Genomic DNA, 72,089 nt, shown 5'->3' with positions numbered 1-72,089 from the left:
TAACAACAAAGCGTAAACATCCATTAATATACGCATGAAGGAATACATATCATTAAAACATATTTGTTTTTGACATTTTAAAACATGCTGTGAGGTTTAGATTTTGTGCCTTCATATGATTTCATTATGTATTTAATCTACTTTCTCCGAGATTTTTCTATACGTGTTGAAGGACTCATCCAAATATGAAGTAACAACAATGATGTACCGATATAATAAATTCTACGGTAACTATCCCTTTAAAAATAGTATCTAATTTGTCAAATAAGCATAGATGTAGGTGTTATACCGTCATATTATTCTTTCTATGTATCCCTGAAGATGGAATACATTCAAGCCCGTAGCGTTGGCTAAGAATGATTCTTTTATCACACAAGCTGACGACTTACACTAGATATTTTTAATGGACCAATGAACCAAGAAGTCGACAAGGAAAATACCGTAATCTATGTATGGTTCTGACTTTAAGGGATCGTGTAGTACCTGTGCACGAAAATGTATGAACATGCTCACAGGCGGATATAGGGGTGGCACCCCTCCAGGCGCTTAAAAAATAGACAATATTTTTAATACTGTTATCATTTCGTTCGTTAGTTTTGTGTATTAAGGAGCCTCAATCATTTAATTTCATATTAATAATTATCATATTAAAATAAGGAGAAAATTTCGTATAGTAATTGCTGCGTGTTGTTTTAAATCTCAAAATTGTGGAGATCTGTCATACCTTTGGGCCTCCCTCATACCAAAAAATAATCCTGGATCCGCCCTAGAACATACTTTCGAAGATAATCAGGGATACCCGAAGACATTTGAGTATATGGCAAGGGCGTACTCAGGATCATAACTGGGGGGGGGGGCAAGCTGTGGTCTAGGGGGGTGGGCAAGCCAAGTTGTGACATTAGTTTATGAGATTATTTCCCTATGAAATAGTTTTATTTTAGTTACATATCTTGTACTAATACATATCATTTTTCGTGGGTTTAAAGGAAATTGGTTTAATGCTTTCGTTTCAATTCAGTTCTGATTTTGCTCGCCACCTTCGCGAACGCTGAGAATATCTCGAGTGTCCCTTACAGCAAGGGTCTTTGACCCTCGGCCTTCGGGTCCCATGGGGACCGGGAGATAATTTCTTGTGGCCCCTAGAGGCTAAAGAAAATTTTGTATCGCGAACCAAATATCGACACACTAGTCAAAAATAAATGTTAAAAATCGCATTCATTGATTGAACTTTTTAACCAATAGAGGTTAAAAATTATATATAATTTTTAAATTTTATTGATGTGGTGTGGTAAAGCTACGTGGAGCATTGTGGCCCTCCGCACGATGTGAAATCGACTTTTGGCCCTTGCATTTAAAAAGGTTGAAGACCCCTGCCTTACAGGGTAACCTTAGGGTTGAACATCGGGGAAAACTAGTTATCTTGACCCATCTAAGTGAACCAGAATATACACTGTTATGAATATATGATGGTTTAAAGTAGGATATGATATAATAGATAAGGAAGTTATATGATACTTTAAAGTCAATTACGAAATCTGGATAAACTCGAAGCTGCAGAAATGACGTTTTGGAGGATTACAAGAAATAGCTGAACCTCCAGAGAAAACGAGAAAGTATTCAATCAAATTAATGCATAAATAAAACTATTAGAAAAAATCAATGAAAGGTGCAAAGCTCAGCGAACATATACTAAGCAAGTCAACATCTTACAGAATATTTTAGAAGGAAAACTACTTGGTAAACTTGAAACTTAAAAACATTGGCGATGGATATGGGAAGCTACTCTTGTTAGGATATCCGTATTGGATTACAGTGAGCTGAGAGGACGGCTGACCCCAAATAATTTTCTAAATGTTTAAAGCCATAGAAATTATTGAGAAGCATTTCCAATGAAAACTTATTTAACATAAGAAAGAATAACAATTTTCAATAATAATTGATGAATATTTTGAATCCTATTATCCACAAAAATTAGACCTCAGACTCTTAATGCCTTAGGGGTATTATATTACACCGAAGCGCAGCGGAAAGTAATAAGCCATCACACAGCTATGACACTAAGTCATAGCTTAATATAGAGAGCCAAAGTAAAGACCGTTTTTTTATAAAAATTAGCGATATATATAAATTCGAGTTGACGAAAAAAATTGCTTCATAGTTTCGGAGCGTTCATAAATAACAATTAGTTTGGACTGGATGACATCTATCGTTCTTCTAATGAACTATAAAAGTTCAATGTCGCACGTAAGGTATTGATTGAGATTGAGATGCGCTGCCTCATTCACATTACGATTGTTCCAGCGATTGTCGGAACTATCGTGCATTCACACGACAATGGTTAAAACCTGTGCTGCCCACTAGTGATGGCATCTAAAACGAACGGGAAATTGTTGGTTAGCAAAGCTATTGAGGTATGCAGGGACAAGATATTACTGCGTTCAACGTGTAGGTATTTACCGAATAATATTTCTTCCGCCCATATTCTTCCTTGCTTGGACAAATCCATGAAAAAAATAGAGCGAAGAGAGCTTCACGAGCTTTTCGTCTTTCTCTTGTGGCTTCCTTTTCCGGTCTCCCAGCGCCTAAACGCCTAAAGCTAGGTTTACACCTGCGAGAAAAGTTGCGACATAAGTTGCGCGAGTGGTGTCGCATAGTGTAAACTCACAGATGCAATTTTTCCCGGAGTTGGACGCGAGTTATTTTGCGAGCTCTCGCGCGAGCCAGTGTCACTGTTGGTTGCGACAGTTGGTATGAAATCCGTTTACATGTGACAGCATTCGGTGCAATTTCAACTCGCGGAAGTGGTCCCTCCCGTACCGTGGTCAGTAGCTTTTTACAATGTCACGAAGTAGACGTGCACAAACTTCCGCTACAATAGTGTTACTTGACTATTGGCATAGAGTAAGTAAACAGAAAAAAAGGAAGAGGAGTATCTGGGTTAAGGAATGGATTGATAGAAGGCAACATTTGAGAGCTTTCACGACTTTAAGTAAATGAGTTACAAATAGAGGACTCTCAACAGTTTAGGAATTTCATCAGGATGTCTGCTACAGAGCTGGAGAATCTGCTCTACTTTGTTGGGCCATAAGTCCAAAAACAGGACATAGTTTTGAGGGAATCGATGTCAGCGGCTGGTAGTTATAACCCCACGTTTTCTTGCCTCTGATAAGTATAATCGTTTTTATTCGTCATATTGGCCTGTTAACGTATGTGTAAATATCCACAGTAACCAAACGGATGGCACAGTGGTACAAATTGTGAATATAGCCGGAAAAAATTATTTTTCTCAAAAAACATAGATCTTTTGTCGTGAAAACATTCAGAAATGCCAAATTATAGACAAAAACACAAAATAACACTAGCACAGGTCTTTTCAAGGTGGTTTTTATGAAAAAATTAATTTAATTTGCAAAATAATTTCATGTTACTTAACACTTACAGAAATATCAAGAAAATCATTTAAAAATTGTATAGTTATGCGATTTTCTTAATTTAATGAACTAATTACCTTAAAAATATGCTCTTAAACACAGGATTTAAACGTAAAATCGTTTTTCACAGAAAGTGATTAGTCACCTTCATCATTATTACTCTCCCAACTCTCTTCATTTCCGACATTTACCGACTCCACGTCCTCCATCTCTTTAACATTACTCATTTCATTAGGCGCAGGTAATATTGGTTCCCTGAGAAGCTGCCTGGCATCCATCGAGAGGGAATAACAATGCCCTATGTGCAACGAACTAATACTGGAAACATAAGGATCAGATGTGACTAATAGTAGGTTAAAAACATCTCTCATTGTGTCCTTTCTTGAGTATTTTAGCGCGTGATTTTCATTGAATTTCCGAATATGCTTATTCCTTGCTTCTTGGGCCTCTTCGGAAAACAATGCAATGGGGGTAATCAATCACTTTTGTCCCATGAATTATATTTTAAGTACCGTGAAAGGCATGTAATACCATGAGTATGATGCATGTATATTTCTTCTGTTTTTTCAGCATACTTCTCAAATTCACTTGTACTTATGGAAAACCCACAGGAAAGTGCGCTAAGAATTGTTCCAAACCAATGAAATAATTCCACCTCTATTCAACTAATGCCTGATGAAATGTCAGGATTCTTTTAACGTCAAAATTCTAATACTTTGTACAATTTCTTCCCGTTTATTTCGATGACCAAGGGCATCAGTGGAGAGATCTGTGCCTTTATCTTTTGCACTTCTTTCCCAGTTACCTCATAACTTTCATCTTCCAGAAATAATTTAATGGGTCTACAATACCTGATCGAAGACGGCCTGTTATGCTGCCATAAGATGTTGTTTTTATCATTTGATTTTAGCGGAAGAGGCAACATAGAAATGGAAAACATATAGGTATCATCCACTGAACCTGATTCCTTCCGAAATACAAATCTCAGCTTATATTGCTTGTGGCCACTACTTCCATGTTAACTCCACTTAAATATCATCGTATATTTGAATTCATTACCAGACCGAGGGAAGTTATGAAAGTTCAATTATAATTTTCTTCAAATTTTATAAGAATAGCTAACACTAGTAAAGTAGTAAAATTGTGCATCCCAATCTAATTGAGAGAAAATTTGTGCCACTCAAGTGGTACCATGCATAGCTATATGTTTGGCGCTGTACTATCTATGCACTATCTTCGTCATACAATCTCTATTTTTTAGGTGACTCTTATCATTCTCTGATGCATTTATTCTTCTTGCTAATGTCACGCAAATATTCCTGATTTTTCACTCTGTTTCTGTAATCTTTCAGGGTCACATTCCACAATATTTCGCTTTCTTCATATAACGTAATATGTTTTTTTTGTCCGACCATTTGTAACTGCTTTGCTCAAGGGGATTTTCCATCCTTTTCCCTTCATCCATCTACAAAACAATATGACACAAAAAAAAACAAAAAACAACAAATTACAGGAGACTCGAGAGACAACACAACTACCCTTCAGCCCAACTTCCGCAAAAGTGTCGGGAAATATCTCCCGCGGTTTGATCAGGCGACAGTGCGAGCGCGAGAAATTGCTAGAGCTAAGTTTCATGTTTAGACCTGCGAGTCGAAGTGTCAGACACTCCGCCGCCCAGCTCGCGACACTGCTCGCGACAACTGTCGCGACACTGCTCGCCGACCCGTTTACACTTGCAATTTTGACTGTCAGACAGTAAACTCGCGCAATTTCTCGCAGGTGTAAACCTAGCTTTACTATTGTAAAGTAGCAACGTTCGGAACTACGTGAATTACTGTCAGGACATGCATTCACACGGCTAGTTCGGCCAACTATCGTTAGGACGATCGCCCGGACAATCGTAATGTGAACGAGGCATTACTTATGCTTATCGATTTCTTTTCCGGAATTTAACTTCTCGATTCCATATTATGACCACGTTATTTTTCATTCCGAGGTGTCTTCTTCCACGATTCACGGTGAGAACTAACAAAACACGGTTGAAAAGCGCATGAAAATAATTTTATACGACCCTGCGAGTTCGTTAGTTTTAATTTGTGTAAAATTTACTAATTCCACGTTAATGTTTCAGCTAATTTCATTAGGTTCTGCCCTAATTTGTTTCCTATGAACGCCGTCTTTGGCGTATGGATACTGGAATCTCACGCTGTTCCGTACGGGTAATTTTTGACAATTTTTTCTCATAATTTGCATCTACGGAGAATTAGTTACTATATCTTTCTAATAACTGGTATTTACGGATAAACTATTGCTATTTTTCCTATAACTTGTACTTACGGATACTTTATTACTCATCATCATCATTAGTCAACAATCCTCAGATTGGTTCGACGCAACTCTCCATTCCTCTCTCCTATCCGCTAGCCTTTTCATAGCTGCAACTTCCTTTATAACCTGTCCTATTTAGCTTATTCGGGGCCGACCATTGCTCTCTTTCACCTCTTCAAGCTTATGCCTCTCTAGCTTAATATATGTCTTAGCCTCCTCTCTTTTGCTGTGTTATTCTAATACCTTAGTCCTCTTTTTGTTGATTTTCATCTGATATCTGGCCGTTGTCCTCTCCATATTTGTCAAAGTCTTCTCCAAATACTTCTGTGTCTCTGCTATGAGTGCCATGTCGTCAGCAAATCGCATCATTCTAATTTTTTCTTCCATTTACACCCAAAGCCTTCTCCTTGATTTTGTTGATGACTTTTTCGATGTAAGCATTAAAAATTATGGAGGAAAGTTCACACATTTGTCCCACCCCTTTTCCTATTCTTACTTCTGCACAGTTACGTCCACATTTGATCACAGCTAATTATTTGGTTTTTATACAAACTATGAACAACTTTACGATCGTTTTAGAGCACTCAGATTTCTTTCAGAATTCTAAGTATTGAATTACATTACAATATTATTTTTTTCTAATAACCGGAACTTATTGATAATTTATCGCTATTTTTTAATGGCCGGCATTAACAGATGATGAATTGCAATTTTTCTGATGTATCCAGCATTCAGTAAAATTCAAGCTGTCCCGTTGTGCCCCCAAAACAACTACATTAATCCGCAAATGATGACATGAAGATAAAAGGCCGAAATTAAAGTCAGCTGATACTCATGACTGAAGCAGCCAGGGCAAACTTTGGAAGGAGACGGGTGTTAATCCGGGACCGAAAATAAAAAAATTAATCTATTTCATTAAAAATCTATCAATTTTAGTCTTATTTTCCGTGATGCATAATTTTCGCAATCCCTTAGATGTTTACCGCTACAAAATGATTTTCTTGAACGCTGCAATCCTAACTCGCTCCATTGGAAACAATTTTGTGGATGGGTAATTTATTTTACTGGCACCAATGCTGAGACAGGGCGCCATGGTTAGAGAAGTTCTTTTGCCACACGAAGTAATCAAAGTTAGCTGCCTCTGAGAGGCTTTTTCTACGCTATTGACGCGCCTGTCTTGATGGCGACAGGTCCCTAATAGGATATCATTCACTTGCGCAAGTGTACGTGCATAGCTGCCATTCCGTGCCTAGAAGCCCAAGTCCGTTGATGTTCTCAGAGAGTCGCTTTTAAATGATGCTTCAGTGAGTGCAAAAAGCCCCAGCCATTCCGTAGCAGCTGGTACCTGCCAAGAAAAAATGAAAACATTCATTGATGTAAAGTGCAAATATTCCAATGAGGAAAACTAATTTGCCTCGACCAGGACAAAACACCTAAGGATGAAAGCAAGATAAAAAGCTGGGAGTATCAGAGGCTTTCGGAAGTAGCTGCGTATATCGCTATGTCGTGCGAACTTTCGCGGCCGTTGCATGGCGCATCACCACGCGATGATAAAGCCTCCGGTACACATGAATCTCGATGTGAAGGCCTACTACTTTTCAATAAATGTAAAAAATACGAGTCTAAGCTAGCAGTAACTCACATAAAGCACTGCATCTAACAAGTGTATTTGTACCAGTCACTTGAACGGGTGAAAGTCCCTTACATATTTTACATATATTCATAAATGTTTACCTTATTACTGCAACATATTCCTCCACGAGTACGGGTGCAAATCGCTCACATAGTATGCATATATCCATAAAATTTTGCCTATTTACTGCGACGTAGATTCCCCCAGAGGAATATTCGCACCTAAGGTACATTTGTGGCTGGGTACCTTCGAAAAGGGACGCCGCTGGCTATGCCCCGTTGTTTCCTAGAATGATCCTCTTCACGAGGTGTGTGAGAAAAGTAATGAGACTGGCAATACTGCGGTCGAACTGTCAACGTTGTGTCTACCGGCCGGTGATATACCGATTTGTTCATCTTTTCCACTTCCTCAGTGCGAGTTTCATCTCCATACAGCCAACACATCATTTTTGACAGCGCCATCAGTGAAGTTGTGTTTTTGTTGTGCGTTACAAAAATGGAGCATCGTAATTTAGAGCAAAGTTTTGCGATAAAGTATTGTGTTAAACTTGGTGAATCCGCGAGCGTGACTTTTGAAAAGTTGAAACTGGCCTACGGGGAACATATCTTATCAAGAGCACAAATGCTACGCTGGCCGGTATACATATAGCTGCCTATGGGAACTAGTTTGAAGGGGATAACATTAATTTTTGAAACGAATAAAAACTATAGTTAGTACAAAATCAGTCTCGTTACTTTTCTAACACATCTCGAATATAGTATTCATTGTATACTCTGAAATAAGATACCAATTGTTAAGATCTAAAAAAATCATATCATAGAGTAAGCATAAGTAGAGGGCGGGTGACGTCACTCCTTTGCCTCCAACATACCTCGTGCGTCTTCAGAAAAACGTGGTATTGCGTCACGTAACTTGCGTAGGAATAGCGAATGGTATTATAATCTATTCCTGTGCATTAGGGTACCAAGAAAAATCATTCAGTGGAAGCTCAGTGACCTTTCGTAGGCGAGTATAGCCAAAAATATTTCAATATATTTTATTTCATTTTGATACATGCCAAAGTTTTTCACCCGGCCACATTGTTGTTTAATTTTCCCACTTCACGTGATGCATATGATGGGTACACGTGTTTACCGGAAGGAATGCTGGCTTCTCGTCCTCTGCTTATTTCTCGCTCTTATATTCATGCAACGAAAATACTCTTTTCTAGCTATACATGCATTTTCGTTCAGCCTTTGCAAGTTAACAGCTTAGTTTATCTTTAAACTGCCATATTTAACCCTTCACTGCATTTTTATCACATGTGATACACTACACTCAATGCCGGTCATATCTGAAGCGTGATTTCCTATTTTTTTTAAATTGCCTAAATCGAAAATTATTACTCCTAGAGTACGTATTTCACGCTTTTAGATTTTTTAATGACGAAATCTATTTTTCGCCATGAAATGAAAAGTGAAAATTTTCAAGCGCGCGAAAACGCGACGGCTTAGTATGAACGCTGGGAAAAACCCGTGTGACGTCATTCTTGTTCAGGCTGCCACCGTGTGAGGCAACCTTGGTGCGAGGTGATGAGCGCAGACACGATTAATTGGCGCCTAGTCAAATAATAAAATAAAAGGTGACAATGCTCTATTATTTGGAGAGGTAAGGAAATGGAGAGAAAATTAACACCATTATGTTGCAAATGATTATAGTGTAGCATAATGTATATCCACCTATATGTCGTTGCTTATCCATGGAACTTTGTAGCAAAGGTCTTTTTGTAACTGCTGGGACCGGGACTGAGGTTTTGTGAATGAATGAGGTATGAACAGATAATATAATATTATATTAATGCTTCATGAAGTTATAACTGTAATTAATCCTAGTGGGCGTAACTTGGTGGAAATCCATAATCGCAGGAATAGAAGGATCAACAACTTTGCTGTTTCCAAATAGTAATTTACTGACACCGACCATGGTTTCGTTACAGAGTAACATTATCAAGGTGAAAATTCAGGTAAATTGACTGTATATAGCAGAAGGTTGGGTAGGTAGCACCTTGATAATGTTACTCTGTAACGAAACCATGGTCGGTGTCAATAAATTACTATGTGGAAACAGCGAAGTTGTTGATCCTTCTATTCCTGCGAAGTTATAACTGAATATTTGATTAAAAGTTACTGAGGAAGGCGAGGTGTAGTGGAAGAGGGATGGAAATTTTCCACAAATTTATTGCACAAGCACGTCGTGTTTCGACCGTGAAGTCATTTTCAAGTACAATAAGAAGTTTTTAACACCAGGAGCTGTATTTATATAGTTCGTATGAGTGGGTGGGGAAGGTTGAGGAAGGGCGAGGGGAAATGCGTCAGTTAGCAGTGTACTTGGGGAATGGGATGGCAAGGAGCGGGGAGCAGCCCATGAATGGTTTTTCATTCATTAAAGAAATGCCCCCTTCTTGCACAATTTCCATTTTTTCCAGCGTGCCCACCCTCAACTCTCCACGTGGACGATCTCCAGGTCAAAATCACAGCAATGTTTCCCTTCCAGGAGATGCTTCGCCACGAGAGAGGTGGTATCTCATTTTCCCCAGCATTTCCCGTGTTCCTTCATCCGAATGGTAAAGTTCCGGCCTGTCTGACTGATGTATACTTTTTCACTCTACTTTTTTATATTTGATGCTGATTACCTTCCTCGAGAAATGTTCAATTTTTTCTAATGCATGTCCCCAAACGCATGTTTTTTTTATTAAAATAAAAATGCGAACACATCCAACTCAACAAATTAAGGTCATCGCATCATGGTCGATGCATAAACTTTGGATGTTTCCAGGTACCATCCGGTAGTAATCCGAGTCTCGTGCAGCTGTCGAAACTTAAGAATTCTGACGATTAGTATATTTCTCATGATAGGTATTACTCGTCATCACTGGTGAAGCAAAATTCACATAGTATGCTGATTCACTGAAGTTTACTAGATTTTCATACGTCATCTGTGTAACTACTGTTTCATGCAAACTTCATTGCCTCCTCGAAACACGATTTCTGTTTTATCTAATACCTTTCGTTTTTTATGTCACATAAGTCGCACGATACTACAAATTTGGTATTAGCGTTCATTTCAACATTGCGTTATATCTGCAAGAACCATAAGATTAGTTACAATAGTTGTATTGTTATATGACAGTTAATCAAGAGTATTCACGATGATATTTATTATATCGGAATGTATACCCCCGAAGGTAAATTCAGCGTGAAGAAAATTGACGCAATTTCTTGGAATATAATTATTAATCAAAAAAACAGTAGTGTTAGTGAAAAACTGCTCGAATTGGGTGTGTGGCAGTTAATGGATGAAATTTTCATATTTTGTTTTTTTGTACAGTCTGTTCTCTTGCTTTCATGGAAAACAAGTCACCTGTCGATAATGACGATGAAATATTTACCTGTTAGTTTGAAAATCCCTTGGAAAATTTATACCCAACATATATCATTTTCCTACATAAAATCACAGTCACTTTAACTGCAGGGAAGTTATAATAATATACTTTCAACTGTGCATCACAATTTGTTATCTTATACCCGGGCATAGAAATGAGAAGAGAGGGTTAATTTGTCGGGGAAGTATTTTTAAATTCTTGCGTAGGAGAGTTTATTGTTGACTTCGAAAGGAAACTTATGCTATTCCTCCATATGCTCCATAAATGCTATTTTCCCTTCAAATATCAAAGCCACAGCATTTATAATAGCTCCCTGTTGAGAAACAGCGATGGACCTCAGGTGAAAATAATTTTCAATTTTACTTTGAAGGGTAGTTTCGAGTAAATGTAAAAGGAGTCATGTAAAATATCACGTAAATTTTTTACCACAGGAAACAGTGTAAATTGCGATCCTTGTGATCTTAAATACTAGTCTTAAATAATTTTAGAGAATCAATTCAGAAGCATAATATTTTCCAGCAACATTTTATGCTTCTATTTAAAATCTAATGAAATGATAATTAAAAAATATTACAGCTGAGAGTTATTTGAATGCAGGAAAGGATGATACTTGAAAACTAATTTTTATATCGTGCAATTTTAGAAACATTATAAGCAGAGAAAAATTATGTATCGCTGCAAAAAATCACTCTAAACCTGGTTTTAACTTATTCCGTGCGTGCATAGAGTAAAATATGACCACCTTATTTAGTTAAGCAAAGCCCATTGCACAAAAAGTTTTTGGAGATTTTCCATTTGCTCCCATGACTTGGCAATTGATTTGTATATTTATGGAGTAAACATGATTTTATAGTGTAGCGTTGGACGAAATTCATGGCGCTCCAGTATTCGTGATTGTATTAATAACATGTATCTCCCTGTCTACAAGCCATGATACTATAGGTTAGCGGTAGATTTTTTTACATAACTTGGCATTAGATTAGTGCAATATAAATAGAAATCTTGACCCATTTCATCTCAATATCCATTTATTAGCATTTATTCTATTGGATTTACTTGGATTTCTTTTATTGGATCAAACTTTAAGTGCATGAATTACATCACACATACATGCGAATTTTAAACGTTTCCCAAAAATTTAAATAGTACTGTTTCGTCGGTAAAAATGGTGTTTGAAGCCTTTAATTTAACAGAATACGTCATCATGATGCCTACTAATAAAATTTTATGTGCAATTATAATGTAAACTATTTTTATATCAATCCTACTCTATTTAGTTGTCATATTAACACATTGTCAGTAAATTACTATTTGGAAACAGCAAAGTTGTTGATCCTTCTATTCCTGCGATTATGGATTTCCACCAAGTTACGCCCACTACGATTAATTACAGTTATAACTTCAGGAAGCATTAATATAATATTATACTATCTGTTCATACTTCCTTATTCATGGCCCTAATTTTCTCTCCATTTCCTTACCCCTCCAAATAATAGAGCATTGTCACCTTTTATTTTATTATTTGACTAGGCGCCAATTAATCGTGTCTGCGCTCATAGTCGCGATTTCGCGCTCTTGAAAATTTTCACTTTTCATTTCATGGCGAAAAATAGATATCGTAATTAAAAAAATCTAAAGCGTGAAATACGTACTTTAGGAGTAACAATTTTCGATTTAGGCAATTAAACAAAATAGGAAACCATGCTTCAGAAATAACCGGCATTGAGTGTAATGTATCACATGTGATAAAAATGCAGTGAAGGGTTAAATATGGCAGTTTAAAGATAAACTAAGCTGTTAACTTGCAAAGGCTGAACGAAAATGCAGATATAACTAGAAAAGAGTATTTTCGTTGCATGAATATAAGAGCAAGAAATAAGCAGAGGACGAGCAGCCAGCATTCCTTCCGGTAAACACGTGTACCCATCATATGCATCACGTGAAGTGGGAAAATTAAACAACAATGTGGCCGGGTGAAAAACTTTGGCATGTATCAAAATGAAATAAAATATATTGAAATATTTTTGGCTATACTCGCCTACGAAAGGTCACTGAGCTTCCACTGAATGATTTTTCTTGGTACCCTAATGCACAGGAATAGATTATAATACCATTCGCTATTCCTACGCAAGTTACGTGACGCAATACCACGTTTTTCTAAAGACGCTCGAGGTATGTTGGAGGCAAAGGAGTGACGTCACCCGCCCTCTCCTTATGCCTACTCTATGATATGATTTTTTTAGATCTTAACAATTGGTATCTTATTTCAGAGTATACAATGAATACTATATTCGAGATGTGTTAGAAAAGTAACGAGACTGATTTTGTACTAACTATAGTTTTTATTCGTTTCAAAAATTAATGTTATCCCCTTCAAACTAGTTCCCATAGGCAGCTATATACCGGCCAGCGTAGCATTTGTGCTCTTGATAAGATGTGTTCCCCATAGGCCAGTTTCAACTTTTCAAAAGTCACGCTCGCGGATTCACCAAGTTTAACACAATACTTTATCGCAAAACTTTGCTCTAAATTACGATGCTCCATTTTTGTAACGCACAACAAAAACACAACTTCACTGATGGCGCTGTCAAAAATAATGTGTTGGCTGTATGGAGATGAAACTCGCACTGAGGAAGTGGAAAAGATGAAAAAATCGGTATATAAGCAGCCGGTAGACACAACGTTGACAGTTCGCCCGTAGTATTGCCAGTCTCATTACTTTTCTCACACACCTCGTATATAGCATCATTCTAGGAAATAACGGGGTATAGCCAGCGGCGTCTCTTTTGGAAGGTGCCCAGCCACAAATGTACCTTAGGTGCTAATATTCCATTCATGCTAATTAATTTGCATTTATACATGAACCAAATGGATGAAATAGCTTGGGACAGGAGACATAGAGGTCGGCAGTAAACCAACTTTGTATTGCAATGTTATGAATGAGTCTTAAACCATCGAAATGCTGTAGTCACTACTTTCAAGGTCCGGAGTCTGAAGCCTCCCTGATCGCACTCGACCATTTGATTTTTGCACTCAACTATGCAACTTCCAAAACAGCTGATTCGGGCTGGGCGACAGTAGGTGATCCTTTAGGCGCTAATTATTCATCGCACGGAGGAAGTCCCTTTCACAGTCGAGAGTTTAGGCGCGCCGTAACAGGAAAACCGAGGTTGTCGTCCTTATCGATGAGACTCTAATCAAAGTGCCGTAATGATTTGCTCATTCTCTTGCAGAGGTGTCATTACTGTGTTTCGATTTCATTTGCACTCTTGCATCTCCGAGGCATAGTATTAAAGAAATGAGCCGCCGTAAACCAGCAAGCGTGTAAAGACTGAAAGACGAGAGTCGGCACGCAGAAAAATTATGCACTCGATTTTAATATGACGATAGCTTTTCCAACAGGCAAAAGGACAGGGCAAAAACTTGTTGATACAAGTAACTGCCCTTTTTATCGATAATTAGGCCTTATATACTTGATTCAAGGCCAATTTAAGTGTTTCTTTGTTGCAAATATCTGCTTAAACGGTCTGTTTATTTATTATTCACATGTGATTGCAAGGTAGAGAGCATAAAACTCAAGAGTTCTTTATGGTTTCACATTTTCAAATGAGGATCTCTCAACTTATTCTCAAATTTAATCCCTCTGCTCGCTGTCTTATATCATTTTCTGTGGACTGACAAAGGAAAGCTTGATTTTAAAATAAAAGGCATGAATGTAAAGACTGAAGGTAAATGGTACTTCACTACTACAAAAAACGAGTTGTGTCTACCTGTCCATGTGAATTTAAATTCGTACGAGAAAAATTATTTAAGTTGATTTAATTTTTAGTCTAGCTTTTGCTAAAAGTTTTACCTCTGAAGGCAATATTTTAAGTTTTTTCATTCAGAGTCAAGATAAAAAGAGTACAGATATTATTCTTGAATATCTATTTTAATAATTGACTTAAAATAGAGGATTAGTCTCTTCATATTTTTTTATTTTCGTATTTGCGACTCATCATCATCATCACTGGTCAAAAATCGTATAAGGTTGGTCTAACGCAGCTCTTCCCATTGCCATTCTCCTGTCAGCTAATCTTTTCACACCTACGTATTTCTTCTCCTTCACATCCTTCTTTACCTGTTCCTTAAATTTCATTCGAGGTCTTCTTTTTCCGTTCTTGCGATCTTCTTATCAAATTACGATTATCTTAATTTTAATTATAACCGACGATTATATTCATCTTCGTTTTAATTTTCTTTTTCTCAAGATATGGCCGATAGGGTTGCTCCGTTTTCTAATCGTTTTCATGAGGCTTCTCTTTTCTCCGACTCTTCTTAGGACCTCCTAGTCTCCTTACGACTATTAGTTTACTCATGGTTTTCAAGAGTCTAGATAAAAAGAGGACAGGAGTGGATCCAGGATTTCTTTCTCGGGGAGGCACAAGCAAGGCCGTATCCTGGATTTTGTTCTGGGAGGGGAGAGGACAAGGATTCCTCGTGATTACAAAAAAATTACAATGATAATGGGACCGTATTAAGAATCTTGCATACTTTCTAAGGGTCTAGGGGGGGGGGCACGCGCCTCCGTGCCCACCCCCTAGATCCGCCAATTAAAGAGGACAAATATTATTCTTGAATATCTATTGTAATAGTTGATTTAAAATAGTAAATTGCTCTACACAATTTGATTTATTTTTCGTGTCTGCGACTCATTATCACGGGTGGATCTTAGATGTAGAAATCGAGAGAATCCTTCGTGAATTGAAAGCTATTACATGTGAGAATAAGTTAATAGATCCTCATTTGATAATTCGAAACAAAAAAATCCATGTGAGCATTTGAAGAGTCTAGGGAGGAACAGCAAGAGGTTTTTCGAACTAGTTTGTAGGATCTGTGAGGAGGGATGTTAGCCTGAGGGTTTCGTGAAAATGGTTCTAGAAATTCCGCCACAAAATACGAAGAAAGCTATAGTATGCGTAGCTTATAGGACTATTAGCCGGATATGGCACTCGGCGAAAGTGGCTCTGGGGATCTTTAACAGACGAATGGAGGAGAGGGCAAACGAGTATTTGGGCGAATATCCGTTGAGTTTCATAAAAAGGAAAGTCAACTCGAGATACAATGAGGTCCCTCGTGGAGAAGAACTGAGAATATATCCAGGATGTGTATGCTCGCATCGTAGATTTTGAAAAAGCATTTGATAGAGTGAACTAGGTAAAGTTAATGGGCATTCTTAAGAAAATAATCGTCGATTGGAGGAATAGGCGACTCATTCGTAATAAGTGAATGGCCCAGGCTGCGCAAGTGAGGGAGGCGGACGAAGACTCTGAGTGGGCAAGCATTGACCGAGGAGTGAGGCAAGGCTTCCCACTATCGCCATCACTTTCAACGTACGACAAGGAGATGGTGAGGCAGGTGTGGGATGAGTTGGAACAAGGAGTTAAGGTGGGGGGAATATTGCTGAAATCGTTGAGGTTCCCTGATGATCAGGCGTTAAATCGCCAGTCAGCGAGAGAGTTATCGGCTCTATTGGATGCATTAGACAAGGCTACGAGGAATATGGCATAAGAATGAATCACAGAAGTCAAAATTAATGCGGATTTGTATAGAATTGCGAGGCATTTGAGGATCAAGGTAAAAGTAGGTAGGGAAAAGCTTGAGCAGGTAGTGCAATTCAACTATTTGGACAGCACATTAGAAGAAAACGGATACAGCACGAAGAACATAACGATAAGAAGGATAGGAAGGACATAAGGCAGAGAATTTTGTTAGTGAGGGAGGCGATGAATAGGTAGGAGTTCTGGAAGAAAGACTTTTGGGTGAACGAGGGAGAGGAAGGAAGAGAACAGTACATATGTTTAGATAGGATGAAAGGGAGTGGGCTTCTTGGTGAATCGAGGAAGGAAGTCTACGGTGGGAGGGGAGACAGCCGTAATACTTCGTAAACACTCAGTGGACACCTACCTTAAACGATAGAATACTTAAATAATTAATCTGAGCTGACGCGTTGAAGAAATGCAGAGGATTCGTTGGCGTGGCGATAAAACTATAAATCTTTCAAATAGGCAATTGTTCACTTTTCAACAGTAAACATACCGAAATTTTTTAAATAAAATTTTGCAAGACATCAACTGTCACGTTAACTCAACTCAAATCTTTTAGAATTCATATTACAATCTTTTCCTATCTCCTCTGTAGTTAATAAATTTGAATTTACCGCGCTGTGATAACAAGTGGAGGCCTGAAAGCGTCAAGACAGCCAAGATAGCAGGCAGTGTTCCATATTCATCATTCGTGGAAATGATATGCACGGAAAATTTTGGCAGACTAAAATGTCATGTATTATTACTCGTTTAGAATATTTTCAGCTCTCATTGGCATACCACATCATCAGTATTTTTCTTTCAGTAAAGCGACATTGTTATCATATGTGGACGCTTTGCTGCGGACAACGACTTAAAAGAAAGGCATATTTCCAGAAGATAAGATTTGGCTGTGCGTCTATCCTTGAAATAGCTAAAGTACACTGGATTTTAATCTGACAGTAAAGAAACACGCGTTTTCCCTGATTGCGGACGAGTTTTTCTGAGCGTTCGTCGTACCACGCTTTTCGATCGTCTTCCGTTTCTGTCTGCTAAACATGGCTGAAAACAATAACAGAATTAGTTGTAAACACACACTCGTGTGGTAATATATTAGTGTGATTTATTATACGTTCTGTATGCAATGAAATATCGTTAGTTTAGGTTATAGCGAATTTTTCAAAATGAATGACTCGTATGCCGAGAGCTGTGGAAGGATGGACGAATATGTGGACAATTTCAAAGCGGAGGTACTTGAATAAATTTGATATTTCCATATGGATTTCCTAAATGAGGTATTTGGTCTATTTTATCTTCATGTTTAGACTTTCAAGAGTTATTTCGTTATTTTTTGATTAACAGAATGCTGCATTGCGAAGGAAACTGCAAAGTAAGGCTGAGGCGTTACTAATTCTAAGCAAAGAACTCGACCAATGTAGAACGCAAAGGGATCAGTTCAAATTAATGGCTGAACAACTGCAAGATCGTTGCTCTTCGTTAAAAAAGAGGTTTCATAATAAGGTAAATGAGTTTAATCATGCTCTTGTGTACTTTCTCTGATCTTTGATAAATTCGTTGACCAATACTTGCGATTTGTTATTTTTCAGAGCTCGAGTAGCCTTTCTTTGTATTCTGGTGGAGTAGAAAGTGAACATAGTGGTTATAGTGTAGCGCAAATACTTGGGGAAACAACTGAGAAAAACAAAGCCCTGCGTATTGAATTAGAAGACGTACGCCAAAGGCTACGTGATGCTCAGGGTGATGTCAAGGTAAGTTATATTAGATACGTTTATATTAGATAAATATTAGATAAATTTTTCCCTGAATCGTTTCCTCCGAAGGTTTAAAACTCTTCCATGTTTTTGCAAAGTATAAGCTCAAATTAGTTCCAGGACTAAGTTTGTACTTTGATCGTGTGAACGTGTTCTTACCATGAAAGAAGGACGTCCTCCTTCCACGTTGTGGAAATTGGCCCACCATTTTTAAGATAGGATCATAGGATTTGAATTCAGATCCTAATACTCTTATGGCGGGCAATGCTTTTATGTATTTTCAGGTACTCAGAATGCAATTAGCTCATCAAAAGTCAGCATCGGTGGTTGAAAGTGATCCATTTCCATCACATCAGAGGGAAGAGCTTGTCAAACAGCTGGAGACATTGAATTCTAAGGTACCTCGGTTCTTTCGTCTGTTTGTGCTAGTATATTTGTAAATATGCTTGCTCCTATCTTAATCATTTACTTTTTTCCAATACTTGCAGCAAGAATTTAGTAAGACCTTTAGTCCCTTTTCAGACTCAGTGGAAGTAAGATGTGGACCTCCTCATTTGTTTTATTCTTTCCGCACTGACTTCTAGCTTTTTTCTTCATTCAGAGGTATATATATTTCATCCAATTAGTTGAGTTATGTGTAAATTACTTTCATGGTTAATACTCTTTACTTTTAAATTACTTTCATACTTAATATCTTCCAGTTGAATTCGCTTCTAATTTCTCAAAGACATAGTCTTTGTATTTTCAAAGAAAGAAGAAGGCAGGGTTGTAACTTTGCTTTAATTTTGATCTTATATTTTGGGAGTATGATAGCCCATAGGGGTATAGTGTCAGGCTTCTCATTTGAGGCTCACTGGTTCATATCTTGGTCAAATCCAATGGACACACAAACAGAATACCTCATATTACACAGTGGCCTGGAAAAATCAACTGCCCTGAATGAGTGGTATCACGTGTCTGTGTTGGGCTTAAGTGGGTTCCACCCACAACCATCCGCATCTCAGTTTTGAATCTCTGAGTGAGTTAGTATTTGTATATCCTTACAGTGAATGAATAACTATGTTTTGAACTCGAGCATGTCTGTCCTCCCAGGACCGAACTCCATAATATCTGTACATGCTTGTGACCAGAGTACCTGCTTTCTGTGCTGAGTTCTTGGGTTTTAGATTTATAATCATAAGTTTGTGATGGTCATGTTTTCCTTAACATAGCAAATTTGTCTTTCTACATTCACCCCGATTTTTTTTGTTTTGAGAATTCAGTGGACTATTTTGCTGTTAGTTATGGATGCGAATGTTTTTCTCCAGTGTGTGGATGATTCACATTTATCTTAAGCATACACATATTTCTAGTTGACTGTGTTAAAGTATTCTGTCATTCGAATTTTGGCCATTATTTTGTGGCCCTCTTGGTTTTTTCAATTAGATTACAAGTTATCTTCATAGTTTACCCAGTCATTTTTTCTTCTTTAACCCATCCACTTACGGAAAACGGTTGCTATCTCAATGAAGTATTTACGGAGTTTATTTATTAGGTCCATAGATCTACAATATGTAATTCGATTAGTAGTCACAATTTCATATCATTAACTTTTACTGGGAAATCCATTTTTCTAAAAATGTACTCTAATTTGGGCAAATGTGCTTCTTACATATCTTTTTGTACTTAAATTTCAATTGAAATTTTATACTAAAAGAATATTAGGATGATAAAATATCTTGTAATGTTGCAATCAACTCATTTTTTCATGGCAAAATAACTTGTCACATTATACCTACATAGTGTCTTATTTTTCACCTTATTATTTGACTGTCGGATTTAATTACAAGTCCCTCAATTACTGACCTTAGCCAACTTTGTGCATAAGATGGAAGAAGAAATAATCATATTTATGAAGTTTTCTCAGACTTTTGACCAGGTCAATGGGTTTATTATTGCTAATGTTTCAGTGAATAATTCTGCCACCACCTCCAGAGTTCTAAACAACATTTATGAAAAATAATTTTTTTAGTCCGTGAAAGTAAGGTTTATTAACAGAGGGGAAACTGGCCATACTATAGAGAAGAGACTGGAAGAACATCAGATCTGCATGAGGCTTTTCCATCGAGGTAAATCGGTAGCAGTGGCAGGCACGTAGCCGGAAATTTGTTTGAGGGAGGTCTGTGGTTTGTGTGTACTAATATTTTGTTTGCATAATGCTAGGAGTTAAATTCATCATTCGTTACTGGAAGAAATTATGAAATGTAACTTTATTTAAAATGGCAGCACCAAAGGATAGATGCCCCTGGGTTAGTGGTCTTCGCAGCAGATCTTTTGCTGCGTGAGGAAATATTTTGGGGGGGTTGAAGCCCCCAAAGTCCCCCCCATTTGAATGCATGAATAGCTGAGCCTCACAAATGACCATCTTTTTCACTCCGAAAAGACCCAATACCTCCATAAGACATCAAGGTTATGGAGCTCGCAAAAGATCTTTTCGCTGCGCAGTGGGCAATTCGAGGACATGGGCAGGGGAACTCTCAGGCCGTTTTCCAATTTGCAATTATTCACCCTTCGTGCACTTTTTGATCGTCAACTTACGGATGTGACGACAGCAAGGGTGGATCTAATCAGCGAGGGCGCAAGGGAACGAAGGGTAAGTGAACAAGGGAACGTGGATGCTCCCTCGTTTACGTGCCCTCGGAGGAAGTGGACGTGAAAATGGCGGCAATGGAAAATTCAGAAATCTTGAACTGGAGTTTTAAGTAATTTTGTGTTTATTATATGAGCTCTTTTACGTACCATCATATCGGCATTGTGAATTCTTGCTCTTCACATGCAAAAATATAAGTGTTAAGGTGAAATTAATTCTCAAATCAACCACTAAATGTCCTAACATTACCCTGTGCGTCACATTTCGTTGCTGTCAATAGTTCCCATTATTTCCGTTCACACTTTATGGCGCCAGTAGAGCATTAGTAAGGGAGCAGGGTGCAAGGGAGAAAGGGAACGAGGGAATGAGTGCATTCTACGTGGATTGGAAAACGGCCTCAAAAGGCTTGTGAATGGGAGAGGAAGGTTGTTTTGTGTGGAGCATCAGCAGCAATCCCTTCATTATTGTACCAACTCTCCCACTACAAGTAAGGGGTGACTCACCACTCCCTGTCCTCTAGCTCTGTCTCATTGCATGGCAAAGGCACACGGCCTGAAATTCTTCCATAATTTCAAGGGTAGGTCATGAAAAGAAGTCATAAAAATTATCAAGGGGACAAAATTTGTTCGGCTCATATTTAAATCTATAATTCTCGCTTTAGAATATTAGATTCGAATAAAGTTTAGGACTGAAGGTATAGCTCTCTCACAAAAGATCGTGTCGCTGTGCAGTGAGACAATCCTTGGGCTTGGGCCATGGATCTATCTAAATACTTGTGAATGGAAGAGGAAGGAGGAAGGCTGTGTGTGGAGTGTCGACGGCAAACCCTTTGTTATTGCTACTAACATTCCCGCTACGAATAAGGGTTTACTCACCACTACCTGCCCTATCTTATCTCATAAAAATGGTACACGGCCTGAAATTCTTCCCGAATTTTAAGGGCAAGTCTTGGCAATGGATGATTTCCTCACTTGCCTGTCAGCCTTGCCTGTGTGTGCTTCATACCTCTGTCCCATACAGCACAAACGGTCGCAAACTGGCATATAGTCCGTCTATTACACGTGTTTTATCTCGTGAAAAATCAGTCATTAGCCGAGTAAAAACGGAATGAATCTGGTGTATAAATGGTCTTATGTCCGCTAAAAAAACCGGATAATACACATGTATGCACAAGGAACCCAATAACGGGACCATTGTAGTTATTGCTTTCTCCACCAGGGTTAGGGCTTCTCGAAATAGTAGAGTTGATGACCGGAAAATGGCAGTGACCTCGCAAACGGTGGCACTTCACTTATACTAAACAGGTAATAAGACATAGGAAACATACTCGTTCAAAAAATTTCATTTATTGTCTCAGGAAAAGGTTCCTCAGTATAAAATAACAAGACATGTCTTGGTGTGTCCCTGGGTCCATTTGTATTTTGCTCACAACTAATTACAGAATTTCAACTTTTTCCTCAAGTAGTTAGGTTCCCCTACCATTCCTACTCTCTGTCTCGCTTTCTTCCCCTCTGTCCTTTCCATTCACCCCATCCCACTGCTATCTACCCTCTCTCTCAAACAGGACTTTGCCAGGTTCTTTTGCAAGAGCTTTACGGGATAGACTCTCCAAAGAGGCTGTGGATATTGAATTGGTGAGCAATTGCTCCTGTCATGATGCTGGTTTAGCCATCAATCCCCCCTGGAGGATTATCTTCCATGTAATTAAGAAAAAGAGGTGCCTAGTAACAGTCGGTGTAGTCAACATCAACTAACTTAGGGATTTAAAAATCTTGTTTTGTGTCCTGAAGATTGTGGCCATGGAAATGTTGGCTCTATAAACCCTTTGAGCTGGTTTGAATCCCATGGGAACATCACAAATACGATACACAAGGAAAGTACATATATAGTCATACATCAGAAATAATTCTTTCTCTCTTCTTCCTTCCCTTAGTATTCGCAACTCAGGCAGGACCTCCAGGTTGTATTGGATGAGAAGGAAGAATTGGTGACAGAGAGGGATGCATACAAGTGCAAGGTTCATCGGTTGAATTTTGAGCTAAACACTTTGCTGAAAGGAGACAAGAAAAATGTCATGGACATTGATTCATTAGTGATGGAAAACAGGTTGGTTTATTTTTTAAGTCAATTCAGTGTGATTTGGATTTGACTTTGTTTAATTTTCAATTTTTGTTTTGGGTAGCTTTTTGGCCTTATATCTCAACCCGTTTTCTCCCACGGAAATCGCCATGTTCACTTCCAAAAAGTTCATTCTCAATTTTTTAAATTTTCTGTTTTTTTTTTAAATATTTTTTGCACGTGTATTAATGACATAGGATGCTGAAATTTTACTTGACCTTCAGAATGTATTACTGTTTATTGTGTATAATGTAATTGTATCTTTCATTAAGACGCAACAAATGAGGTATAGGCCCATGAACCATTGTCCCATGTTCTTGTAATTAATAAACTAAAGCTTCATCATTCAATGCATTGGAGAACTCCTTTGATTGCGAAAATAATTAACTTGATATGAAAGGTTTTGAGTTTTTGTAGGTGGAAGAAATATGAAAAAGCTGAATAAGTGGAGTATGGTTGATAGTTTACTAGTTCCTTGTGAAAATTACGATCTTCCCAATGGCAAAATACAAATTTTATGCGAGCAGTTGTTATTTTTTTGATAAGTGGTGATTTTTTTCATTATTCATGTTGGGTCTGCTAGAATGTATTCCCCATCAGAAGGTTTTAGTTATATTCGCTGTACATAGTGTTAGTACCTCATTGGAGAAATTTTTTAGCACTTCTTATTCCAAACACTGACATTATCACGTCTCCTACCTATACCACCAACTTTTGCCTTCTTTGAAGCTGTCGTGAAATTTTTTATCCTCTCAATGAATTTATTATTCCTCTTTGTTGAAATTTTTTGTCACAAAGTACTGCCAGAAAGTGTTGTCTTCCAGAAATGTCTGTTCTCTCTAATATTTTTGTGGAATCTCCTTTCATGATCATCATTCACAGCAGAAGGTCGACCGCTCTGAGCCTTATTGTGGATACTTGTTCATCTATGATGAAACTTCTTATTCACTTTCTCTGCATTCCATCCTTAGTAGCATTTTCACTGTAAAACTCTTGAGTGTGACAATGGATTTTGGCTTGGTATATGTTCCATGCGTTCAAAAACTGAGTCACGTAAGGAATCCAAAAGTAGATAAAGTGTGGCAGGTGTACTAATAGCTTTAAACATTTTAATTCCATGCTCACAAAAGCATGAATTAAAGCAATCAAAATGGTACAAATTGTAGCCCATAAATCAAGGAGACTAATTTATGTAGATGAAGCGACAGCAGCAGCATTGCAGTGACACTAGAACAATACAGTACAATACCTCCACTGCACAAACACCCACCAAATAAAATCCGCTCATCTAGTACAAATGGGGCTACAAGATAGTGGATTTGATTCGGTGGGCGATTGTTGAGAATTTAAGCAGTGGAGGTATCACGTACATACTTTCTTTCTAGATACAATTCGGTTGTAAAGGAAACAATATACCGTACATGTGTGAATATAGTCCCCCTTTTTTTTCCAAAAATGCCTATGGTAAAAATAAAGGGGGGGACTATTCAAACGCATTTTTTTTAACTTTTCCTAAGACTGAACCCTCAAAATTAGGGGGGTGACTATATTTGGAGAAATACGGTACATATTGACTGTCTAGAATATTGAAATCCAATCATAATTAATCAATCATTTCAAATTACCTTTTATTCTGATCTCTTAAAATATTTTCATTTTCTAACCTCACAGTAGCGATGTAAAAGACTGGCATAAGTGGTGATTCCAGTGTTCTGAACCAATATAGAGTATGCATTATATTAACCTGCAAAAAGCAGTCCATAATTGGTCTAAAATACAATGTTGTCATATAGTATTCCTTTTAGGCTTGAAAAATATATGCAGCTCATTTTCATGAAAATTTTTTGAATGGAAATAAGCAGCACATCTGCCATAGCAAATGGTGTGTGGTCGGCCTTGTATTTTATTGTGGAATGATTTGTAAAAAATTAACTGTTTATTAAATTCTTCCTTTCAGGTATCTCCAAGATCGTTTGCAACAAGCAGAGGATGATATGAAGCTCACTAGTCAGGCTTTGGCAAAGTACAAGGTTAGAAAGTGATTTTGATATGAGTAAAAATAGTTTTTACCCTTTCTTTTATGAAATATTTTTGGTGACAGATGAATAAACTTTAACCATAATTTTTGTTGTAGGTTGCTTTTTTATTGGACTTTATTGAGCTAGTTTATTTCATATTCTCATTAATGGAATTTGTTTTCCATTTTTAATCTGTATGTTGCCATTTATTTCAATTATGAAATTTTAACAGGGCTGCCTTAAAGAAAACATTTGCTAAGTTATCAAATTTCCTTGAATATTTTACATCATCATCTATGATACATACTTAATTCTCATGATTGTATGTAATATCATAAACAGCTGTATCTTACCTAACTTTTACTTTAGTGATAGCCCTAATTAGCCCAATTAAGTAACCACCTCACTAATCATATCTCAAATGTAATGTCCGCTAATATTATAAACTGATCTTAATGACCTTTTCCTCTTTCAATTACACTAACAAATAAGTTTATTTGTGGGCAATTTTCCATGTTTCTGCAGCACAAGTGTATAAAAGACATTGAGCATTTCTTTTGTGATAATGAGCATGCCTAAATATTCTATCCAAGTTCTTTGGGTTCTTGTGTATCGTCTGCTCTAAATCATGGTTCATTTGAGGGGTGTTGTATTTTTTCTGCCGATATAATTATATGCATGCCATCCAAAAATCTTCTATAGCTACTATCATTGCATAATATTATTCAAACTAATTAATGCTCATCTAGCCTATTTGCATTATCTTTTGGTGAAAATATGGAAATGTCATTACTAACAGGGAATGCTGGAAAAGAAGAGAAATAAGGGTACTGTTAAACTTGGAACTAACAATAGCTCAGGAATGCTAATGACCCATAGACAAGGTATGTAATGTAAATATTAAATTAACATCTTTACCATTTGTAAAATAATCAATGTGATGTTATTGTAAGCACGTTCTGTCCATTCCAAAATCCTTCTATATTTCTCCTCTCAAATCATTGGAATCATTGTCAGAGTGTGAGTGTCACACTATGTGCATATTTTGAGAAGCGGTTTTTCATTTTGATTAACAGCACACCATCATGTTGGATGAAATCCATGGGTATAATATTGAATATAGCCTTGTAGCTGCTAATGGGATCCTACTTGTAGCTTGTATTTGACAATAATGAGGCAATATTGGGAAAAAAACATTGAAATTACAGTAAAGCCTCTTTACATCGTAATGGAGGGGGCCAAAACTTGAGCAATAGGGTGGTTTCCTATTATTTTTTTATTGCCTAAATCGAAAGATTATTACTCCTGGAGTACGTATTTCGCGCTTTTAGATTTTTAAATGACGATATCTATTTTTCACGATTAAATGAAAAGTGAAAAATTTCAAGCGCGCAAAAACGCGACGCGTAAGTAGGAAAGTCCGTGCGCCGCATTTCTGGTTCCCCCTCTCTCCTTGTGAAGTGACCTTGATCGAGGCTCTGAGCGCTGATAGGACGCAGGATGCTAGCGGATAGCCGAGTACCTTCCTGTCTGGTAGCGCAAGGCTTAAAAAAGGTTTATTAATACCTTATCAAGCGAAGAAAACTTTCCGACCTTAGCCAGTTTTAATAGGTGATATTAAAACATGTTTCCCTGAGCTCTGTGCCTCATGCATGCATTGGTAACCTCAGACGATGCGTAACTCCTATCCTCTCGTGTAGAAACTAGGTCCCTGTGACGTCACGCGGAGCGGAATCGCATGGGCGCCAATCTGGCCTTTTTCAAATGAGGATAAAATTTGACCCTTGTCATTCGTCTAAACCGGTATTTCAAAAACCAAATAATTTGTGTATTATGAATACACTAATGGTGGGCAACGAATCGCAATCAATGCCTATCGTTTTCTTTGATGAAGGAAACTACCCTATTTGATGTATGGAGGTTCACTGTAGAGAGGTTTCAGTGATAGGCACCATTTTTTCATATCCTCCAGAAATGAAGGCAGTAATGTCTTTTAAACCAGAATATTTATGTGTTTAAGCAAACATTCATGCATTCGTGAACATGTATTTATTATTTAATAATTACAGAAAGCGAGTGCTATGGCATGATTTTTGCCATGATTCGAGATAAAACGATGTGATCTCTCTTAATTCAACAGTCACTAAAAATGATTAGGATTGTTGGATACATTTTTTCTTATTTACATTTTGGTATGCTCCCATATTATCAAAATGCCCGCAACTAATGATTAACCTTAAAATTACAACAAAGTAAAGGTGTATAATAATAAAAAATATGGGTGAAACATGGGTCATTCCATGTATGTAATCGCTGCTGCGTTAATGGTCTCTAGTTGTCTCGGTACGATTTGCAGAAGTAGTTTGGCTGTCTTTATATCATATCATTGTGGTATATCATTGGTATGATTAGTGGAGGTTTTACGAGATAAAGAGGTTCACTACAAAGAGGTTTGCCTATAAATTTACATGTAAATCTAATGGGACCGTAGGGGTGGTATGATGTATGGAGGTTTATGATGTAAAGAGGTTCACTATACAGAGGTTTTACCGTAATTTGTGTATTCTTCGGGCAAATAAAATGAACCACCTTCGTGCGGAGTAAGGCCGACTTTATCCCAAAAAGCTGCGTCTGAGGATGTGAAAACTTTGCACCCACTCCACTTGTGGTGCATTATGCTGGGTCGGTGGCGTAGCCAGGAATATTGCTCAGGGGGGGTCCAAAACCTAGGGGGAAAATGTTTGAAAAACAGGTTACTCATTAGAGGGTTGTAAACTAATTTTACACTTTTAATTATCGAAAAAACTTCATTTTTCAAAATGTTTTGTAAATTCATGATTTATCAATATTTGGGGTTCTTTTTAGTTTCAAAGTAAGTGAGCTTTTATATTTAGGGGGGTCCGGACCCCCCGGAATGTCCCCCTTGCTACGCCAATGCTGGGGCAATAAACAACCCTTCTTCAGGACAGTTAGTGGTTGAGGATGAACTAGCTCCAAGCAAAAGGGAAAAATATGTCTTCCTTTTGTTTTTCAGTGGCTGTGGTTTCGTAGAGCTCTCAAAATGCATGATATCATTAAAATTTATCATAAAATGTTGATAAAAAAAACCAGATTAATTCCCATTCCATGAGGATATCAATAAAAGCTATGAATAAGAGCTACGTTGCTCACTACAAAGACTAGAAATCATAGTGGAATCAGTCAGATTTCTATTCTTCCACCCCTGCCTTGATGCCTATTGTAATGGATTGTTCAAGAGAAGAGGTTATTAGGGTTATTTGTTGTTACCTGCTAACCACAGGTTAGCCCCAGTAACCAAGCATTTACCATGTTTTTGTGTAGCTCTCAAAGTGCGTGAAATCACTAAAATGAATCATAGAACGTCATTGAAAATCCAGATTAATCACCTTTTGATGAGCATAACGATCTATGATCAGAGAGTAAATTGCTTGTTTAAAAGTAGAAATTATAGTGCTCACTCCCAGGGGTGGTCTGGCCATGTCGGCCGGTCTGCGATCGTCAAGGGCCCCAAGCAAATTTTAATTATATCATGCATTTTGAGAGCTCTACAAAGCCACAACCACTGAAAAATAAAAGGAAAACATATTTTTCCCTTTAGTTTGGAGCTAGTCCACTCTCAACCACTCACTGTCCTGAAGAAGGGTGGTTTATTGCCCCGGAACAGTGCCAAGGGGGGGGGGGGGATTATAGTGGGTCGGGGCCCCCCCCTAAAGATAAGAGTACACTTACTTTGCAACACAAAAGAAACCCCAAATATTGAAAAATCATGAATTTACAAAACATTTCTTTTAAATGCTCGCAACTATCATGAATCGTATATGAAAGGTGTATTAAAGTGACTCATTACTTGTGCCAAATTGTTTTTTGCCATTATTTATTTCTGCATTTTTATTAGTTGGGTTATTGGCAACATACTACTCACTGTAACAAGTTTGTATAAAAATAGATACAATTAAGATGTCAAAGGATTTAAGAGAACCTTATGCTTTTTTGCCAGGGTTTTCGAAAAGGTTATTTTAGAGGTTTTTTTTTAGATTTCAGTGCAGTTTCAAGGAACGAATTCTCCAAATAGATAATTTAACCTTAATGCATTGTTAATTTTTTAATTAGCTTTGAAATTCTCTCTTCATAATATTTTTTCTTTAAAAATTTCGACTTTGCGAATTAACTTTTATCTGTTTTTTAAGAGTAGTAATACATACATAATTAAAAATCCATTTCTGGGCATCAAATTTCCTAAAATTTTCCCCTGCTTCCCCGCGCATCCCCCGGATAGTAGGCCCCCATCATGAGCCCCAGCTGAGGGCCCCCAATCACCCTATACCGCCCCTGCTCTCACCTTTGCCTCGGACCCTCTTGTCATTGAAGGTTTGAGTGAAGTCATAGTAAGGGTTGGATGAGTGGACCAAAATCTGGCCCCCTCAACCATCTCCAACCAGTAAAAGTTATCTGAGGAATTGAAAGGCTGTAAATCATTCCTACCATAAAGTAAACAATCTTTTCTGGTCACAGCACAAATTGGGAATTTCTGAAAAATTGATCTTGTGATTTTTTGACCTAGTTAAGTTTCATTTTTTTACTCTACACATGCAATAAAATCTGGATTTCATAGTATTCGTAGATTTTCTTATTAGAAGGGTTGTTTACATTTATAAAATTCTCACTTAATTAGCATCAGAAATGTGTCACAATTATGGCAGTTATTTAATGAATTTTGGTCTAATATTCCTCAGTGTAATGGAGTAATTTACTCCAAGCCACTATTCAACAGAACACATGTATACATCCTTTGTAGATTATAAAATACTAGCATGTGTTATATGAACTTAGTTTAGGGTCATTTGAGATTATTTCTGAATAAATGAATACTTGCGTTGTTGCCAAAATGTTGACCAAACCTTCTTTACCAAGCACTTTTCATTACAAAACGTTTCGAGCATTCCACCTCAAAATGGGTGATTATCTGACCCTCTTGGAAGCCATTTCCTTGCAAATACATTGTTTGGGGTGAGGCCTGTATGAATGTAAACTATTTGTAAGAAGCAGAGTGGGGGTGGGTCTTTGTAATATCAAGTCCTCTATCAGCTCTTTTGAGAATGCTGCCCTGGGTCCAGACCTCACTTCTTTTTTCCTCAAGCTTCATCTAATGTGGGTAACTTGCATGTGTAGAATCTGCATGGATAATTTTCTATAATCTCGAAATGTTACAACAGTATGACAACAACCATTTCTGTAGTCAGTTATTTCTACTCTGTGTGGAATATTAGGCCAAAATAGCTCGTCTTTAAGACTAGATAGCACCCTGGAAAACAAACCAATCACCTTGGAAAATCTGGAAGTATCTGGGAATTTTTCAATTAATATTTAAAGAACACCCTGGAGGTATCATGGGTTTGTGAAATATCAATATTTAAAGAACACCCAGGAGGTATCATGGGTTTGTGAAATATCCTTATGTACATAGTTATTTTAATTGTTTTTACATAGTGAAATAGGGCTGTGAAAATTTTTTTATGTATTCTTCTATGCGGGTCTGTGAGCGTAATGTATCTCTTCTCTGGAGACTTTAAGTTTTATTGTGCCAAGACATGCCGATATGCTTCAAATACCGATTTACAGGTTAACACATTCAGTGCAGAGCACGTCAACTGACCAGGTAGGGCCAGGAGCCCATTCTCCACCTCTTATTGTCTTTATTAGTTTTATTTGTCTGTGAGCATGTTTGTTTTTGTTTTGATTTCTTTTTGCTGATTTGATGCTATGGTGATGAGAGATAAACGAAGATTGTTAGGCAGAGAGCCATCTTGAAGTGAATGTACATAAGATTGAGTTTAAAATACAGTGTGTCAGGAGATTTTCCTTGGTTTTAATCGCTGTGATACGTTAGTACATGACTAATATCCACTTCCAAGTCTTCCGATCATGTGTATGGCCTTCAGCAAGCTTCCAACTTTAGAACCGTGTGTGCCGTTTGTAAAAAGCAGTATTTGAACGGAAGTTATGGCGCAGAAACCTCCCTCTATTTTTCTTACTTACAATTGTTAGTTTAACAGCCAATTTTGATGACTTTAATGAAAATCAGGCCTGCATTGAATGTGTTAAAAATTGGCATTCATATGCTTGTGAACATTAATTGCATGTTCATCTCAAATGATGGAATTGTGTAGTATATAGGTTGTAGTATATGATGGAACTGTGTAATATTAGTGATTTTAATTTATTTTTATTATGTCCGTGGTATTGTTATACTTGCAAATACTCACAGAATGCAGATTCGAAGGCAATCAAAATTATTCATCATTAAAAGTCAAACAGCTGTAGTAAATGCTAACTCTATGCTGAGAAGCTCTTAAGTGTATATCTACTGATAGTTCTGTCTCTACCCTAAACTAGTTCAACAACTTGTGGAGAAGGGGACAGCTGCTCAACTTCCTAACACAGCAGCAACTTTGTCTGACATGAAAAGTCTCTGTTCTGCCCTCCTGGAGGCTCTTAATGATAAAACACTGGCTCTATCCCATCAGAAGAAGGCTAATAGGTAATTTACTCATTCTGTTTATTCTTTTTTATTTTTTAATGGAGCTGACCCTTTTGTCACGATAAATATCTATTCCAGGGGATTGACCATTAAGTGTATTCCATCAAGGATAAATGTTGAACCTGCATCATTTCCAGAAAATGAATTAGTTTATAGGGCATAAGTACATGTAAATTTTGCTATTCTGTAAATGCTTTTCATTTACAAATAAGGCATAGGTATGTTTAATAAGGTACAATAGACCCCCTTCCGATGTATTTGACTTATAAAAAATAGGTTCAGCATTAAATTGGAGCTGATTTTGCACTGTCTTTTGAAAATCTTCGAATTTTTTTCCACTCACACATCGTCATTTATGTGCATCAATGTATTATTAGTTGTAGAACTCTGGTGAGGAATTTTTCAAAAATACAGTTTAAAAATATTTTTCTATTCACACTCATCCCCATCGGTTTTCCTTGCATATGTATTCCATTCCTTGTATTAGGGTCATTTACATTGATATGTCAGTGAGGTGAAATGCGTGATAAGAGTAAAAATAAAATTTCTGTGGGAGATAAATACTTTGTTCTTTCAGCATAAATGCTGTACATGCATTCTCATGTACCTCCCACCATTGTGTACGATCCACACCTTGTTTTTTGGGCAGTGAATATAGGAAAATAATAGTTTTCAAAAAATTAGCTCTAGACTGTGTGTATGTATCACTAAAACAACAGCATATACATTATTGTGATGGAACTTTATTCCACTGTACGCTGAGGAACAATTTAAGTACTAGCTTTTGCAATTAATATCCACCAACCTCAGCAACTACGTACGCAAGGTGATTGTTACACTACAGTAACTGTGGGAGGTGGCATCATCAGAACACATCAACCAGCAGGGAATGATTAAAGAAATGGAGTGATAATCAGCCAGAGCTTGTTAAATGCATGTCATTCCTTTGGATACTATGTATTGAATATGGAAATACCTATGTATGCAGTGACGTACATATCTTTGTGTAAAGCACGCACCCTACTTTTGAAAAAGTAAAGCATGCTCTGTATTACCCTCAATTTCTGAGATATTTTGGAAATGTTCACTTTTCCCAAAAACCAAAAAGATTTCAAAGAACAATCGATGAATATCACTACTATTTAGAATCCCTTATGGAATTATTGGAGTCCTGAGGAATCCTCAGGAATAGCCAAGAGTCGTATACCTATTCACAGGGATTCGCATGAAATCACCGAGTGTCTTTAGGACTCATAAGGATTTGCAGAGATTCTTATAGGATTAGTAATACCCTCTATATAGAGATACTGTAAACTCCAGCTTTACATGATGTTCCACATACAATGCACTCTGCAAGTGATCAAAGTTAATTTTTCGCATGCTTTTCAAAATTAATAATGTCTCTGATTTTTTTTCCACTGGCAATAATATGACATTATTTCCGGATGCCCAGTGGCATAGCCAGGAGGGGTATCCAGGGGTTCCGGACCCCCTCCAAAATATAAGTACACAATTATTTTCCTTCGTAAAAGAAACCAAAATGTGTATTGAAAAATCATGAATTTACAAAATATTTCTTTAACAAATGAAGTTTTTTCAATTATGAAAAGTGCCAAAATTTGTTTAAAACCCATTACTTAGTACTCTGTTTTTCAAAAATTTTCCCCCTTTGTTTTGGAGCAACAAAATTCCTGGCTATGGCACTATAGATGTCCATGGTACATGAGAAAATACACTACTTGAATTTTCACTAATTGAATAACTACCTATATGTATGTGAACTGCATTTACCTTATGATCTGGAATTAGGTATTGGTAAATTTTCAATAACATTAGGAGGATGTACAAAATTCTTGACCCACTTTTTCTGAAAGTACATATTTTACGCAACTCGCATTAATAAACTTAGTAATATCAGCAGCTGTTTACCGAAATGATTGAAAATATTCTGCTGGAAAGTTTCATAAAATCATTCAATAGGTTTAAAACAATGATATGTATTTACACCAATGGAAAGCTTCATTCAAGAACATTATTTACTCAGGAGTGGTTAAAAGATAAGGAATACTTCCTTGGGTTTTTTTTTTCGTGTTATAATACTTTAATGATCACCTACACATCTTACGGATGCCAAAATTATACAGTCTAGTTTATAAATTGAGTATTATTCTGATCATGCTAAAAATGAAATACCTTTTACATGTTAACACATGTAGGACTAAATGTCAAAATTTCTAAGTCATCAATTTGACTTGTATGATTTGTTCTGCAGGATATTGGCTAGTCGCATATCAGAGTTGGAATCTCGCTTGGCCTCTCTCCAAGGGGGCAGTGTTGTGGCGTTTCCCTCTCGCCACTTGCTGGAGGGGTATGCAGGATCTGATGTGGACCGAGAAGTGGGGCAGTTGCTCGCTGGAGTGGTCTTGAATGCAGACGGCTCCGATGAGAGGGAATGGAAGTCCACCGGCCTCTGCAATGGAGTGTCCGAGCATGGAGACGAAGGGAAAGTTTCGAGGATGAATGGAGATCCGAATGATGATTCTCGGGAGAGTTCCTTGCCAACGAGTCCTGGAAGTTCAATCGGAGCTGCTGAAATGGTGAATGGCAGTGACATTCAGAGTCCTAGGCGTGAGTATTTTGCCCCTCAAAATTTTTCAACAACTGGGTTCCCAGGGATGGATTTTGATTTCTATCGATGCCACTTAACTCATGATGATATCCAAAAAATGGAATATGTGTTGGATATATTCTGCGGTACTAGCAATTGGATATTAATGTAAATATTTAATGAACGAACTACTGAAGTGATTGAGGAGGAAAATATCCCCGAGGATCTGAGCTATGATTTTCCCTCCTCAGTCTAACATTTGCGATTACAGACATATTTTTTATATTTGGTTGAATGTAGAAATGGTAGTTGAATTTGGTATTTAATTTTTGGATTGAATTTTGTTATAAATGCTCACTGGTTTACTCATTTCCATAGTTATTACTTGTGCATATTTATCAAGTGTGCTTATCCTCATCTGTAGATTGGAAAATGTTTGTGGTATTTCAAGTGTCAAGTATTGAAAAATTGTGGTATTGTGGAATTTTTGGTACGGAGTAACAATTATCAGGTGTTTGATAGCTTCCTATCCCTGAACACTGCATGAAACAAATGACTTTGTATGCAGTCACACACATGAGCTCAACTTTATGTACAAAGGCTGTTTTTTTTCCAACCTCCAATGGGTCATGAACAAAAGATTAAGAAGTGATTGATTTAAAGACAAGAATTGATTGATTAAAAATCAATTCATTGCTAAATATTGAGCACACTTGTGTTGTCCTTTCGAAATAATGGCCTCGGTGATGGAAGAATTTGTTGTGCCTGTGGACAAGCCATCCCTCCATCATAGGATGTTGCCGCCAGGAACTTACAATGAATTTTGCCTACATCTTGAAGCTCATCACCCTCTTGAAAATGCTTCCTTCCTAGCCACATCTTCATTTCAGTGTAAAGATGAAAGTCACATGGCACTAGGTCGGCACTGTACTGCAGGTGATCATAAATGTCCCATTGAATGAGAACGGGCATAATTTTTCTCTCTGAGCAGCTGCAATAGCATTAAAATCCTCATTTATTGGCATAAAGGTCAAGACAAAACAATGCTGAAGCTATTCAGCAAATTTTCTGGCTGTTGTTCCTCGGTGCACACTTGGCGGGAGAATCATTTGAGGCAGTGTAGCTAATTATTGCCACTTACCTTACACTAGCAGCTTACAGTCAGAATTGACTTGAGCATATGGTACAAAGGACATGCAGTTGCCCTATCTGAGCAGTACCCACCTGTCGCTGGTGTGGTGCTTTTGCTGAGCAATCTGAAGTTGAAAAAAAACTGTTCTCAAACCGAAGGGTGAAGTTCACTATTAAAAAATACAAATTTGGCTTAGTCAGGATAAGTTGCCACACAGTGGACTTGCGACTTCAACACCTTATTTGGTTAAATCCATCCTGAAGTTCACTTTTGGGAGATGGCTTGGTGGTGTGATTGGCTAGAATGCATGACCAGCAATCCCGGCTAAGCCAAATATTTTTTAATGGCAAACTTCATCCTTGACTCCTATTTCTAGTTATTACCATATTTGCCCTAGTGAAACCCTCTTGTAAATTTAGCTTTAGACCCAGCATTCGGCACCTCTTTTGTAAACATAAAAGGCTCTTTTACTATTTTTTTTAACATTTTCAATAGTAAAGGGATTTAAAAAATTAATGAACAGTGGCAGAAAAAAATTAACGCAAAGCTCATTGGCATCTGAGAGTGGCAGGTTCAGGAACTACTTGTCCTCCAAAATTTTGCCCTCATAATGCTCTCATACTACTGGGAATTTTAAAACTATATGCCCCTTATACTGGGGAAATAAACATATCCGTCGCCTTATAACAATGCACAAAAGATCCAGCCCTCGCCCTCGACTCACCTAGAATGGAAACTACTCTCGTCGGGACATCAGTGGACACAGCCGACATATTGAGCATTGAGACTGCCCTAAAACGCAATCATTCCAGTGGTGTAGTGGGTAAATTATCATACCACGAATCAAAGGTTCTACGGATCAAGTCCCAGTGATGGATGACTTGATGCTACAAACACAATTAACATTTTTCTGATCTTAAATCTTCACAATGCATATCACAAGGTCCTTAGGATGTTTCATGGCTCTTGAATACTTACATGCTTATTTATTTATTGAAATTCAACTACCATATTGCATAACCATTAGGGCAGTTGACTGTGGAGTGGCTACCATTTCCAAGTCGTCCAGCCCAGCTTCAAGGCCCCTAACCATTAGCTACATGTGCGATGTGTGACGGCCTATGCTTCTTCTCACCTTCAAGGGAAAACTCCTATTGAGTTCCTCACAGCAGAATGAAAGCACTTTCTAGGTGTGTCGCGGGTGAAGCATTCTTCGGCGAATATGGCCAAGAATCCGTAGCTGGATCTTTTGCACCTTGTCATTATGCGACGGGTATGATTATTTCCCCAGTATAAGGGGTATATTGCTTTATAAACTACCGGTTGTACGAGAGCATTAGGAGGGCAAAATTTTGGAGGACAAGTAGTTCCTGGACCTGCCGCTCTCAGATGCCAATGAGCTTTGCGTTAATTTTTTCCGCCGCTGTACCTTTATTTTGCCAATCACTTGCTTACTTCACCACTTACTCTGGCAAAAAATTGATAGTTTTCTAGGCTGGTTTGTTGAAAATTTTGGTAAAAATCTAAAGTAAATATGTAACAAAAAATAAGCTTATAATGGTGAATTATAATGATTCGAATAAGTAAAGGGAATAATAATGGTTCTGGAGTGTATATTAGAAAAATTAATGCGTACTGGATGTCGTCTATTATTCTCCTGTGGAGGCAATTGCCAAGTGCTGCACAAAATGCCATTGAAATTGAGTTGAGGTGCTTCTTTGCTCCCTCAATGTCTTTTCCAATATTTATTTATTTTTTTAAATATTTTATTCTCAAATCACCGAATACAGCTCATATTGGCCATTTTACATAGGGGTATTCAACAAATTTAACAAGTAAACATTCACGAACAAACTTGCCCTGGACAGGGGAAGCCTGCCGTGGTGGGACTCGAACCTGTGACCTCTTGTTTGACAGACGAGGACGTTACCCTGCTGCCACCGGAGCTGGCAAGTCATCTAATTTTCCATTCCATGATATTATTCACCCCGTGATTTCTTGTTTCATAATTCATGGTTTGAATTTATAAATTACAGATGAAAAGCATATGAAACAAGTGACTATGATGCTGCATGTTCATAAAGTCTCAATCTAATTTTCCCCACAATTCAAAATGGGCTCATCCCCACACTATTAATTACATACCTACTTTACTTTGGTGACAAATTTTTTGAAATGATTATTCCTTTACTCGGAGAAAGTTGAATTTAATAGTGTAAAGGAACTGGTGTTTGAGAATTCCAAAGTGAACTAATAATTGATAGTTACCAAATAATAATAATAGATTTATTGGTCGTTAAGTACCTAAATGGTTTACAATTGACCTCGTCAGTTCACTGTACATACATATTCTGGGAGGGGTGAATCAATTTGCACAGTTGTTCTCTGGGTATTGGAACTTTATTCCAAAAGACAAAAAGGATATGATACACCATACACGAATGGATCTAGCGAACTTCGCACCATGACTGCGGCCAACCGACCGAACCGACACACACGTACCGACCAACTTGGACAGACTCGACGGACTGCTCTAGCCCGAGCAGGCCACACACCTTCTCCCACACCGCAATATCGACAGTCAATTGTCACAGTATATATGAGAAATTGTCTCAACTACAACACCCCTCCTCAATTTCTCATACATCTTAAATTTACCCTATGCTTGCAAAACACTTTTGCTGATAACCCTTTTGTCAGTACATCCACCTCCTGTTCAGAGGAAGGCACATATTCAATGTAGATAACCTTAGAGTTATACAAGTCTTTTACAAACTGATATTTTATATCAATGTGTTTCATGTGTTTTCTCTTCCAATTTTCTACAGTCTGAATACATGATTGATTATCTTGGAAAATTGTTATTGGATCCTTCATATTAACATTCATTTCAGACATCAACACTTTAAACCATAACACTTCAGTCGCAGCTGCCGCTAAAGCAACATACTCAGCCTCAGTAGAAGACAATGCTACTGTACCTTGTTTCTTTGTGTTCCATACAACTAGATCACCATACATTTTCAATAAATAACCAGATGTTGATTTTCTATCACTACAATTTGCAAAAGCTGCATCGGCATAGCACAACAAAGGTGTACTTGAATTACCTTCATACTTTAAACCAAAATCAAGTGTCCCTTGAATGTACCTCAAGATTCTTTTTAAGCCTTTCCATTGTATTTCAGTGGCATTACTTTGAAATTGACTATAAAAATTCACTGCAGCACAAATATCAGGTCTTGTTCCTAGACATGCATACATCAAACTTCCCACTAGTTCTCTATATGGTTTAACACCAATGATACATTCTTGAGATGTCACATCGTTATCTGGTTGGAGTTCAATTGGAGTACTCACTGGTTTACATGATTCCATATTAAATTTAGTCAAAACTTTCTTTAAGTAATTTGTTTGATTAATAAACAGACCATCACTAGTAAAAGTTACCTTAATTCCCAAGAAATTACTGGTAACACCTAAGTCTCTCATTTTAAATTCACCCATTAACTTTTGTTTCACCTCATTTAACAAATCACTATTATTTCCTGCAATTAAGAAATCATCAACATAAAGCAGTAGGTACATTACATCCACTTCACTTCTCATTATGTATAAACATTCATCAGCTTTACTGCTTTCAAAACCCAGTGCTCTTATAAACTCATCAAACCTTTTATTCCACTCAAGGGGTGCTTGTTTTAAACCATATAATGTTTTTTTGAGTTTACACACTAAACCACTTTTGACATTCAAGCCTTCCGGTGGGTACATGTAAATTTCCTCTTTAAGATCACCGTGTAGAAAAGCATTCTTTACATCTAATTGGTTGACAAATAATTTATCTTTGTTTATGAGACATAGCAATGCACGAAAGGTTGACAAACGTGCTACAGGAGCATAAGTTTCCTCATAGTCTATCCCTCTTTTCTGTGCACAACCTTTAATTACCAGTCTTGCCTTAAGTCTTTCTACATTTCCATCACCATCTTCCTTAATGGTAAACACCCATCTACTTTTAATTGGTAATTTACCTTGCGGAAGAGAAACTAATTCCCAGGTATTGTTAAGTTCTAATGCATCAAGTTCATCATTAACTGCTGCAAACCATAAATCTTTATCATCCCTATGTTGTAGTTCAGTATAACAATTTGGAACATCATTGCAGTAATTTGTTGCAAAGAGTGACACATCACAATTATTTTTTAAGTTAAAGTTATCAAGAGTATCATCACTCTTTTCTTTCACAGTTACTTCATTTGCAAATTCAGTCTCGTTAGGATTAGTGGCTAAGGTTACGTAATCTTCTAGATATTTAGGTTTTAATTTCACTCTACTACTTCTCCTGAGTGGTTCCTCACTTTCACCACTTCCCTGTTCAATTGGTTCAATCAGCTCAGTACTCTCATCTAAAGATTTATCTTTCCATGCAATATCCCAATTTTCAGTTACTGAGTCATTGTTAGTTTCAACAAAGATTACATTCCTTCCCACAATAACTTTGTTATCTTCTAATGACCACAACCTATACCCATTATCACAGTATCCCAACATAATACATCTTTTGCTTCTTGAGTCAAATTTACTATGTGTTTGCTCCTTCGGTTTGTGAAGATAAGCCTCACACCCAAACACTCTCAATTTGCTTAAGTCAGGACGTTCACCATACCACATCTCCGCAGGGACTTTACTTTCATTAAGGGCTGTGGTAGGACTTCTATTGATTAAGTACACTGCTGTCATCACAGCTTCAAACCAAAAGGACTTTCTCAACCGACTACCAACAAGCATACATCGAGCCTTATCTAGAATTGTTCGATTCATTCTTTCAGCAACGCCATTATTCTCCAGAGTTCCTGGAATGGTTAGCTCAAATTTAATTCCTTTTTCTCTAAAGAATTTCTTTACTTGGCTGTTCACATATTCTGTACCATTGTCACATCTAAAGGCACATATTTTAGTTGAAAAACGACTCGTGACTCTAGCTTCATACTGTTTTAAATATTCATACACATCAGATTTGGACTTAAGACCAAAAACAACAGTGAAATGTGTATAATCATCAATCAAAGTCAAAATATATTTAATACCATTATACGCAAGAGGAGTTATTGGCCCACAAACATCACTATGTATTCGTTCCAATGGTCTTGTGGTTTGAGATCTCGTTCTATTAAATGGTTGTTTCGTCTGTTTGCCCTGAATACATATTTTACACACATCTAAATTATCACATTTCAAATCACCAATACCATCAACAATTTTACAAAGATGTTTTAAATTTGGATTGCCAATATGACCTAACCTGGTATGCCAAACTTGATCACTTACACTTGAAAAAGCCTTTCTCTCAATGGCACACTCGTCAATGACAATAGGAAGTTTATAGATATTATCCATTCTTTCACCAACAACAATATTTGCATTACCTTTCTTGACATAACATTTCTTATTTCGAAAATTAATTTCAAACCCTTTCTTTTCTAGTCTTGAAACAGAAATTAAATTGAACTTGAGATTTTCCACTATTAGCACATTATTCATTTCTATCTTGTTTACTTTTCCATTCACAACTGCAAATGCTTTTATATCTCCTACTTCTTTAGCAACAAGAAAAGTATCTGACTTTGCTACCGTTATTTTTATTGGATTGTCAAATTGTCTAATATTATAGATCGGAGTTCCCACCTTAACAAGATGATCTGATGCACCGGAGTCCAACACCCAGTCACTCTCAGGTGTTGCGGTTTCGCTTACCACCGCTGATGATACTGCCGTTGTTTGGAAGCTGTAGGCAGGTTCCACCTCCTCTTCTGCCACCAAACATGCATCATTTCTGCCTCCGTTGTTCCATGGTCTTCCTCTGCGACCAACTGCTCGTCCACCTCTTCCATTCGAGCGCCCATGAAACGCTCCTCCTCCAGGCTTCCAGCACTGCACCTTCCTATGTCCTCTCAAGCCGCAATTGTGACAATTGAATTTGAAGCTTTCTTTCTTCTCTCTTCCTTCACTTTGGGTCCTCTGGTTGCCCCTCCTGCAGCCAGCAAAGGCCATATTCGGGACATCTCGTTCCGAAGCGACTGAATCTCTTGTCTCTTTCTTGTGTGCCTCGTACTCCTCAATCCTCACTCTAACAAACTCCATTTTCAATTCTGTTGCAGCCAGCGATTGCAGACTAGTTACAACTGTCTCATACGATGATGGCATCGTCATCAGGAATCTTATTACGGCACCGTCATCGTCAATTTTCTCGCCGGTTTGTTTTAGGGAACGGATCAGTCTGTCGAATCTCAGGCAGTATTCGCTAAACGGTTCCTCTGTTGGGTCATACACAAGCGTATGTAATTGTTTCGAAAGCATCATTCGACTCATCACAGACTTCTTCTCGAATCTATTCTCTAATGCTTTCCACACGTCAAAAGAGGTAACTTTGCTTTTGACTAGCTCCAGCTGACTATCTTGTATTCTCTGAATTATTAGACTTTTGCATTTCTTATCGTTCCTACGTAATTGCATAATGTCTTTCTGCTTCTTTTCTCGTGCGGACTCGTTGTCACTTGCTAATATTGCGTACGGTTCTGACAGGACATCGAACGACCTTTCAACATGTGACAGGACTTCCTTCTCATCTAAAAACACTTCCATTCTATATTTCCAGTCACTATAGTTCTTCCCGTCTAATAGCGGTATTCTATATCGCTCTTCTTCCATATTAGAAGTTCTAATCCACCACGTGGTCGCAAGTCACTTTCTCACTGTTTCCGGGATTTCTGGAGTTCCTGCGCTCGTAACCCCTGGGCCCTTAACCTCTGGGAGGGGTGAATCAATTTGCACAGTTGTTCTCTGGGTATTGGAACTTTATTCCAAAAGACAAAAAGGATATGATACACCATACACGAATGGATCTAGTGAACTTCGCACCATGACTGCGGCCAACCGACCGAACCGACACACACGTACCGACCAACTTGGACAGACTCGACGGACTGCTCTAGCCCGAGCAGGCCACACACCTTCTCCCACACTGCAATATCGACAGTCAATTGTCACAGTATATATGAGAAATTGTCTCAACTACAACACATATAATTACAATTTGCAACTTAAATAAAGAACAGGATTATTCAGAAAACCATATCTGCTGCATGAGTGAAAAACTCATTCACGGAGTACAGCGATTTAGATGCTAGCCAGGAGTGTGCAACAGATTTGAATTTTGTACAGTTGCTTCCTCTTGCAGACTCAGGTAAATGATTGAAGAGCTTAATGCCCATGTTTGAAAAGGAATTTTGTGTTATATTTAGTCTCATTTGACCTGCAAATAAGTGATTATTTCTTCTAGTGTCATGGTCATATATGTCGGATCTTATTGTAAAAGACTGGAGATTGTCTTTCGTATGTACATGTACTCTATATACATACAGACTGTAGACGGTCAGTATATTCAGTTTCCTGAATAATGGCCTACAATGTTCAGTAGAGGGAGAATGAGTTATTATTCTTATGGCTTTTTTCTGTAGCAGAAAAACAGATTTTGTAGCTGGGGCATTACCCCAGATCTCTAGCCCATAACTCAAGTGACTGTTGAAAAGAGCATAGTAAATGGAATTGAGATGTTCTGAGGGGATTAGAAAGCTTAGCTTCCTCAATACGTACAGTGATTTTGAGAGTTTTTTTGTGATCTCTGAAATGTGTGCAGTCCAATTTAGTTTTGAGTCTAGGTGAAATCCTAAAAGTTTTACTGTGTGCGCCTCGCGCATTAGGGATTTTAGGCTACAGATGAGATTTTGCGTTTTGTCTTTATTTAGTGTAAAACCATTAGCTTGAAACCATGTTGTGGCTGTACTTAGATTGCTGTCAAGAAGGCTATTGGCATCCAATAATTTTTTTCAGTTGTGCAATATTGTTGCATCATCAGCATACAGGATCGAGTCTGATGGGAGGTTGTTGGGGAGATCGTTTATCATTATTAAAAAAAGTAAAGGTCCCAGGACAGAACCCTGGGGAACTCCATATTGAATTTTAATTGAAGAAGATTTTTGCCCATCCAGATCGACGCATAGAGTTCTACCAGAGAGATAAGACTGGAAATAAAAAAGTAAACATATGCCAAAGAGCAAATTACCAAGCGAACTCCATGTGGTGCGCAAGTTGAAGTCACATATCTAGAAACATGGTTATATTTTTCAGGGCAACATCACGTTATTAGATTTTAATTAGTTATTATAAATTTATTATATCTCCCATCAATTAATGATTAGAAATAGTATAGTATTTTATACAGTACTGTTAATGTTGCTTACTGTGAGTGACAGTTCAGTGAGAACACTCACTAAGTGAAACGTCATGGAAAAATTTCATTTTGTGTTAATTATTCCAGTGTAAGTTACCTATATGTTGAGTCACTGGTAAGTAAACGTGCAGCCTTCAGTAGAAAATTTGCCCCTGTGACACTGTGCTTGTGTCTGCTGATTGTGACCTATGTCTTAGTGCCATTATTGTTTCAGGACTGGCATGTGACGAAGTCAGTGAAATAGGAGATGATGAACTTCCACCGCAGTTGCAAGTCCTTGTGTCTAGAGCTATGGAAGAAATAAGAAACTCAAGTGTTCCAAGTACGGATGAGATCTCAAAGAAAGGATCAAATCCTGAGACTCAATAATATTATCAACAGCTTAGCGTTGATGTCCATATCATAAGTATTAATCAAATGGAATATTTTATTGAATGTTAATATTTCTCTGATTTGTTGTTATTCATGCATTTTTTCATCATGAGAGTAAAGGTGTGTGTGCACATCTTAATCGGCGGATGGTTTATGTGCCTGTAATTCCATATGGATGCTTATCATGTTGATTAAAAGGGAATGGAACTCGGCTGTGACCATATGCAGTTAACGCTAGTCATTTTGTTGTGAGGCATGTATAATTGCATTGTGTGCATTAAATCATTTTATTCTCACGTGCTGTATTTTTCTTGTTCCCCCTGACCTGGTAAGTAGCCAGAAATTTTCTTCAAAAGATCATGGGTGGTATGCAGTTTTCTTTAGCTGATATTTTGTTGTCAATTCACACACATCTGAAAACCGTGCTTTTCATTAAATCAGCTATGAATGTATTTTGTTTGGATTGCTCTGAAATTTGAATTCATGGTTGTTATTGGCAGATATGTATGATGAAATGTAACAATATCGAAAAATGGAGTGTTAGAGGATACGTGCCCCTGAACTTATGGTCTCCTCAGCATATGTCTCTCAGGTATCGCCCCATGGGAAAAAAAAATTATTGGGGAGTTTGAAGCTCTTAAAACCCCCCTCCTCGTTATGTGCCTATCTCTGACTGAAACAGACTTTTGGCTATTGGCCGGCAGGGGGTCAAAAACTCACTCGTTCGCCTACGATCTCAATACTGTTATCAATAGCTTAGCATTGGTGTCCTTATCTACCAGGTGTTGCAGTATGAAACCGAAATATTTTTGTGAAAATTAAAAAAAATTTTATGCAAAATTTTGGAATCCATTTGGAATATCCATTGGAATTTTCTACAATTTTTCCATCTCTCCTGCAGGCTATGAATGCCTTTCAATGCCTGAAAAACAATTCATCCATTGAAGCAAACCATTTGTGGAGCCATTCTCATACATTTTCATATAAACCAAAGTGTTGTTCGGCAAGTGTGTGTCCTAATTATGCGAACTGATGGTAATTGGATGGAGCTAAGTCTGCAGATTAAGCCGCATGCGCTAGTATTTCCCAATTGAGCGCCTTGATCGTATTCATGACCTGTTTTTTATTTTTTTTTTATTTTTTTATTTTTTTTTTATTTTTTTATTTTTATTTTATTCTAAAACCTCAGGAGACAGCTCTCATTGGCCATTTTACACCGGGGTGTTCAACGTATGTAACAGTAAACGTACACAAACAACCATGCCCTGGACCGGGGAAACCTACCCAGGCGGGACTCGAACCCGCGACCTCTTGTTTGGCAGGTGAAGACGTTACCCCGCCGCCACCGTTCTGTGTGAGGGGGCATTACTATGAATTAATATGACTTCCTGTTGCCTTTTTGCATATTCCATTCATTTTTCTTGTATTGCTCGATTCAAATCGATCATATGTTGCCGGTAGCGATCAGTCCTGACGGTGTCATCAAGTTTTAGTAGCTCATAATATATTACACTCTTTGGATTCCACCTAATGCTGTGATCCCACCACCATTGTCTTCTTTCCAAAGATTCTATCTTGCAGTGGATGTTGATGGTTTGCCTGGAAGTCAACTGGTATCCACACTTTCAAGCCTCTAAAGCAGGGGTCTCCAATTTACTAGGCCACGTGGGCCACATTCCAAGTTCCGAATCGCCCTGCGGGCCGGATAGCAAATTTGCCAAAGACTGAAGTATTCGATACCAAGGTCTACTGAAGTATCTGGTGGCGTATTTCTTATTTACGAACAGTTGAAGGCGACTTTGACGTGCTGTACAGCGCTGCAATGCTCCTAGCGGCGTCTCACAGAGTTAAACGAGCGAGAATCGCGCGCTACTTGAAAGAAGTGCGTGGGCCAGATGAAAGCCCTCCGGGATCGGATCCAGCCCACAGGCCGTATTTTGGAGACCCCTGCTCTAAAGCATATCAATGCTACATATTGCCTGAAAATGAAGGCAAAATAGTTTGTTTACCCACACTTTCTTGGAAACATAAAATTTGTGATGAAGCCCATTCTTTCACCCATTATTTATGACCATTTACCGATTATTCAAGATTCTGAAATTATATCCACTTTTCATCACTGGTCACTACTTGTTGAAGAAATTAATTTTTGCTAATATTTCACAAGCAGCATTTTACTTTTGGTTTTTCGAGTAGTGGTTTTTCTTGTGGACTTCATTCAGTTCATGCGGGACCCATTTTCCTTCTTTAAGTGACTTTCCCATAGCTTTCAGATGAAGAGGTACTGCTTTCTGCATCATACATACTTCATTGTTCCACGAGTACTCATTGAGTCTGAGTACAGTCTTCATCCAATTAGGCTTGAAAGTCCTTATCTTCAAATTTTTTCAGTGGTTTCCCATGGTCATTGTTTCTCACATGAAAATCACGTCTTTAAATTTTTTTAAACTACTTGAAGCTCTAGGTTTAGCCAAGAGCATGTTCACCGTATGCTTTGACAAACATTCTATGCAATCCTGCTGTAGTGGTTTTTTTCAAATGATATCAGAAAACCAATGCTGTCAGCAAATCTTAGATCAAATGCACAAAACTCTAAATGTTTGTGGTTATAGAATAATATGCCGGTATATGAAATTTAGGTTATTGCGTGTTGACAAACTTGGCCAGTTGCTTGGGAGAAGATGGTGCTGCAGAAGGGGTCTTACGATCCCTAAACTGACTACAAACACCTTCAAAAGTGAAATTTTGTTTTCTTACATCTACACCTGGTAAAGTATTGTTCAAATGGAATATTTTATTAAATGTTAATATTTCTCTGATGTGTTGTTATTCATGTTCTTTTTTCATCATGAGAGACCATCATCTGACCCAGGTGGTTTTCTGTATTCCAACATACATTGCGTTGCAGGTTGAAATTCATACGCAGATTTAGTGCCCCTGTGCCCTCCCGACTCATAAAAAATAGACAACATTTTTTATACTGTTATCATTATGTTCATCTAATTTAATATCAATAACTCTCACATTAAAATAAAGAGAATATTTCGTACATAAATTATGGTATCTTGTTTTTAATCTCAAGTATAATAAGATCGTTTGCCTGTCATACCCTTGTGCCCCCCTCCAGGAAAAAATCCTGGATCCACCCCTGTTGACATTGTTAGGGAGGGTAATGGGATTCTCCCAAAAGAGGCAAGCATAGTTCGGGGATTAGACCTAGTAAGATAAGAGTGGGGGACCACCTCCAAAGGTGTTTGTACCCCAACCCCTTTGGCCCTTGCATTAGTGTGTCCCGAAAAATATAAAAGCCAAATTTTTTAGGGGGCTGGGTCTTGTTCGGTGCTCCAGTGAAAAGAGAAGAATTTTGATATCCCAGTCATTCAAATCAAACCATGAGAAATTGTCCCCATGGCACTTGAATATTTATTATTGTTTATCATAGAAATGAGAGCACTGTCAGGGGGCCAAAATATTGGTCACACAGAAAATTTAATAGAATTCGTGCACAATGGTTTATTTAAGGTCAGAAAAGCACAAGTGAAAGCACTAGGGTGCTTAGGAATCTTATGCGAAGTATGAGAGGTATTGGAAACACGAAATGCTTTCATTAAAACAGTTAGTATGTATGGAAGCTTCATCACTAATTTTATGCTTCCAAGAAAGTGTGCGGAAAGATAAACTATTTTGCCTTCATTTTCACACAGTATGTGTCATTGATATGCTTTAGAGGCTTAAGAGTGTGGCTGCCAATTGACTTCCAAGTGACCAAATGGCTTTTACACCAATTCTCATTTTTTGTGATGTGGTTATATTTTATTTAACATGGTTCTTTAGCACCAAGAGAATAGTCTCATGAACATTTTCGAATCTTCACCAATGACCTGGAGAAGGGGAGAGAGGTTAGGGACACAAGAAAGCAGTGGCCGCAGCGAGGGGAGGGGGGGGGATAAAAACCCTCCCCAGAGCTCAGAGAAATTTTTAAGTTTAATCCATTTTACTTAATTGGATTGATATTACTAATAGTATTGTATAGTGTAAGGATTAATAAAATAACCCTCAGGAAGCCGTAAAACTCACCGTTTTGAACCATTTATGTAAAAATTCCACAATTTATTAATCTCGCACCTACCACTTATCCTGGTGGGTATACCATACCCTCATACACCCTGGTATTAGTTGCAGTGGTTGCACCTATCCCGCCCACCAGCCTTAATTCCTAGCTGTGCCCCTGCAAGAAAGGGCTCCTTGCAAGTCTAGTTAAAAGGTATTGCTGATCATGAGCTGATTACTGAGTCATTAGCATCTTAATTTTAATCAGGAAATCATTATTTTATTCATTCTTTATAAGTTTTTGGAATTTAGGTATCTATGGTGCGTAAACATATACATCTAGGAAAGGGGATGAGAAAAGGCAGGAGGTATTTGAGATGTGGGTGTGGAGAAGAATAGAGAAGTTGAAATAGACCAAGAGGAGGAAGAACAAAGAAGTGCCAGACATGGTGGACAAGGAGAGGAAACTGAGAGGAAATATGATAGAGATGAAAAGTTTGGGTGTAGCCAGTACTTGAGGGAAGGGATGTTAAAAACAGTGTTAGAAGGAGGAATATTTGGTGAGCAAGGGTGGGGAAGGGAGATAAAAGAATGTATGGATAGAATGAATTGTTGTGAATTGAAGAGGAAAGTCCAAGTTAGAAGGGTGGGCAGACCGGGGTAATCTGTAAAAATGTCTATGTAAGCATACCTAACTGGTAAAATACATGGAAAATAATAATTGTGAAGTACATATGTGAATGGAATATTTTTAAGGAACTACCTAATCATCAAGAAATTCTGTGACTTTGTCACTGGTGCTTAAGAAGACCATCCGTAAGGCTAGTGAGAGGTGAGTGAGTACCCTTGTGATTCCTTCTCAATGAAAACATAAGTCCCAATACATATTACTTTTTTCCTTATGATGCAATGATGTTTAGTTTCCCTCATATTATTCCCTCCACAGCTTTTTAGCAGTTTTGTTCTACTAGCCAAGGTGGTTCATAGTAACATAGAGTTTAATTTATTAATCTCGCACCTACCGTTTATCCTGGTGGGTATTCCATACCCCCACACACCCTGGTATTAGTTGCACCTAAACCCCCCCCCCCCCCCCAAGCCTTAATTCCTAGTTGTGCCCCTGGGCCTTAGCTTATAGTTACTGAATAGCAACACTTTTGAGGTTATATTTTACTTTGAGGATTTCCTATCCCATTCTTTGTTTTCCTGTGATGAAAATGGGGGCTACTTTGACCGTACGCTCAATTTGCCCACCTACCTGAGGGAATTAACAAAAGGGGATCCCCCATCATAATGACCACCTCCCTTGTTTCCTTTTCTGTGCCATGGCACTATATTCATTTCATATTCCTCCTTTTCTGAACACTTAGGAGGGTGGATTTGGCAAGTATAATTATTTTTTTTTATTTCCATCGACGTTAATGCTGACAAAACTATTAAGTTCTACCACAATCATATACCTATGTATTTATCATATGTTTAACAAGGCAAGGCAATCATAAGTTCAACATACATATTTTATTCCCAATGTGTCCATGCATGAATAAGTAAGGTCTTTTTTTTAGTATTTTTCTGAACTTTCCATCTGCTCAATGTTAAACTACCTCAATGATTCAACCATTGGTGGGTTTGGAGAGGTGAGGGTAGAGTTCACCCCAAAGTGGTTGTGCAAAATTCACACTCACAGAAGTATGAATTTCACACATTCAGGGTATGGCGACAAGTTCTTTCCCCTGCTCCACCTCGCACTTCAAGGATTTTGTTCTGCTGTGTCCAACAGCTTAACCCAGGATTTGAACCTGGTACCCCACATTCAACAGCCAAACACTCTACTCACTAGACTACCACACACCCAGCAATGCATCAATCTGAGGACTTCAAATTCTCCATTTTTTTGGGGTTACTATCAACTAATATTTAAAGTGACCATTAATGTTTCAGTTACATAGTCTTTACCTCCCACATTGCCTGAATGTTTGACTAATACAGTAGAATCCTGATTTAAGGTTTTTCAGGGGGGACAAAATTTAAAACACTAAATGCGGAGAAACACTAAATGAGGACCTGCCATTTTTTTCAGGTTTTAGGGTCTGTAATGATTGGAATGGCTTTTTATGAATAAAAAATATTATTTTAAGTAACTAAAAGGTGCTGAATGCAGGAAAAAATTCTTTAATGAAATGTTCTCTGCCCTATGAAGGTTGGATAATACTTTTCAGGAATCAGCTAAAAAAATGGGTAGTAAAAATAAGTAATGAGAGGATGACAATTGTTTTAATGAAATATTTTAAGAAAATTCTAATAAACATCAACTTAAAAGCATTCCCACACAGATTATTATTATGGACATTAGTGATTCCATTTTTATGCATATTTCAGTGGTCTCTATGAAATTTAGAATTTTTTCTGTAAAAGTGACATGTAGGTGACTATAGCATATTTCTAATATAATAAGAAAAGGTGTAAGTAGGTATTCGAAAAATCATGAGGAATGAGTGAAATAAAGGGACAGCAGAAGATCGCTAATCCCGAATTCTCAACTACCGAATATCTTCCGAACACTTCCTCTGTTCTTTCGCTGTTCCTCCGTGGAAACTGACCTTGGAATGGATTATAGAAAGAATCTTCTAGTGAACTGCGCAATTGATATTGGGCCTCCTCTTTTGAACAGAGAAAGTAGCCGACTGAAAAAATATTGGGCTAATAATCGACTGCCCGTAGGGAGTAGAGTTGAAAGGGGCATAAGCCATCAATTGAAAACATAACGAGAAAACCATTATTGTAGCGGCCCTCGGAGGATAACTCGTGTCATCAGTCGTCACGTATCATCGAAGTCAAGTTCAAGAAGTGAAGGATAAGGTAGTTCGAGGTTATTAAGGGATGACTTTGCTTCATTAGATCGGATCTAATACAAAAAGTACCTGGTGTTTGGATCAGAAGGGGAGCGAAACGTTACGAGAAGACAAACCACCCAACTTGTGAGTTGAAGGTCGCAGCGCTGCGCTCGCGGAAGAAAGCAGTTGAAGAAGCGTTCCCCGGTAGATTCTATCGACTCTTGGTAAACTTTCATGAGACTGTTCTTGTTGATGAGCATAAATTCGAAGATTTGGATGAACCGTCATGAAAAAACGTTAAATCGGGCAAAAAAATCTTGAGCGGGACAAATTTTTACGACCATAAATGCGGAAAAACGCAAAATGCGGAAACACTAAATACGGATAATTTTTACATTGTCCTAATAGGGAATGAACCGGGACCCAAAAAAATAAACGCTAAATGCGGAAAAACCTTAAATGCGAAGACCTTAAATCCGGATCCGACTGTAGTTATTAACCTTTTTTTGGTGCCAATAGTACTAGTCGTTGATTTTCGTTCTTATTCATTCATAGCCGTAATTCATTTTGGAACATTCAGGAAATTAACTCTGTGAATAAAATAATTCACATGGAGTGATTTTTCCTCTTTCGATGAAATTAACTAAAAAGGCCATTATTATTTTTTTTTAATTTTTAGAGACTTTAATAATGCCTCTTTCACAAATTCTTGGTAAAAATTTAAATTCCTTCTATGCACATAGTTTTTTTTTTTGTTTGACCAAGGTTATGCAAGGGTAAACTTAAAATTAAGGTCTCCATTTTTTTTAAATTATTGAATATGGCATATGTTTACATTGCTGGAAAGGTCATGGCTTCAGCAATTTTTTTTATGTAGTCACCCTGGCACTATGATGGGCGTTGATATCCTCCTACATCTCGGTAATTGTAGCAAACTTCATTATTCCAAGGAGTTTCTTCAGCGCGAACAACATGTGAAAATCACTGGGTGAAAGAGTCCAAAAAATCAACCCCTTCCTCTTCAAAATGTCACACAACTTCTTCTGCACATTCCATGCGCTGCCTTGGGTACCCACCTGGTAGTGAAAGTTTGCGAGGTCGAATAATAACTTGTGGCAACAATTAAAAGCATTTTTAACATTCATACATTTTTCACCGAAAACTTCAACCAATTGGCGATTAATGTCAATTGGTGCCACCTTCCCGGTCAAAAATTGCATGAAAGACCGGACTTCAAACCTGGACGGAGACGTGAGAGGAAGTTCCATGAAGACGGCTGCTATGCCAACAATGTGCGGTCAGCAGTGCTTTACTGTGGTCGAGAGTGGTTGTGATGGAACCAAGGAACAGGTTGGTCTTGGCGGATTGTGCCTGGCACTTCATGCGGTGATACAATGACTAAGGAGACCTTACTTTTAAGTTTGCCCTTGCATGTATGTAATACAGCAATATATGCATTGGGCATCTTGCATGTATGTAATACATGTATGTAATGTTACCTTGTGCTTCCTCTATTTTTCTTTTCAATTAAATGCTATCAGAGATTATTTGTCCTAAACAATGATGTTCTCGAGTTCATTCATCTTTACACACTCATGAGCATTGAGTTCCAGTAGTATGTATGGAATTGGTCCATCCATTCGTCTGATATCTTACCTCTTACTCTTAAAAACATGGTGTTGTTTACAATTTTGTTGAAGGAATAGGAAAGGTACTAAAGTCATGAGTATTTCTCGCTGCTCATAGATTGAAAATTCACCCATTCAATCTTTTTATAGGATTAGTTTCTAGTATTTATCATATTTTCTTAAATATGTGTATAATTCTAAACATCACCAAAGGCATAATCATTTTTTGTGATTGGCTTATGGAGACAGTGATTATTTTTCCGTACTGATGTAATGATCTTTCTCATAAGCAATATAGGACCAGTGTTTCAGTGAGTGACCAGTCGCTAAGCCGAAGTAGCAGCCGAATACTACAAATGAGCAGCGCTGAAAAAACGTGAGTTACATATGTTATTCTAATTGCTTGGTAAAATTTTATTGCACTTGCCCTTTAAACAGTGTTACCATCTGATTCTTTATACACTATGAGTTTTTTCAAAAGATGTGCTAATATTTATTTTATAAAATACTGATAACATTATTTCTTTGGCGGATAACTGATGATCTGTCATAGAGTGGGATGGTAAATTTCAAGATAGCTTTGGCAAAAAAAAGATGCTCCATTGGTAGGTATTTAATCTTTATGGTAAATATATAGGCATTTCTGCTATTTCATATGTATTTGCATTCAAGAGGTTATCAGTTGCAACTTTCCCACAGCAGTTTTTGGAGAGGATGGTGAATGACTTACTTACTGTATTTAGTTATTAAATGAAATGTTTGACTTAAAATGCTCCCCATATAAGCCACTATTTTATGTATAGGTATTGTAGTTGATAGAAGAAATGAAGTGCACGCTCTGGCGTTGTAGGCTATTGGGAGTTTCCATTTCTTCCCTTATCTTTCAGAGAAAAATATTGAAGGCAACTTACTTTGACAATTTTATTTTTTTACACACTAGAGTATATAGAAAAGTACATAGATATTTTCCTGGAACCATGAAATATTAAATAATTTTTCTGGCTTTGTCCCAGAAAATGTTGATTAATAATAATGATGTTAAATAATAATGTAAGTTAATTAATAATTAACACATCAGAAAACTTAAGTAGTTTTCAAATAATACCAAGTACATTGATTGATTTATTTAAAAAATAATCTATTTCTTCTTTTACTGTCTTGTACTCATCACCATCCATCTCAGAGTCAACATTCGAGCCATCTTCATCTATAGACATGCATATCTTCCAGCAGCAAACTAGAGGGTGATAAGTGTTTGAGCACTGTAGGGGAGACTGTGCTTTGTATTTCCGTATTTTCTCTGTGATATCGAAGACTTCGTATTTTCTCTGTCGTATTGATGACTTCGTATTTTCTCTGTCATAGTAATGGCTTTGTATTTTCTCTGTCGCATTAATGACTTCATATTATATCCATCGTAAGAAGTTGGGTTTTCGAAACTAGACGTAGCAATATTCTTTTCGTTGTGTTGTCTCTGCTATATCAGTCGTATTTCGTATTTGTCTCGATTGCTCCACCGTTGCTGGTGGGTAATTGGAATCATCATACAAATAATTCCCAGCTGTAGCCTGTAAAGAATAAAGTCAGCATTAGTATTTTTAAGCCAGAAAAGGTAAATATCAAATAGGGATGGGTAAAGTATCAAAAAGTGTGACTGGACCCAGTTCCAATTACTTTGTTTTTTAAATTTTAATCAGTAACAAGTGACAGTTACAATGCATAAAAGTAATTCTTTCCTGTTAAAAGTTTAGTCACCGTTGATTTTTGTAGATATTAAAAATGCCTCATTAAGTCTGAACTTCACATAACGTTTCCAAGGATCCCACAGTCCATAAATCATTGTCTTCAAAGGAAAATATCAAGTTAGGTGAGAACAATCGAAGCGTATTTCATTCCTACCCCATCTCACCAACTGACCTTTTTTGGCCTACTTGCTTCATTTCTTCATTTTGGGTCACCCCAATATTTTTTTCTAGTCAGCATCCCTCAACACAACTAAAGCAATAGAGGGAAGAATGCTTTTGGAATGTGTTGTTGTGTATATGATTTTATCTATCCTCTGAGTCTGGAGTTGAACTTGAGCATCTTAGTAAGATGTCTTCTAGAGATGCGATGGGTCAATGAAACTGGCATAGGGAGTGCCAAGCGGAGACATACTCAAACACGTTCAGTTCAGTGAGCCCGTTGTAGAAGCTATCTATGGAATATGCAGAATGTAGGTATATTGAAGGGATCCATCACATAAAGCTACGATCACAGGAAAGCGATGTCTTCAACGGTGTCTGGCGAGATGTTGTGGAACATATTGCAGTTGTAAATGAAAGTGAAAAAACTTTCACTTATAACAGGAAAGCGAGACTGTGTGCAGTTGAACAAGTTGACGGGGAGGTGGTTGGAAACATCCATGATCGTGTTTGCATGACATTGGTAACGATCAACATAAAATGCCTCTGAGCGACAGACCGCATCAATTTTGGGGAAGAAAAACCAACGTGCTCCTTTGTGCCTCAGCCGGCAAAAGTTTCAACTGCTATAATCTATGGAAAAATGTTTATTCTTTGTAGCATTTGAAATAAATGTCATTCATCCAATGAACTGAGCACAAAAAAAGTTTTCACCAAATTCGTTCAAAAGATATACATAGTTTATATTGGAGGTTCTAGGAGAATATCTCCAGTTTTGGTGAACCTGATGACCACAGTGTGGACCGAACTAAGGGAATGGGTGATTACAGCATCAATGAAGAGGCAGTAACGGCATGCAAGGTATAATATGTCACGAAAAGGATATTCCCCAATGTTCATCGCTGCCCATAGAATACTTAGTGAGCTTAGAAGCATTTCTTTACGATGCAACATACCTTGGTTTTGCTATCTTTCTCTCCTTTACATAAACTGTAAAATCGTACTTAAAAACTGTTACTTAAAAGACATGAGAGACAAACTTGAGTAGCATTCATGTGTGGTTAAGTGTACGCTGTGATATTTGACAAATATTAATAACTGACATATATTTCATATTAATAATTTTTATATTGAAATAAAAAGTATATTTCGTACAGTAATTGTAATATGTTGCTTTTACTCCCTAATTTTAGAAAACAGTTTGCCCATCAGACACTTGTGACCCCTTCAGAAAAAAATCCTGGATCCGCCCTTGTGAACTAATACTACTCCAACAATGTCACCAACTCATGAAAAATGAGCAGCAACTTTTTTATTCTCTTGAATTGTAGTTACGAGAGAATTGCTGGATGAGGAGGCTATTTTTTGTATTTTAACATATATTTCTCTTCAGACTACCATTTTCTTTTCATAAATGGCAATTTGGGGTCTTAGTGAATGACCACATTGATAGGCTTGTAAATGATATCTACTTATTGTCAACTATAAGAGAAAACTTTATTGCCCAAGCACCCACTGTTTATTTTTCTTGTTTCCAATATAGGTATATGATAGTTTAAATCGTATAGGTAAAGCTAGCAGAGCCTTATTCCAATTATGTGAGGTTTGTGAATAAATTTCCAACAGTTCCACACCATAATAGTAAAAGAAAATCAAATCTATCATATTTGAAAAGATCCAAAATATAATGTGTGATATAAGTGAAAGTGCTAAAAAATTTTAAACTAATAAATATTTCCTGTTCAGTGCAATATGTCCATGAGGTTCTATCTACCTATTTTAATATATAGTGACTGGCTGGACCCCAGGGCAAACTACTGGTTAGGCCTGTTCTCCCCAAATACCTCAAGATGGCTCTTTTCTAACAGCCACCACAACACCACACCATATTTTTCCTAGAATAACAAAGCCTGAGCGTGAAATAACTCACCATTCGCATCTTTAGGTTTTTCATTTTTAGCTCCATGAGATGCATTTCCTTTTGATGAGCTATCTTCTGCTCGACTTGCTCTCTCTTTAATATCAGGATCTGATTCTGTAGCTCTGCATTGTCCTTAACAATCTATTGGACATCCACCTGCAACTCGTTGTGATGAAGATTAGCCTCTGCACTGAGTCGCTCCAACTCTGCTTTCTCCAGAGTCATGGCTTCCATCCTATTCCTGTACTCGTTGTAGTTCTTAAGGTCCATAATAAAGGCTGCTAACTGTGGATCAAGATTTTTTGCTGGACGGTAAGGGCATTGGCTTGTTGATGATACCTTCTCTCTTTCCGAAGGCAGTGACTCAGCAGATGGACTGAAATGAGTGTTTCTCTCTCTGGCACCTGTAATACAAGAATTGTATTAGGATTGTTCACCATTTTAATGAACTTCATGTAGTTGCCATAGTTATCAACCTAATCAATCTAAGATGGGTCTGGTTTGAACCTAATTAGTCACATTAAGCTCATTTATCATGGAACAGTTACTGGCGTACGTTTTGCCTGGCAAACTGTACTCCTGGATACTGATGTAGGTATTAAGCTAACATTTGCTTCGGCATTTTTTCATGGCTGAGTGAATTTAACCGTTACATTTTCCATACCTATTGGGTCCCAGTAGAATCAAATGATTAGGAGGCAACATTAGTGACGGTTGATGCTTTTAAAGTGAAATATCTTCATGAATCAGAAAAAGGAGAAACTGAATGTCAAACTGAAGTCGATTTGTGTCCCAAATCTCAATGCGATGTGAAATTTGAGTATATATATTAGTACATAATACATATAATACTATTAAATGAAATGCATGTTTTAGTATTATCTGTATTAATTTTAAATGTTTAATTTATTTGTTTCAATTTTTTCTATGGATAACTGTTATGAAAAAATCACCATATACCTTTCATGAATGACTGAAAACTGGTACCAGGAATTAATGAGATCCCAAAAAAGAGCCAACTATGAAAATTTGTCGACTGTGAAGAATAGAAATGGATCTGAAAAGAAAAAGCTTTTCTCATATCCTTGCTGTGAATCAGCGGTTTTCCCCAGCTAAAGCCATGAATGAAATGATGCCCAGCAAGTCATTTTCCAGAAAACGATAGGCTTTCACTGATATTTAGACTTCAATTCACCTTTTGTAATATATACAAATGAGATATTTCTGAAAAGTGAATGCATAAAAATGATTCCAAATTATCGTATAATTTCCTTAATTAATTAATTCCCCCCTTAATAATTAATTACCCCGTTTATGGAGTTGAGAAAAGTTTTGCATTGTGAAAAAGATTTAATTAATGAAAATGTACAGGCACGTAGGTCTACAGTCTGTACAGTCTACGTTTAGACTGCAGCATAGGTGTGTGTGGGCTCTTTACAAGAAGCATGTCAAGTTTTCAGGTTAATTAAAAGCGTGATTTTAGGTTTAGGCGTGATTGAAAATGCGATGTTAACTCAGTATAGGCAGATTTAGGGTGGGAGAGGCACGGGGGAACGTACCCCCCCCTCCCTAGACACTTAATAATAGGCAATATATTTAATACAGCCAGTGGCGCAGCGAGAGGGGGGTTTTGGGGGATAACACCCCCCCCCCCCAGAGGTCAGAGAAATTTTTAGTTTTTAGCCATTTTACTCAATTGGATTGATAATACTAATAGAAGTGTAAGGATTAGTAAAAAGATCCCTTAGAAAGCCGTAAAACTCACCATTTATCTTAATATTCCGCAATTTATTAATCTCGCACCTACCGCATATCCTGGTGGGTATACCATACCCCACACACCCCGGTATTAGTTGCACCTAAACCCCCCCAAGGTTCATTTCTAGCTGCGCCCGTGAACACGGCTATGACTACGTTCATTTTGCTTAGTGTATTACGGAGCCTCAATCATTTAATTTCATCTTTATAACTTTCACATTAACATGAAGAGAATATATTTCATTCAATTATTATTGTATGCAATTTTTAATCCCAACTACGAGAAGAGCGTCTGCCTGTCAGACCCTTGTGCACAACCCTCCCCCCCCCCCCCCCCCACCCTCCCCAGAAAAATCCAAAATCCTGCCCCTGTAACTCAGTATACATGTTCTAAGTAGTAAAGTAGAAAGAGGAAAAAAAAAGAACTTACTGATATCTTCCTGGGGTTCCGGAAACTGCTCCAATTCTATGTTGCCGCTACTCATGCTGGGAGTATGACAACGATCAAACTTGACGCTGTCACTAGGTTTGATGTTTGCATTGAAGGGAGGTGGCGATGGTGTTGAAATTTCCATCTTTGAAAAGGACTGTTCCATTTCTCCGTCGAAGGATTCTTCTCCAGAAACCGTTGCCATATCCACGTCCGTTGTTTGCATTTTCTTGTTGTTTATCCTGATTTCGTCCCATAGTTCCTTCAGCAGCTTCCACGAACGCTATAATAAAAAAAACAAAGATATTACTTACAAACACCGAGGTGCTAACCGTGTACAGTTTGCTTACAGAACAATAGGGTGGTTTCCTATTATTTTTTTAATGCCTAAATCGAAAGATTATTACTACAGGAGTACGTATTTCATGCTTTTAGATTTTTAAATGACGATACCTATTTTTCGCGATTAAATGAAAAGTGCAAATTTTCAAGCGCGCGAAAACGCGACGGCTAAGTATGAATGCTGGGAAAATCCCTTGTGACGTCGTTCTGGTTCCCGCTGCCACAAGTGAGGTGACCTTCGGGCAAGGCTTTGAGCGCAGATACGACGCAGGATGCTTGCAGGTTGCAGAGTATCCTGCTAGCTGGTAGCGCTTGGCTTAAATAAGGATTATTAATACCTTATCAAACGAAGGAAACTTTTCGACCTTAGGCAGTTTTAATAAGTGATTATGAAGACATATTTCCCTGGGTTCTGTGCCTCACGCATGCATTGGTAATCTCAGACGATGTAAATATCCTATCTACTCGTATAGAAACTAAGTCCCTTAGACGTCACGTTGAGTGGCCAATCTGGCCTTTTTCAAATGAGGATGAAATTGTCCATTCCCATTCGTCTAAACCGGTATTTCTAAAACCAAATAATTTGTAATTTATGAATACACTAATGGTGGGTAGCGAGTCGCAATCATTGCCTTTCGTTTTCTTTGTGTATGTATTATCTTTATCCTCTTCCGTAATCATCACTTTAAATATCAACTTATCTCTTCCCTTATCAACTAACTTTTCGGCCGGTCTCTGCGTGTACGTACGGTAATACAATCACTTGTTATTTCTGTAATTTTGATAATTTTTGATTATGCGATGAGTATGTAAATATATTTGTAGTATTCGATGTGTTATTTTTGTCCTCTGTCATAATCAGCACTTTGAATGGCGAGTAATTGAACATAGCTAATTGTTATCAAATTATTTTCCTAGGCCTCTTAACGAACTTTGAATAGTTTATAATTGGAGAAGCATATAAACGTATTTGCAGTGGCTGATGTGTTATCTTTGTCTTCTAACATAATCAGGACTTTGAGTGTACGAGCAATTGAGTTCCTATACAAGGGCATACCTAGGATCATAAGTAGGGGGGGGGGCAAGCCATGGTCTTGGGGAGGGCAAGCCAAGTCACTGGCGCAGCGAGGGTGGGGTTTTAGGGGATAAAACACCCCCCCAGAGCTCAGAGAAATTTTTAAGTTTAAACCATTATACTTAATTGGATTGATATTACCAATAGAATAGTATAAGGATTAATAAAATATATCCCTCAGAAAGCCGTAAAACTCACCATTTTCAACCATTTATCTTAAAATTGCCGGCCTAGGTGGCAGCGGGATAAAGTTCTCGTCTACCAAACCGAAGGTCGCGGGTTCGAGTCCCGCCTGGGTAAGTTACCCTTATCCAGGGCATGGGCGTGTGTGAATGTCCTTCATTGTTAATTCCCCATTGTAAAGGCGGTAAATGTGCTGTTTATGGGGTAATGGAAATAAATAAAATAAATAAATTCTGAAATTTATTAATCTCGCAACTACCGCTTATCCTGGTGGGTATACCATACCCTCACAAACCCAGGTACTAGTTGCACCTAAACCCCCCCACCCCCAGCCTTAATACCTACCCAGACGGCACAGAATCCTCTGTATCTAATTCGTATGCAGATAGTATCCATTGACGAAAAGCGACGGAGTGGTAGTCAATGGATACTATCTGCATACGAATTAGATGCGGAGGATTCTGTGCCGTCTGGGTAGCTGCGCCCCTGAGCCAGGTTATGACATTTTAGCATTGAAAAGGTGAATGAAACTAACATTTTAAGAAAATTATAACTCTTATTATTAGTTTATGGGATTATTTCCTGGAAAAAATATTTTTATTTTAGTTATTATATATCTTATACTAATACATATCATTTTTCGTTTGTACAAAGAAAATTTGTTGAATGAATTCGTTGGCTATACTGTAGTGGCGCGGTGATGAGTACAATGCGATCCATTTTTTCCAATATTTCGCTGTCAAATTTTTGTGATTGTGAGGAATGTAAAAAGTTATGAATTCGATAGATCACATTATCATGAACAGTCTGTCCCACAGGTGGTGTGTAATTTTTTACCTTGCAATTTTTGCTTCAATGGGGCCAGCTGCTCCAGTGGCGTAACTATGGGGGGGGGGGATGAATCCCCCCGCAAAGCCTCGAAGAAATTAAAATATTTAAAACTATTGTCTAGTTTTCACATTTAATAAATACGTCAGCTTAAAGTTAATAGGGTAGTTTCCTCATCAAAGAAAACGAAAGGCATTGATTGCGATTCGTTACCCACCATTAGTGTATTCATAATATACAAATTATTTAGTTTTAGAAATACCGGTTTAGACGAATGGGAATGGACAATTTTATCCTCATTTGAAAAAGGCCAGATTGGCGCCCATGCGATGCCACTCCACGTGACGTCACTGGGACCTAGTTTCTATACGAGTAGATAGGAGTTTTGCATCGCCTGAGATTACCAATGCATACATGATGCACAGAGCTCAGGGAAACATGTCTTAATAATCACCTATTAAAACTGCCTAAGGTCGGAAATTTTCCTTCGTTTGATAAGGTATTAATAATCCTTATTTAAGCCAAGCGCTACTAGCTAGCAGGGTACTCTGCTACCTGCTAGCATCCTGCGTCGTATCAGCGCTCAAAGCCTGGCCCATGGTAACCTCACTTGCGGCAGCGGGAACCAGAACGACGTCACACGGGGTTTTCCCATTATTCATACTTAGCCGTCGCGTTTTCGCGCGCTTGATAATGTTCACTTTTCATTTAATCGCGAGAAATAGATATCGTCATTTAAAAATCTAAAATCGTGAAATACGTACTTCAGGAGTAATAATCTTTCGATTTAGGCAATAAAAAAATAATAGGAAATCACCCTATTTTTTTAGTGCGAAAATGATGTGAAATGTATTTTCGGGCATGTTATTTTTCAAAAATTTTCCACAACGGGGATGAGGGATCGCCAACCCAGGCTTTCCCAATCCCCCCCCCCCCCCCAAAGCATAGTCCTAGTTACGCCATTGAGCTGCCCCACTCCTGCCCCTCGCTGGATACGCCCATGTAAGTACCGATAGCCAATTTTTATCGTCTTATTTTCGATGGTCCTCTGAGTGGACGTGCGAGAATACAATAATTAAAAATGCCTGCAACTTGGAAATCGTTTAACCATTCGAAAAGACTGTCAACCCATTAGTGAAAGTTAATTTTTTATCTCTATTCTCTGCCGTAATCATCCCTTTGAATGGACGAGTAATCGAGTGTGTCTTGTCTTTATGAAAATTACTTTTCTCCGACGACGTACAGAAATACAATTGATTTTTATGCCTCATGCTTGGCAATTGTTGACGATTCGATAATTATGTAAATATATTCTAAATATTTAATGCAGTACCTTTGTCCACTACCATGATCAGCGCTTTGAATGGACAAGTAATTGGGCATAGCTAATTAGTAACGACTTACTTTTCGACGGGACTCTGCGTAACCGTGCGAAAATACAATGAATTGCAAGGCCTTCGACTTGGACAAGGTTAATAATTCAATAAGTATGTAAACGTATTTGCGAAAGGTCATGTGTTATCAATTTCCTCTGCCATTATCAGAACCGTGAATGGACGAATAATCTAATATAATTCACTGTTTCTTCACACGGTTCATGTGTTATACTTCCTGGAGGAAATGAAGTTACTATTTTAAAGGAATGATTACCAACAATAAACTCACTTAATTTGAAATAATGAAATTCTTGGTCAATTTAAAATTAGTATTCTATTTCATTTATTTATCAATGGATTATAATGTATTGAAAGTTGGAATGTATATGGAGTATTGAACGTTGAAAAGTACCGGTGATACCTAATTCATAAGATTCTTAAGATTGCTTGAACAATTGAGAATGGATACCTTTAAGAGCGACACAGAGAACAATATTAGAGACGCACTATATTTCCAAGAGGGCAAGTCTGTAACTCTGTTTTCTCCCGAAAATGGGAGAAAGGAGATTCGTGAAGCGCCTGCGCGAGAGTTGTCGCCCGCCCCAAGTCTCTAACGCTTTCCGCCGGAGAAAGGAGACAATTTGTCGCCGAGGAGAATACTAGTCTCCCGACCCAAGTCTGTAAGACCTCTCAAGCGCTTTCCGGCGCCCCAGACGGGCGTTTCATTTACGTCCCCCTCAGGAGCCCGACACATCTCTTTCTCCCATGGAGAAAATGCGTATCTCGACAGTGTTATGTTGTATTTTCTCAATATGCCGCGTTTTCTATGAAACCATCGAATATTATTGCTCGTATATGAGGTGCATTCAAGAGAGGTGGGGCAATTAAGACTAGTGAGAAATTGTTCCGGGATATTAATAAACCGTTCGAGACGAGGGAGGAAGATTTACGGCCGTATTAGCGGAGAAGGTTGTCCTATCCGTCCTTCGATGGTCCGATTCTCTTCCTGCTGAAAATCCATCACGAATACTTAAAATAGAGAGCCTTAATAACAGACAAAAACACCGCAATCCTAAGAAATTACAATAATCTGTTGCTCTACATTCTTTTCGTGTAAGTAGCGGGGTTTAGGAAGCTAACGCTAATTCAGAGAGCGCAAGAAAAGCACTTTTTTAAATTATGGAAAATAACTTCTTCGCAGTCACCTATGAAAAGCAATAATATGACATGTCGTCTGCAGGTGTGATGTACAAGTCTATGGCTAGTATGTTTTCACATAACTAATAAGCTTTATTCAAGCTTACACATAGCCTTCAAGCCAGATTAACTTTGTTGTATGTAAAAATGTTTGTATAAATCTGCAAGCAGCGAGAAAAAGTTGTACCTATTCACTTCTGAAATATACTCTTAATTTTCAACTTTGGTGAGGTTGTAATTGATACACACAACAAGGTGACAAGCAAAATTTTCCGGCACTTGAATTTGCAAGCTGTAAAAAAAGTAGTCCCGACTTTAGTACGTCATAACGAGGTTATTATGCATTCAATTTAGAAAATATTTGCATCACTGAGTTTGGCATAAAATTACAAACATTTTAAAATTGCACATGATCAATTTTTCTATAAATCAAATTCCAATATCAGATTCGCCTTAGAAATTTTTCATACTACTCATCGGAGGGAGTTTTCTCCCATCCGGTCGGGAGAAACAGTTTTCTCTACCGAGTTACAGACATGGGTCGGGAGACAATTTTGGGCGAGAGCTCTTTCTCCCAAACAAAGCGCCCAAAGTTACAGACTTGCCCCCTAATGATAATAATAATAATAATAATTTGTCTTTATTATACAAGCGAATTTAGGACAGAGTTGTCCTCCCTTACAATTAACTTGTTAGACATTCACAAACATCCATGCCCTGGATGGTAGTCAAGCCACCCAGGCGGGATTCGAACCCGCGACCTATAGGTTGGCAGTCGGGGACGTTACCCCGGCGCCACCGAGGCCGGCCGGCCTAGGTCCTACAGAAGCGATAAATTAAGAGAGATGTTTTGCCGAACGGATAGATATGCGAATTCGTATTTCCCCAGTATCATAAATTCTTTCAATAAATGCTAGTCGTAATTTCCATAGACCACTTCCTTTTTATTTGTAAGTGGCTGGAGTCCTAACACCCCCTGCCACACGCCTTTTAGGCGGCTTGCGGGGTATTATGTAGATGTAGAATTCTCTTACGTCGGAGTTAGAGAAACATAGATTTATAAAATTTATCTGATATATTTTCCTCTTCTTTCGTAAGAAAGATGGTCTGCGTCGCAACGAAAATTAGAAGCAATTTTTATACTGCATTAATGAAATATTTTCTGCCAAATTAAGTGTTTTTGTGTGTGTCCGCCCTAGGGCGACAAGAATTTTTATTTGTAGTAGTTACTCGTGTGAGTTTAACAACCACGTTGGTAAGTTTTCACTTTTACATTTCATCATTGCTATAATTCTCCTTCAATTTAAAAGCTGGCGTTCGACGGGGCGAATATTAAACTACAGATGCACAGGGTAAAATAAAATGTAGGTATTGTTTTTAAATTTAATGATGTAGTATTAAATTCTGCTGACGGTTAGAAGGAATTATCACTTCAAAGACAACCACGTGTTGCTTAAGAACATGATTGGGGGACTGGGAAACAACAAATGAAGGATATACTAATTAATTGTCCCCATTTAAGCTTCGAATTCGATAATTACTTATTGTGAATACAAAAACTGACGAAATGAGAGTAGTAAAAATGAATAATTAATAATTTCTGTGGAATCACATTTTCTATGTAAGAATAATAAACTATTACTTGTATAGTAATTATAATTTACATATTTCTTTATCATTATAATTTCGTCAGTTTTCGTACACATAATTGGTTATCGAATTCGCCACGTATTCATGGTGACCATTATATAACGAGTAGGTATATCCTACATTAGTCGTTTTTCAGTTCGTTTAATCATGTTCGTAAGCAACAGGTGGTTGTCCTCGAAGTTTTAATTCCTTTTAACAGTCAACCACAGTTATTACTACAATAATAAATAAAACAATGCCTATAATTTATTTCCCCCTATACATCTGTAATCTCATATTCGCCCCGTCGAAAGGGAGGTTCTAAGGATGCTTTTCTGGATAAGTGTTGCAATAAATAGCAATTGCTATTCCGCGGGTCATTATTGAAACGATCCCGTATTCTGAATGAAGGGTAGTAATAATTTTGTTCAGAATAGCATCATGCTATTTCTTGCGCGAGCTATTTGGAAGCTCCGCCTCTTCCCGTATGAAAAACTTTCTGAACAGTTTTCGCAAGCAATGAGGGAGAACATATTTTATATATTTTTCTGTATTTTACGGAACATTGACTTACGTTTATAAATAATTGCTTTATTTACATTCAAAAATTATATTAAAAACTTGGATGCATATAATACGCTTTGAAAATCTCATTAAGGAAATCAGCTGTTTGTTGTGGCTGTGATAGATTTCACAATGGCTCCAGACAGGTGGGTTAGGTCATAATTTGATTATGAAAATGATGATGCTTTATAGGGCATAAATATTGAATCAATTACCTGTATCTGATCGGTTGTTTAACATGAGATATATGCCTCGCGAAGTAATTATTGAAAGCTAAATATGTTTGATTTTCTTCGTAATTATGTTAGGCTTCGAAGTCTGTTTGTTATAAGTCAAAAAATATTGCTCAACTTCTATTGTATTGCTCGTGACAATATCGCTTTACTGTATGAACTAGAAGCTTTCGTTTCTAATGCTAGCTTTATATTACATGACTCCCTAATTTCAGTATTAATTCTCTGTTTAGGAAATGAAGTAGGTGGCAACGTCACAGCTGTGCTTTCATGTATTACGATTGAATAGTATCGATATTTCAGCTGCAAATGTGGAAAAAGAAGAGGAAGGTGATGGTGAATTTGAACCTGAGAAAAAGTGAATCGTGTGGAAAGTGCTGTTGTATTCACTTATTATTGGCTTCGTATCAGCTGTTTTTAATATGAACACTGAAAATTTCGATAGACCCTGAACTAACCCAGTGAGAAATGGATCATCGAATCTACGTCGAATCTTCGTCGATTCGACGACTATAGATCGATATGTGGTCGACGTCGATTTTATTTGTTCAATCGACGTTTTTTCGACGTGTTATTCTCATTGGCCAGCGGGGTCAGCGTGTTGATTGGCTGAGGGGAGAACTTAGTGATGTAGTTTTAATGTCTTAAAAATAACGGTGAGACGCTATTACAACATATGTGTCTTAAATAAGAAATATAAAATTAAATAATTATTTTATTTATCCATAAACATTAGTTTTAATCTCCGAGAACAATCTTTGATTCCTTTTAATTCTGTAACTTGACCGTTGAAGTTCGATTGCGTGTATCAGTTGAGCTGTTAGTCGTCATGCTGTTAGTTCTTCGCAGTAAACTCAGAACAGAGACATTCGGCGCCGTATAGAAAATTTATTTTGCGCGACAAACTGCTAGCTCTAAATCCTGTTATTGGTATTTAAAATCCTTCTGAAACTTAATGAGCTTTTGGATTCGTATTAATCATCGAAAAAGGCATTCCGTCGCTTAGTAAAGACAAGCTTCACTACGTCTTCCATACTTCGGAATCGGTCTGCTTTTGGACCGCTGTATGACAGGTAGGATTAACTTCCCCTATTTAATGTGTTCAAGATTTCCATTTTCACACATTTGCCACATACTATTAGTAGGAATCGCAGGTAAAAAGACGATATCTCGTCGACATAGAAAACTCGTCGATGGTGTCGACGTCGAAAACACGTCGATGGCGTCGACGTCGAAAACACGTCGATGGCTTCGACGTCGAAAACACGTCGATTTTCGTACCATATAGACATCGATCGATGTGTTACCATCGACGTTTTATCGATGAGTACTTCGACGTCGAATCGACGTAGATTCGATGATCCATTTCTCACTGGGTAAGCCGATAAACTGAATAGAGGAAACAGTTCGTATTTGATTCCGCACGATATATATTGCATTTATGTTGTTCATGATATTCCATTAAACGTTTGTGGTGAATCATATTTATTCGAAAAATTTATTGGTGTTCGGAGAAATCATTTGTGTTCAAGCAAATAATTCAAGTCGACTGCCCGTGTTATAATTTCATAAATTTACATTGTAGAAGGTAGCGAATAGCGGGGAAAATAATTTCGACTCGTAGCACGTATTTGTACATACTGTCCAATTGAGGAAATGAACGGCTGTCAAAATACATGGTATTTTTATGGTAATATATGGTTTTCATTAAAAGTTATAACTATTATTTGGTGTAGTGTGTTAACACAAGCTTGAAAATATTTTCATGTAGCCCACATCGAGGATGTTTTCGTCGCACGTCAAGTGTTGAAATAAAATTATTCATTGTAAATATGAATGAATTACGGAAAATTTGGCCTATTCGTTGTAATTCTTTGAATTAATTGTTATTGTTTTCGCACTATCGATGAAGCAAGCTTGTGCTCCACATATTAAGCTCAAATTTATATTTCTACGCAATTTGCTTAGTTAGTTAAATATTCATCACTTGTACTACGAATATTTAATTAAATTAAAGTAGATATCATTTTATTTTTGGCAATTATTCCATTTTTTATTACTTGATTAGGTTACTTTAACCTCATAAAAACAAGTAAACATAGCAATGCGCACGTTTTCTGGGTTGCAATACCGAATAGCTCGGCCTGGGAGACCGTGTAATATTATTGCAACCCTACCGGTTGCGATTCTTCGTTCAGAATAATTAATTGCAACGGCGCTATAGCTATTTTGAGAATTACGTATTCCGGTGTAGTAAAAACACGAATTGCAACCGTTCTGAATAGCGTATTGCATCTTGGTTGCAATACGCTATATTATAGCAACTTCGGTTGCAATATCGGCGAATAGCATGATGCTATTCCATCCAGAATAGCAGCCTAAGTGACGGAGAAGCATTATGATGGGCAGTTGCAGTGAAAAAATATCAATATGGTTGAAGATCACAGTACCAACACGATGCCCCTCATTCACGAAGTGCCTAAATATTCCCAAATTCCGATGCATGAAAAATGCATATTCACAGTTAATCTTAGGGCGTGTGTACAACTCTTCGCATAGCTAAGGTAAATACCACTTACCTTGGTGACTTTCTTATGTCTATTGGATTTATTTCCAATTTTTAACCAGCGTCGAACACTGGTCTGGGGTCCAATTTTCCCTTTTCCTTTATGTATAATGTATTTCGATTTTTTAATTATGCTAAACGGGAGTTTTTTCTCTCCAATGATCATTCGCTTCATTTTGATGATTGTTTAGTTAGCACCGTTAGTTAGACTGTTACTCCAGCGACCCGTTCGGCCACAATAACGTAGTTATAGTGGTTTTAGCGTAATAGCCTATATCCCTCCTTTATGCGCGGCTGTAAAAGGAGGGGATTGCGAAATATCCAGCCAATCACGGTTCGCGGACCGATAAATTATCGTTGCTGGCGAGGAGATGTTGTTCCGTTGACGGCTTTCACCACACTGACGGAGTTGCGGCCTTGATCTCTTCATTTATCCCCGGCAATGACGTTGGTCGCTGGAGGGATGACGTAATATCCAGCCAATCACGGAGCGCGGAACGATTGGGGATATAGCTTCATAAACACTATTCCTTTTTATATAAGCCGTTTTGCCCAATTAATGATGATACGAAATTAATTCATGTTCATTTTCGCTTAAAATATTTTTTATTAACTTGACGGAATCCTTCAAAGTTAGGCGTTGCGTTGACGTTGCGGCTCGAGAGCCAATCAGATCCCGTTTTGATGACGTCTTGTCGCCAGCTCGCTGCGCCATCGCAGGAAAAACTCATCCCCTAATCATGCTTGCGCCGGCCGATCTAGTACGGATACGCTGCAATAAATGGCGTTAGTTATCACAGGAAAATTTGATTCGCCGTCACTCGTAATTCCATTCCATTTCCGGAGAAAAAAGGGGATGTTTCTGACGAGCTTTGTTTTATCACAGCTCAAGTTACCACAGCTATATCAAATAGGTAAAAATGAAAATTTCAATATGAAAGCTCCTGAAAAAAAATCACTGCAATTCAAGGCTGAAGATAAATTATTTACATAATATGGAGGATTATCATCGTCTGAAGAGCCCAAGGCTGCTATTCTGGATAAGCGATGCAATAAATAGCTGATGCTATTCCGCGGGTCATTATTGCATCGACCCCATATTCTGAATGAAGGAGTGTAATAATTTTGTTCGGAATAGCATCTGGCTATTTCTTGCGCGACCTATATTAAAACCTTGTATGTGTATAATACGCTTCGAATATCTCAATTAGGAAATCAGCTGTTTGTTGTGGTTGTGGTAATTTCACAATGGCTTCATAAAGGTTGGTTAGGTCGTAATTTCATTGTTATAATGATTATTTATCGGGCATAAATATCAAATCGATTACCTATATCCGATCGGTTCTTTTTCGTGAGATATATGCTATGCGAAATAATTATTGAAAGGTAAATATGTTTGATTTTCTTCGTAATTGTGTTAGGCTTCGAAGTCTGTTTGTTATATGTCAAAAAATGTTGCTCAACTTTTATTGTATTGCTCGTGACAATATCGCTTTACTGTATGAACTAGAAGCTTTCGTTTCTAATGTTAGCTTTATAGTATATGACTCCATAATTTCAGTATTAATTCTCTGTTTAGGAAATGAAGTATGTGGCAACGTCACAGCTGTGCTCTCATGTATTATGATTGAATAGTATCGATATTTCAGCTGCAGATGTGGAAAAAGCAGAGGAAGGTGATGGTGAATTTGAATCTGAGAAAAAGTGAATCTAACAAAAGTGAATCGTGTGGAAAGTGCTGCTGTAAACACTTATATAATTATGTAATATGTACACTTATATAATTATAATATTATTGACTTCGTATCAGCTGTTTTTAATATGATCACTGAAAATTTCGATAGACCCTGAACTGAGCCGATAAACTGAATCTTAATTGTATGAATAACTTTCTTTCCTATAGAGGAAACAATTTGTATTGAATTCCACACGATATATATTGCATTGAATGCTATGAATGAGCTATGAAAAGATTAGCGGATAGGAGAGAGAAAATGGAGAGCTGCGTCAAACCAATCTTAGGATTGTTGACTAATGATGATGATGATATATTGCATTAATGTTGTTCATGGTTATTCCATTAAACGTTTGTGGTGAATCATACATGTTGGGAAACTTTACTGGTGTTCTGAGAAATTCTTAGTTTTCAACCAAGTAATTCAAGTCGGCTGCCCGTGTTATAATTTAATAAATTTTCAATTTTAATTGTAGAAGGTAGCATATAGTGGGGAAAATAATTTCGACTCATAGCATGTATTTGTATACATATATACTGTCCAATTGAGGAAATGAACGGCTGATCAAAATATCTGGTATTATTATGGTAATATATGGTTTTCATTGAAAGCTATAACTATAATTTGGCGAGTTAGTGTGTTAACACAAGCTTGAAATTTTTCATATAGCCTACATTGAGGATGTTTTCGTCGTACGCCAAGTGTTGAATTAAAATTATGCATTGTAAATATGACTGCTTTACGGAAAATTTGGGCTATTCGTTGTAATTCTTTACATTAATTGTTATGATTTTCGTACTGTCGATGAAGCAAGCTGGTGCTCCACATATTAAGCTTGAATGTTAATTTCTACCCAATTCGCCTAACTAGTTAATAATTCATCACTTATGCTACGATTATTTAATTTAAGTAAAGTAAAGGTCTTTAAAGTAGAGAGAGTTTAATTTTTGGCTATTATTCCATTTTCAATACTTGATTAGGTTACTTTAACCTCAGAAAAACAATTCAACATCGCAATGCGCACGTTTTCTGGGTTGCAATGGGTGCAATACCGAATAGCCCGGCCTGAGAGACGGTGTAATATTATTGCAACCCAACCGGGTGCGATTCGCCGTTCAGAATAGTGAATTGCAACGGCGCTATAGCTATTTTGAGAATTATGTCTTCCGGTGTAATGAAAACACGGATTGCACCCGTTCTGAATACCGTATTGCATCTGGGTTGCCTTACGCTATATTATTGCAACTTCGGGTGTAATATCGGCGAATAGCATGATGCTATTCCATCCAGAATAGCAACCCAATAGTGCTGAACAGACAAATGCTGAACGAAGCCCAGCAGAAATTGCCTAGTTGTTGTACTTAATTTCTGTTATAAGTATTGTAAAACTGCTGCAACTCACCCTCTTGGGAATTTATTTTCTAAGCATTTCTGATCATTTAATTGGAATCAAATATTTACTTAAATAATAATCTCTGAGTACTGAAAAGAAGCTTGGAGATAATTAGTGAAATTGTTTTATTGAATCACAGGTAGCACGCTTAGGTATAATAGGAAAATTAGAATAAATTGAAAACAGCATTTCATCAGAAAGTTTAATTATCAAAAAGATGAGCAGTAAATATAGTAACAATATCAACGCATGAATATTTTTCTGAAATGGTTGATTCGTTTTGTACTAAGTTTCCAGTTCATTTATGAGATGAATAAAGCAATGAATGTTTTCCATAGTCATCATGCTTGACATTTACTCCTACAAGAAAACCCAGGTAGAAATTACCATCATTAATAAATCAGTATAAACATTGCGAGTTCACCTCCATGCTCATTAAATCATGGTACTTCCAACATGCTTATGCCTCGTGGGCAATATCAATGAGATTCAAACCTCATTAATAGTTTCCTGCAGTTTGGACCATTTATTTTCGATGATCGAAGGTGAATGAGTGGTGTCTGT

General features: G+C 37.5%; 2 protein-coding genes across 2 annotated transcripts; one reads left to right on the top strand and one right to left on the bottom strand.

Annotated features, from left to right (window-relative positions):
• Positions 1 to 17,086: 17,086 nt before the first annotated feature.
• On the top strand, positions 17,087 to 44,174 carry LOC124156399 (coiled-coil domain-containing protein 149). Its single transcript, XM_046530938.1, has 10 exons — positions 17,087 to 17,627; positions 17,740 to 17,898; positions 17,985 to 18,146; positions 18,434 to 18,547; positions 22,712 to 22,884; positions 24,854 to 24,926; positions 25,714 to 25,798; positions 31,329 to 31,473; positions 33,746 to 34,101; positions 43,721 to 44,174. The coding sequence occupies exons 1-10, from the start codon at positions 17,562 to 17,564 to the stop codon at positions 43,873 to 43,875; spliced, it is 1,488 nt and encodes a 495-aa protein (XP_046386894.1). The 5' UTR covers positions 17,087 to 17,561; the 3' UTR covers positions 43,876 to 44,174.
• A 9,177-nt stretch (positions 44,175 to 53,351) lies between these two features.
• On the bottom strand, positions 53,352 to 68,775 carry LOC124155095. Its single transcript, XM_046528831.1, has 4 exons — positions 68,410 to 68,775; positions 58,404 to 58,686; positions 56,225 to 56,619; positions 53,352 to 53,958 (listed from the first exon to the last, which is right to left on the bottom strand). The coding sequence occupies exons 1-3, from the start codon at positions 68,569 to 68,571 to the stop codon at positions 56,357 to 56,359; spliced, it is 708 nt and encodes a 235-aa protein (XP_046384787.1). The 5' UTR covers positions 68,572 to 68,775; the 3' UTR covers positions 53,352 to 53,958; positions 56,225 to 56,356.
• Between the last annotated feature and the right edge of the window lie 3,314 nt (positions 68,776 to 72,089).

This window comes from Ischnura elegans, chromosome 3 (genome assembly GCF_921293095.1).
Source record: "Ischnura elegans chromosome 3, ioIscEleg1.1, whole genome shotgun sequence".
Taxonomy (NCBI): Eukaryota; Metazoa; Arthropoda; class Insecta; order Odonata; family Coenagrionidae; genus Ischnura; species Ischnura elegans.
This window is presented reverse-complemented; position numbering and strand designations above follow the sequence as displayed.

Excerpts from the sequence above, each read along its gene's own strand:
- LOC124156399 (XM_046530938.1), top strand. The coding sequence starts at position 17,562 with ATGAATGACTCGTATGCCGAGAGCTGTGGAAGGATGGACGAATATGTG. Across the intron at positions 17,628-17,739 it reads TGGACAATTTCAAAGCGGAG|AATGCTGCATTGCGAAGGAA; the intron begins GTACTTGAATAA and ends TTTGATTAACAG. Across the intron at positions 18,147-18,433 it reads ATGCTCAGGGTGATGTCAAG|GTACTCAGAATGCAATTAGC; the intron begins GTAAGTTATATT and ends ATGTATTTTCAG.
- LOC124155095 (XM_046528831.1), bottom strand. The coding sequence starts at position 68,571 with ATGAAGCGAATGATCATTGGAGAGAAAAAACTCCCGTTTAGCATAATT. Across the intron at positions 58,687-68,409 it reads GACATAAGAAAGTCACCAAG|CGTTCGTGGAAGCTGCTGAA; the intron begins GTAAGTGGTATT and ends TTTTTATTATAG. Across the intron at positions 56,620-58,403 it reads GGAACCCCAGGAAGATATCA|GTGCCAGAGAGAGAAACACT; the intron begins GTAAGTTCTTTT and ends CTTGTATTACAG.